This window comes from Rattus rattus, chromosome 2 (genome assembly GCF_011064425.1).
Source record: "Rattus rattus isolate New Zealand chromosome 2, Rrattus_CSIRO_v1, whole genome shotgun sequence".
NCBI classification, from domain to species: Eukaryota; Metazoa; Chordata; class Mammalia; order Rodentia; family Muridae; genus Rattus; species Rattus rattus.
This window is the reverse complement of record NC_046155.1, coordinates 227,942,498-228,014,586: the sequence shown is the minus strand read 5'-3', so window position 1 is coordinate 228,014,586 and position 72,089 is coordinate 227,942,498. Positions and strand designations below refer to the sequence as shown.

The window sequence follows — 72,089 nt, the reverse complement described above, 5'->3', positions numbered from 1 at the left end:
GGGGTTCTGCTTTATCACTGATAAGAGAACCACACATGCTGGGTTTGAATGTTTAGACAACGTACAGAAAAAGATCTAGAGATCACTCATTATTTGTCCTTAGTGGCAATCACCACGGACACAGTGACGATATGACGACTCAGCCCTTTCTAACCGAGTACAGGTAAAAACAGTTTGTTCCTAAACCAGAATCACAGACCTACTTAACGTTCACTTTGGTTGCTAGGCTGGTAGATTTTTTGCCCGTGTTACTGATTTTTTAACAACACGATGCTAATTTTATCTAAACATTTTGAAGAAAGTTCTGAGTTTTCCTAAGCATCCTGGCTCACTGCACAGACACCAGTAAGTCTACATGGCATGCGGCTTTAAAGGAAATGGTTGACTTAGGAATACATAAAACTTCAAAAAGCATGCGTTCTTCAATATTCCCAACCTTGAGAAAAACATGTTTAGTTCCATGTCAACCACTTACGCAAATACAACTGGGTGCTATGCTATTGAGGTACATATGACTTGAAAACTTAGTTTGTTTGTTTTTTTTTTTTTCATTAAAACAAGAAAACGGTACCTTTATGGTCAAACAGATCATGACCGCCACCCCCAACCCCACCCCACACACAGTGGCTGTCCTGGAAAAGTCTCTACCATTATTAGCGGCCCCTCTTTAGGAAGGGACTTACTAGCATGTTCTCTAACCCCAACGTCATATAATTCCAACTCTCTGGCCCACAGTGTACCCATTCCTCTGGGGTCAAGGGTCAGGCTTCCAAGGACGTGCCCTTGAAGATGAAACTCAGCATGACAATGTTTCTGAGGGTGTCCCTGTGATCCACACTCCCGGAAGAGCCCAGGGAAGCAGGATCTACAGGGTGTGACTGAGCTTCCGTAGAACCTCCAGCCATACTCTAGGGACTTTTCATGGTAGGATGTCACCGGTTGAGTCAGTGGCTTGGAACTTGAATATTCTATTTCATATGAAGCAGCTGCCTGGAGGTGGCGCCCTCCCCTGTACTAGTGTCTCCTCAGCGAGGCAGTGACACACAGGACCTGATAGCTGAAGGCGGGGAGCGAGCAGCCCTACTACAGCTGAACTAGCAAGTTCTCCATTCCTGAAGGGGACCGTGGGCAGGCTGTCACAGCGTCTTTCTTCCTCCTCTTTGCCTGGGTTGAAATCGGGGACATATTTCAATCTTTTATTATTTTTCTTCTGTAAACATAGGGTGTTCGCATCGTTTTCTTTTTTTAAATGGGCAGTTCCCTTAGTCTGTGGTTGACTGCCCCCATGTTTGTGGGGTAATCTTGTGGGGGTGGTGCAGAGCAGCTAGGAAACGTAAGAGGAACAGACTAAGGTCTCAATGTCCCCTTCAAGGGCATTTCTCTAGTGACTAGACTTCATCTCTTAGGCTCCAACTCCTGAAGAGCCCACCAGCAGCAACGTGCTTCAGCTCCACCGGTTTAACCTATGGCCTTTGGGGTCAGAACAGCTACAGCTCTAGCCCTCATGCCTTTGCTAGTTTCTTGAGCATCCCTAGAGCCAAATCCTTCAACGGAGTTCTCATTCCTCTAGCCTCCCTCCCTCCCTGCCAGGCACAAGGAATGGTTGGGTGCTCTTTGCGATAGGCAGGTCAGGATAAACCACCTCGGCTTGCTGCTCGTTTTGTCTCCTCTTCCTTTATTTCTCCATTGGGTTTATTGAAAGCGGTGTTACGCTGTCACTGAGAGTTTATCTCAGCCAGGTTCCTGGCTGTAGACAGGAGCAGCCTTCAGTGCGCAACTCTCTAAATCTATCCACGTGGGCCATTCCATTTTTCTAGAGGAGACAAGGCTGTAATTTTCCGAAGACGAGTAATACCATGTGTCTCCATTGTGTGATCTCCCAATGGCTGGATCCGAGGGGTCAGCCACTGACTCTTTTACAAGTCTGAATCGGAAAGTAGGAAGGCACCTAACTCATTCCTCCAATGATTCTACCTCAGCAGTAAAGGGCAGTTTTCTTGACAAAAGCAGTTTGAGTTTTCAGTTCATGCTTCTACTTTTCAATGTTTGCAAACCGTCTCTCCGATAAAAGCCACCTAGTTAGCCGACACACCTCTTCTTGTAGCTTCTTCCCAATGAGCAGTGCTGCCCCAACCTTCTTTGTTATAAGCCAGAAAACCTTGCAGCAGAATAAATCCAGCTACTCAGGGATTTACAACTGAGGGGGGAGGGGCGCAAGGGTCTGGGGGCGGGGCAAAGGCGCTCAGTAGCTGATCAGCCAATCAGGGAAGACAGAGAGAATAAGTCATATGGGAGGCACTTCCGGAGGGGATGAAAAATGAGAACAGAGCGGCGAAAGAGACAGGATCCTGGTACCTGGGCTTAAAGGACCCTGCCCAAGCCATGTGGCCGCTCTGTACTTTAATCCTCACTGTCCTCACGACTCTCCACGCCTGCGGCCAAGCTCCAAGGAAAGGTTCTCTGTGACTCCCTAGTTTGAAGATCCCATAGGAGGAAACTCAAAGACGAAACACCCAGGGCATTGAGAACCTGCTCACCCTTTCTGCAATCCTGTTGTGAAATGCCTTGCTCCAAAGCCTTTAAGATTTAAATCTCTAATCCATTTCAGATTTATTTTTAATAACTTCAAATAAATTCTTAATTTCCAATTAAGAATTTGAATTAGAAATTCTCATTAAAATTTAACGTTTTGATATGTTAAGATACAGGAGATGCTGGCCCGCTGTCATTGAGCCTTACTCCAGTACGCAACCATCATTGGAATCTGAATATATTTGAAATTAGGTTATTTTATCCATGCTTTACTGGAAACGATTCACAAATAGAAGAATTCTGAAGCTGTAGGAGATACTCTAGGTGAAGTTGGGGAATGTCTGGGGGACTAACTGATGTTATTCGGTGGGTGTCTGGGAGAACCCAGAGTCAAGGCAGGCTGCCCAGGTGAGGTCAGAAAAGATGAGAAACTTGTATGATTTTTCTGCAACGAGAAAAGTACACTCCAGGACGGCGATCTTATCGCCCCGATTCAGTCATCCACAATGTATGCATCCTAACATTACACAACACCCCACACATACGTGTGCAGCTTAAGTTTCCCGAAAATAGAAAGCAGTTTCTAAATAAGAGAAATTGATGGCTGATCACAGCTTGCAGGGGATTCCCAGGGTACCAGAATGTCTCCTCTCGGAGGGCTTGTCTGAGATCTCTCTGGGTCCTGCTGGCTCCTGGGAAGAGGCCGGTGAGAATAAGAGGCTGGGGGCGTTCTGATGAGCATGCGTCAGGGACCCCTGGGTCTTCAAAATGAGTTTGTAGGGCACTGATGGTGGCTGTGGTGTTGGTGGGATTTGCGGTCCTGTATCACTTGGGAGACAGCAACAAAGGTGAAACTGTCCTGTGAAAACTAACAGATGTGAGGGGATCACGAGGAATCCCCAAATCCTCCGAATGTGGCCTCATTCTGATGGTAATTGACACCTAGTTTGCTATTCCCACCCTTGACACCCAACCCTAGTATTCTGCCTAGCGCAATAGAGACTATTTTAGACTTTCAAATTAAAAACTTAGAAGCATTTATCTTATTTTGAAGTGTGTGTGTGTGTGTGTGTGTGTGTGTGTGTGTGTGTATGTATGTAGGGGGAAGGTTGTAGTCGTGTGCACATGTGTACAGCCAGTGCCTCTGGAGGTCAGAAGAGGGTGTCAAGCCATCTGGAATGGAGTTAGAGGTGACCATGAGCTGCCTGATGTGGGTCCTTGGAATAGAACTTGTGTCTTCTCCAAGAGCAGGACAAGGCTCTTCCTTCAGTGCTGAGACATCTCTCCAGCCAGGCTCCAAAAAGCTGAGGGTTTTCTGAATCAAAGGCTTTGTTTATGTACTACGTTTCGATGTCTTTTTATTTCTGCCCTCAATTATCTCTGTAGTTTCATTTTTCTCCAATGACTTCTTAGAAAACATTCTCCTAAAGGTCTTGGGTTGCTTTTTACAAAAGGCAAATGGTGGGAGCAGACTGCCCATCAGGAAACGGGTGGCTCATCCAGAGAGACCTACCCCAAATATGGAATATTATTTCCTCGTATAAGTACTGATATGCCATACAAGGTGGATATAGTTTCCAACTGTGCTGAAAAGGAGGGCATGCGATTTTATATATTGCATTGTGCGGTTTATGTGTAATATTCAAAATAGGCAAACTCACAGAGCCAGGAAGTAGCCTGGTAATTTCTGGGGGCTGGAAGATGAGGTAATGGTGTGTGTGTGTGTGTGTGTGTGTGTGTGTGTGTGTGTGTGTGTGTAGCAACATCTAATGTGAACAGGGTTTTGCTTTGGAAACACAAAAATGTTTTAGAACTACGTATAGATGGTGGTTACATAGCATATGTCATTGAATTAACTTTAATTTACTTATTTTAATTAATTATTTTTTAAAATGTTTGGGAACTTTGCCTGCCTGTATATCTGGACTTCATGGGCGTGCAGTGCCCACGGAGGCCAGAAAAAAGTATTGGATCCCCTGGAACTGGAGTGAAAGCCAATTGTGAGCCACTGTGTGGGTGCTGGGAATTGAACCCAGATCCCCTGGAAGAGTAGGCATGTTCTTAAGTGCTGAGCCATCTCTCCAGTCCCCTTAATTTTTGCTTTAACATGGTTAAATGTGTATCATGCACTTACTTCATTTAAAAGAAAGAGGGGAGAAAAGTTCTATGAAGAACAGAACAAACGATAATAACCTGTATCAGCTAGAGTCCTCCAACCTCTTCCACCCCCTTCCCTTCCCTTCTTCCCTCTCTCCCTTCCTTTCGCGTTTATGCAGATCAAACTCAACAAATCATCAGTAGGGACTCTTCACTTGTTGCCTCAGTGAGCAGGTGCATCAGCCTGCCCAGGAGTCTCCGCCCTTCTCCTTTGAGGGTACTGTCGGTCTTCTGCAAGTTAGGCAAGCATAGGTGCACGGTTTCCCCCGCCATACAAAAAACTCGCGTGTGTTCCCATTCTTCTGAAAGGGCAGCAAGCACTGAAAACTTACAAGGTCACAGCATTTTCTTAACCCCCTGTGTCCTTGCCCCCTGCACCTGTCTGGTGAGATCCTACTTGCAATACCATGAGAGCCCAGTTTCCAACAATCAGTTAAGGGAGGCCAGGTCTGGGACCCAGGGAACTTGTCTCTTTCCCAAGCACTTCCTTTGTCCTTCAGAGCAAACACCCTCAAGTCAGTCTTGGGGGTTGGGGTGCTGTTGGCGTAGGGGGAGCAAACTTCTTCCCCAAATGCTACAGCCTATTCTTTCAAAGCTCACCTCCTGAGGTAATGGGTCATTAAAAGACAAAAGAGCGTATCAAAAGAGTAGACTAGATAAGTATGAGCCATTCATCCACCAAGGGAAGAAAGCATTGACTGAAAAGGTAGATTCAGTAATGGAGCCGCTGTCAACTTAGGCGCCTGTCTTCCCTTCACGTCTATTGTACTTACAAGGAGGTACGTGTCTGTGAGATCTCTTGTTCCTGTAATTCTCACTCTAAGAACTTATACATTATTTATTTTTATTTGGGTCCTGTCATCTCCTGGAGTGTTATCTCGACACGCTTGCCAGTGATCTGTTAATTTTAGTTTTAAAGGTGTGTGAGTCTCATTTACTCCAGAGACACAGGCTGACTTCTGAATTCCCAAGCTGGCTTTAAAGTCTCAAATCTTATTCTTCCTTCTAGCCGGGCCCGGCTTTTTTTTTTCTCCCACCTCAGCATTATGTCTGTGCGATTTGTGAATTGTAAACAACAATCATTTTTTAATGTTCTTAGGAAAATGCCTTGGCTGCATTTCAAGCCATTTATGTATTCTTCTCATGATGTTATCTGTAATTAAGCTTCGGGTAATTAACATTTCCCTCAAAATCAGTATCTCTATATCTTTCCCCCTTGTTTGTTATAGAACATTAAATTAAATTCAGCACAGGCTTCCTCTGTGTCCTTGTCCTGCTCATGAAGGTCAACTGAGTTGTGTATTTTCCCTCACATGTAAATAATAAGATGATTATGGACCAGAGAGGAACATTTAATTTAGTAAACCCAGAGTCTAGACAAGGAAAGAAACGGTGTGTACTCAGTTTCTCTCTCCCCTTTCCCCTGTCTTTCTTAGAAACCTTCTTGCCCGTGCCCTGGGCCTGGGCAGCCACCTGGACTGGGGGCAAAGAACTGGTTCCCAGGCATCCTTATTGCAGACAGAAGCTTACAGGAGCAGTTTGGCTCTGGAGCTGCTGTCTGGGTTGGAGAGGAGGCCTCTTGTTCAGGGGCAGTGATAATATTCTTGGAGGTAGCTCGCACAAACCGTTTGCCACTATTTTGTTAGAACAGCTCTTAGGAAAATAGGAGCTGTGCTTTAAATCTGAATTCCCTGCAGGAATGCTGCATCTTGCAGAACCCATTTTTTTCTTTCTGTTCTTCCTCCTGGGGGCCTGCAGCCTTGTTAGTGAGACCTCTCTGAAGCACATGGGAGAGGAAGAGAAGCCCTCAAACCCTTGACATTGGAGCAGGAGGACAAGCTTTCTGTAGACTCTCCTTGAAGAATTATGAACCATGGGAGGAATAGCAATATGCATGCCCGGAAACAAGGTTTTTGTTTAACCTCTGCTTTTATAAATCAAAAAGAGACCCGCCTCCACATTTAGTAGCGTGATCCTGGAGAGTGGGTTGGCTTTGCTGCTGGACATGAGTAACCCAAGCCCATCATTCTATGGGGCAAATCATTTTTTTTTTTAAATTAAAGTGAAGCCCATTATGAAAATTCGACGCACATCTTCGAAAAGGAAATGAGTCTCTTTCAAAGAGCATTAGGATATAATTACTAAAAGGTAACAAATAAGCCTAGCAGAATAGGAAGTGAATTAGAGTCCTTCTAATCACACGAGGAGAATAATGACTCATATTTACCCAGGGAGCAGCTTAAAGTCTTGGTACTGGGGGAGCAGGTACTAAGTGCCTCATTTGTTTTATAAATAGTCAATGATGCAAAACCAATCTTCCAAGGAGGGTCAAGAGGATTTCCCATTTCTCTGGACAAAGATAACCAGGGAGGGCAGCTATAGAGATTGCTATTTCCTGAGAAACTGCAGAGCCAGCAACCTGCTTACACTGATGTTCTTTAGAAGCACAGATCACCCATGTATAACCTGGAAAACAGTGCAATGTTTTATGGTGATGAAGTGAAGTGATCTGTATAATATAATCTAGTGCATCTATGTCCATAGCGCTCTCTCTCTCTTTCTCTCTCTCTCTGTGTACATACATACATGCACATCCATATATTAAATGTTGTTCCTTCTAAAGCTTACAAGTTGAGACCCAGTCCTTCAGGTGATGGTACTTGGATGTGGAACCTATGAGCGGACACAAGGATACATCCTTTACAAAGGGATTACTGTCCTAAGAGGCCCCAAAGTACTTCTTTGTCCCTTCCAAAGTGTGAGGTTAAAGGGAGAAGACCTCTGTTTATGAAACAGAGAGTCTTTCCAAGACACTGAACCTGTCTGCTCTGATACTGATTTCCCAGCTTCCATACCTGTGGGAAATAAATAACTGTCACCTGTAAGTGGCCAGTGTGCCTGTTGTCTGCAACGTTATCCCTAGGAGACTAGATATGGGGATTTTCTTTGGGCACCAGTTGTCCTCAGACTATAAATCAGGTGTGCCCATGATGGCCAGCAAAGTACCCTTTCCAGAGACTGCGAAAGCTCTCTGGGCAATGCCTAACATTAGAGAAGGAGGAGATCCAGAAGGACAGTGTCTTCAGAGGTAGAGTGGCTTCCGTCAACAGCAGGTGCCTGTCACTTGGACTTAACAAACCCACAAGTCACACCTAATATGATTTGTTAGTCACCACAGCTACGACGATTTTCACACTGCTGTTCATGTTTCACATAAAATTGTGGGCTGTACAAAATATTTAGGAATTCCTTTGCCTTGGGACTGGAGAGGTGGCTCAGGGGTTAAGATTGCCCATTACTCTTATAGAGCACCAGAGTTCAGTTCTCAACCTCTGTAGTGGGAGTCTCACAATACCTGTCAGGTCCAGGGGCCCCGATGCCCACTTCTGACCTCCGTGGGTATCTACACACACACACACACACACACACACACACACACACACACACACACACATCAGTGCATAAATAAATATAATATTTAAAGTTGGGAGGGAAGCCCCCCTCCAGTTGTGGAACTATTGCAATTGTTAGCTGTGGGGAGAAGAGTCAGTTTTCTCTAAGGTATGGCCTCTGGGAAGTCAACCAAGCCACAGTGGAAGACCAAATGGTGAATGGGGAGGGGCTGTGGATCTTGGAAGAGTCAGGGAAGGGGGTGAATCTAATTGAACCACATTGTATGAAACTCTCAAAGAATTGATAAACATTATTAATTTAAAATTTCTTTTCCTTAATACCAGTGAAAGGTACACAAAAAGCCAGTGAAGTTTATCTTAGAAGCTCACCTTAGCCATAAATCCAGAGGCTACCATTGAATGAAATTTCCTTTGGTCTGTACATTCCATAATAAAGTTGAGGCATTATGAAAACCACAAGTCCGAGTGCCAGATTTTTTTTTTTCTCTAAAGGCTTCCCACTTCTGAAATGTAAGGGACCTGAGTATGTCCAGACTTAGCATCTTCCTCAGAAACACAGAGAGAGCGAGCTGCGTTTCAGATAGCCAGGTTTTCAAAAAGACATGGGACAGGATATTAAGTTTCTCAAATGTTTCATTCATCATTTATATGTTGGCCACATGACTGAATAAACAAATATTTATTTTATAAAGTAAACATTTTTATTCTTAACATGGTCAGAACATTCATTCATCTGAATGAAGTTTGGACTACTGAATTCTGTCCTTAAATGTCCTTCTGGGAGATTTGAGAAAGGTTGAAATGGGACAATGGTTAATGTTACTTGGATTGTACATACATGAAATTAAAAAGTTCTGTTTCCTGTGGTTTATAGTCCTTCCAAAATTTAGAGATTGAAACTTAACGGCTAATGGATGACTAGTAAGGAACGGGGCCTTTTCAGAAAGAGATAAGCAGAGGGCGAATATTCTTGCTGCATGGATGGGATGAAGGCCCTTAGAAAAGATGTGTTACTCGGACCCTGCTCTGCCATCCATGAGACAACACAGGGTCCCTTCTCTCCAGAAGATGCAGTAATATGGCTTCAGTAAGAAGCAGAGGCCATCTCCTCACCAGATCTCAGACTTTGCACAGGCAGAACTGCGCGAATAAACCTGTTTTTTATAAATCACACTTTGAGACTTTCCCAAAGGCTCATGGGTTAAAGGCTAGATCCCCAGCATGGTGATATCAGGAGGTGGTAGAAACTTTAGGAGGTTGGGCCTAGTGGGAAGTTTTCAAATCATTGGGATTTGCCCCTGAAGGAAGTTGTGGGACCCCGGCCTCTTCTCATCCTCCCCTGCTTGTAAGATAAGATGTTAGCTTCACTGCATGCCCACTGAGGGTCAAAACAGTGGTTCTCAATCCGTGAGTCACGCCCCCTTTATGTGTTAATGACCCTTTCCCAGGGTTGCCTAAGACCATCAGAAAACAGATATATTTATATTACAATTTATTTATAGTATGGTTTATAACAGTAGCAAAATTACAGTTATGAAGTAGCAATAAAAGTAATTTTACGGTTGGGGGTCGCCACAACATGAAAGACTGTACTAACGGATTGCAGCATTAGGAGTGTTGAGAACTACTGATGTAGAATATAACACTCATGTACAACGTATAGACTTGTGTAACAATGAAAGCAAAGGTGACTGCGGGCCCAGCTCAGTGGCAGAGTGTCTTTCTTAGATGAGCCAGCTCGGTATGCCACCACCCTGCAAAATAGGAAAGAAGGGAGCAAGGGATAGGCTTCTAAGACGGACAAGTCCTACATTTACATTTCTAAGACAGAATAGTAGAGCTGTGCAGCTCAAAGCATATGTCAGGAAACCACAAGCTTTACTCCTCCAGGACATATGCTGGAGTCCCGGAGTAATGGAGCTAAAAGGAAATAGCAAGTAGAAATGAAATGGCTGTTTTACAAAGGCTGGGTGAGGTTCTGGGAGCTCTTTATGGTCACACAGTGTGGTCCTGTGTTTTAGATGGGCATGCACAGAGGTAAAGGGTGCTAAAGCGATGCTTTGGGGGCAGGACTGATAGCCTATGGATCAGTGGGAAGAATGCCAGGTATCCCGATCAAGTTGGGGACAAACTATATGCTGGCAAGAGGGGACTGTCATACATAATCAGGGAGGTATTGTTTCTCACTGGGTTTAGACTGAGGTGGCTGCTCAGATCTGGGATTGGCTCTGACACACCTTCAGGGCATGAGGAGGCTCGGCAGCTGACAGAGAGTGAGAAAGCGGAGGGCAAGCTGCTATCCGCAAAGCCTTTTTGTGTGAGCACATGTGGGCAGTATATGGGGATCCTGGATATTGCACACATGGTGTGCAGGTGTGTGTGTGTGTGTGTGTGTGTGTGTGTGTGTGTGTATGTGTGTGTGTGTGAATGTACACTAATGTACGTACAAACTCAGGAGACCTGTAGACCTACAAGAACTACCACTTCTATCACATCCAAAGCCAGAGGCACATGGCCCTTGCTAATTAAATGTGCTGTCATTTTTTACTCTATTGGAAACTAGAGGAGTGGCTGCTGTGGCCAGAACAGTGTTTACTGAAATACTAAATGGTTAGAATGAGTGATTAATGCTCCTAATTAAATGGGTGGTTAACATGCTAAAAACAGTCACTAAAATGCCATAAATTTGGGCTATAGAAGTATTTTTAAACTAGTTATATAAGGCTAGATATTATTTAAAAGTGTCTAGTTGTGTGTGTATGTGAGCGTGTGCGTGTGTGCTCATGTGCGTGTGCATATAAGTGTGTTGAGGGGTGGTTGGGTATATCAGGGAGGAGTTAGCAGGGGAGGGATGACCAGTAGACATTATATGAAATTCTCAAAGAATTAATGGCAATACTATATTAAAAATATTCCTTTTTCAAATAAGACATATAAGACATGTGTGTGTACCTATTTGCATGCATGCATGCATACATACATCTGTGTAGCATGCTTTATATTGATGAAATCCTTAATCAAATGTCTTTGTAGACTTCTATTATTAATGGCTTCTGTGGAAGAGCCGTCAGTGAACTTTGACATCATCGGGATGGGGGTGAGCACGTTAAGACTATTGTCAGAACAAAGCCTCGTTGGCAACGGAAGACCAGTTTGAGACCTGATTGTGAATTAGGTTACAAGAAAGCAGAACATTAAATACATTAAGGGAGATGGAAACTATTTTACCTTTGTTAATAGTCTAAATATTCACAGGGCATTTATCACTATGAAATGCGTGGCTCTAAGTCTCTAATTAAAGCTATTTCCAGGCCTGGAGCTACAATGAAAGTTCTATAAAGGACGCTATCAACCAGTTATCAACCGATTTTAACCGCAGTTTAAATTAACAGGAGAAAAATAGCATTCAAGGAGAGGGCAGGCTTAACATTCCAGACTGGATGGCAGGTGGAGCCTAGACAGGGGCTGTTTCTCTTGTTTCTTTGTATGCACTCTGGGCATTGAATACAGTTCTGCAAAGGGAGTATCCCATAAATCCTACAGACTGGCTTCTATGAGTCTCTTAGAAAATAATAAAAAAAAAAATGCTGTTTAACTCAAGTTCCAGGTTAGAACGTTCTACAAGCCTCCCTGGCCAGTAAAAAATGCACACATCAAATAATGAAGCAGGTGATTGGACAGACTCACAAGCATAGTATAAAGTGATTTGCACAGAAGGGATCTGGCTTGCCGCCCAAAACCAAGTGTGGCCACTGTAACTCAGGTTGAGCTCCAGTATAAGGAAAGAAGATAAAATGTCAAGGGATACAGGTTGCAGGTTAGATCAGAGAATGCATCAGCCAGCGAGAACCACTGAGATGTGCAGGAGACACTCCTTCACTTTAGGCTTTACTTTCTGCAGAATCAGTCAAGGTCAGACATATCCCCAGTAGAAAATTCCAGAAGTAAAGAAGGAACACATTTTAAATTTCACTCTATTTTGTGTAGCAGGATGAAATCTCACTGTTTTTCCTAGGTGGTGGACCGTCTCTTTGCCCAGAGTCTCCGGGCCCAGTGTCTCTGTGCTCTATACCCTGGTGTCCTGAGTCATCCTGGTTATCTGACAGACTGACATGGTATTAAGCAGTGCTTTTTGTTCAAATGACTCTCATTTTATTGAATGATGACTCTGTAGTGCATGAATGGTAGGAGGGGTAAACTTCGTTCTCACCTTGACTAGATTCGGAATCACTTAAGGAGCTAAACCTATCGGTAAGCCTGTGAGGATGTTTCCAGAGAGATTAATGTAGGAAGGAAAAGTCAACCTGAATGTGGGCTTTCCATTCCAAGGGGTGGGGTTCGAAACAGAATAAAAAGGAGAAAGGAAGGAAAAGAGAAAGAAAAGCCATTAGAGAGCCACTGTTAATCTCTTTCTGTTTCCTGACTGTGCACTGAGGTTAATGCTACCACAACTAGGGCCACTGTAACCATGGAATCTTCTCCGCTATGACAGAGAATGGCTGTGAATTACAGGAAAGCCATCCTTCCTTAAGGTGCTTCTTGTCAGGTATTTTTCTTAGCAATGAATAAATACAAGTAGTGATGCCTCTGATTGGGATGTGTCAGAGGGAAGATACACAAGTGCTTCAGGTGCATGGGCACACACACACACACACACACACACACACACACAGTCAGAGAGACAGAGAGACAGAGAGATAGAGACAAAATTCATACGATGCATTATAGTATAATTTTTCTATCTTTTATTACTGTTATCACTTATTGTATTTAATTTATAAAGTATGCTTTATTATAGGTCTCTATACACAAAGAAAAACAGTAACAGTAAGGTTGGCTAATTTCTGAAGTTTTGGGCATCCATTGGTGTTTCTAGACCATATTCCTTGTGGGTGAGGGAATTCCACTGTGTGTGAGTGTGTACGTGTGTACGTGTGTACATGTGTGTGTGTGTGTGTGTGTGTGTGTGTGTGTACCTTAGGATCACACAGAGATTTTAAATGGGATCATTGGCTCAGCTCAGACTGTTTGGGAAAGACACGTGAACTTGGAGTTTTAAAATAGGACATTGGAAACACTTATTAAACAATTACTTTTAAGTATCTGGTGTGCTCTCCTTATTGATTTAATTATTGGGGCCCAAATGTTGAGCAGAATGGAGCCTCTGATCTTCAGGAGATTAAAAAAGCCCGAGGAAAAGGAGGATTGCATACTTTGAAGAGAATTACCTATAAATTAAGAAGCAGTTACCATAATCATGAATAAGTACTTAGCTCTGGACAAGGTGTGCCCGAGTGGGCTTGGGGGCACACGCACGTGCTCACACACACACACACATGCACACACACCACACATACACACATACACACACACACGCACACCACACATACACACACATACACACATACACACACACATACATACACACATACATACACACACATACACACATACACACATACACACATACATACACACACACACACACACACACACACACACACACACACACACACACACACACACACACACACACACACACACACACACACACACACACACACACACACACACACACACATACACACACACACATACACACACATACACACACACACCAACCACACAAAAAAAACACACATAAAAATACACCACACACACACAAACCAAACACATCCACAAAAAACTCACAAAACACACAAAACCCAACCATATACAAACACACACACACACACACACACCTTGCCTGATTATACTTTACAGTACCAGTTTCCACTCAGACACATGGAAGCTAGAGGACCCTATTTCCTTGGGACTTTAGGCCTTTTCTTCTGTTCTCAATCTAATGTGATTCTTCTTTAGCACAATGTTCAGTAACAGTAGTTAAAACTAGGATTTCTGGCATTGTAGGCCAGCGCTCTACAACTGGGTATAGACCCAGCCCTCTTTTTAATTTTTTTTTTTTAATTTTGAGACAAGGCCTCGTTAAATTGCTTCTTCTGGTCTTAAATTCATTCTGTAGTCCAGGCTGGCCTGGAATTCACTCTGTAATTCAGGGTAGACTTGAAATCACTGTATAGGTCAGGGTAGACTGGACGTCAACACTGTAGCTCAGCCTAGCTTCCAACTTATGATACTTCTGCCTCTGTCTCCTAAATAGCAGAAATTCCAGGCCTCCTTGATCTGATTATTTTCTTGGGCCTCACTTTTGTCTTTCTTTCCTCACTTTGGGTGTCAGAAACTATGGCTTGGACATAGAGGTCTTGCCTACCCAGACTTTGCCAACCATCTGCATATTTCTTGTTTTCTTTAGGGAATTTTCTAATATGCACAAAATTGGAAGAATCATTATGCAATGAACAATTCATTAAGCAGCGAATTTCCATTTAGTCATCCCTGAGCTTCAGCAACGGTTGACATTTTCCCTGTCTTGCATCATTTACTCAGAACTCCTTTGCATAAAGTGAACACCATTTTCAATCTTGGGCTGTTTCCACTTCTGATTCTTACTGACAAACACGACAGACCTTTCAGTCACAGGGCTGGTGCCTGGCAAAGAGTTGATCTCAAAAATATTTGCTAAAAGAGTAACTACCTTAAATTTTTTCTCCTGCCTTTATAGCAGGAGGGGATTTCCAGCTCTGTGGGGACAGGTAAAAAGTGAAACAGGTTGAATTCACTGATTGAAAGTGAGCCCGAGGGGACCATGTCCCAGTTCCCACCCAAAAGCCCAGGCAAAAATGGTATTCAAGGGGTTGGGGATTTGGCTCAGTGGTAGAGCGCTTGCCTAGGAAGCGCAAGGTCCTGGGTTCGATCCCCAGCCCTGAAAAAAAGAAAAAAAAAATGGTATTCAAACAAGAGGCAGAGTACAGCTGCAGAACCAAAACTCGAGTTCATCTTTCCCAGCTCCCTGGAAACATTAATTAAAACAAATGTTATTCTAAAATCTACAGTTACTTTGCAAGGTCACAAGAGGGATCATTTTTTTCCTGGAAGTGTATTTACTCAAGCGTAGTTGACTCTTTGACCGGATGCCATTGTGTGCCCCCTGCACAGCGTGTGTCCGGCGTGGATACAGCTTCTCTAAGGGTGTATGAAACAGATGTGCTTTAGCGAGCTGCCCAGGAACTGGTACTAACTGTCGGTTTAATCTGAAACTACTCAAAAGACTGCCCATGGAGAGGAACAAAGTCTCATCTGAGAGTAACCTAGAACAAGCAAAAGCACTCAATGCCGTAAGTGAAGGGAAAAAAAAATGGTATCATCTGAGGCAACTCAGGAAGCCTAACCCTACTTTGGTTTGGTGTCAGTTTCATGAATCATTGTTAATTTGTAATCTGAAACTTCACCTGTCACTCAAGGGTACATCAAAACCCTGTTTGCATTGGTCACGTTAACCAGATAGTACTCAGGTGATAGATCTAAAGATGGCCCTGAGTGAGTCTCTTAACCTGTTCGAGTCTTAGTTTTCTGACAGTGGGAACCCATGACCAAGCCAGGTCTCAGTAGTGTGAAGCAGCAGAAACCGGTTCCACAGCTGTCTTATGTATTCTTCAGTCTGTAACCTGGAGGGGTGTGGAGACACTCGGTGCTGCTCAATGACTTCCCCCGGCCTCTGAGCTTTTTTTTAATGAAACAATGAGGTTTACAGTTCCCCAAGATCTGCCGACCTTCGAGTCTTACAATGAATCATGACTTAGTAAACGTAAGATTGATTGTTTATAGAACCACTAAGATGAGTAATGTAACTGTTTTTGGTATACAGATATTTCTGTGCTATGTTAGTTTTTCTGTTTCTCTCTCTGTCTCTCTGTCCACCTCTTTCTCTCTGTCTTTCTTTGTACTCGTGTGCTTGCCCATGGGTGTATGTAACCACACATATGAAAATCAGGACCTTGTTCAGAACAAGACATCTTTGTGGCCGCATAGGACTAAGTGGCCAGAGCACTTCTGGAAATTCTCCTGCCTCTGCCTATGATCTCCCTGTAGGTGTGTGCTGGGACCACAGACACTTGGACTGTTGAATCGGACTTTCACATGGGTTCTAAGATCTTAACTTCTGTCATCTCCTTGAACAGCAAGTGTTTTTGCCCTTTGAGCTACCACCCCAGGAATTTGTGTCGTAGAAAGGATCTATCCAGGACTGAGGATCTAGGCTCAATCCCCATTACTTAAAAATAATTCAACAGAGAGTTGGGGCTGTGTATTTAACAAGGGGAGGAAGGGAAAAGGGAGGAAATGATGTAACCACAGTACTCAAGTACGAGCTTCTCAAAAAAATATTTTCAATAAGAGAAATGTCTTGAACCACCATAGATAAATAAAAAAGAAATACTGTAGCTCTTCTGTTATACAGTAAACATGCAAAATTCCTTGTTAAAGGAAATGTTAAATTCAGCCCAAAAGCTAAATTAGCATAATAATTAGATTTTTTTTCTCCTGCCTCTTCTCTAACATTTTCTTTGAAATCATGTTCATGTTTCTTCCCACTTGCTACCCAACTATATTTGAACGGTGAAGGCTTTCTGAAGTTACCCTTTAACCTCCTGCTTACGTCAGAACATTTTTCTTGTGGGTTAGCAGTAGCCATGGGATTCTAGAGACCAAATGGATGAATTGTGTCTTCCATCAGTGCGTCATCTGAGCGCACACAGAGAGGAAAATACACACAATGGTGACCACATACGCCACTCTGCATTCTAAGGAGCATATGTGCTATAGGCTGGTTTGTATTCTCCCTATCTTCAAAGTTCCTACGTTGAAGTCCCCTCTCCCAGTGTCTCAGATGGCCACTATATTCGGGGGTAAGGGGGAGTGTCCTAGGGAGGTAGTGAAGATATTCAGTCAGTTGGACAGTTATCCAACCCCAGTGGTTCCCTTCATAAGAAAGGGAAATTTAGACAGAAAAAGACACAGCAGGCTGCACATCTAGAGGAAAGACCATGGAGACACAGCAAGAACATGGCCATCTACAAGCCAAGGAAGAAGAAAAACTCAACCCTGAGTGTATCTTGATCTTGGTCTTCCATGTTACAGAGTGGTAGGAGAATAGGGTTCTGTTGCTTTCGTCACTCAGTGTGTGACAGGCAATCAATGCAGTTGTAGAAGTGGGTATCCTTTGTGTACTAATGCACGGGTATAATACCACTGCAGAGAAGAGATGTTTGTCTGTCTGTCTACACACACAGGAGGAATGATTGGTTTCTTCAGTTGGAAACTTCTCAACATGTTTTTGACAAACACCGAAAAATGAGATCTTACCAAATTATATTGGAACTCAGAACAATGTTGTAGTGTAAGAACATGTCTTTATCACGCGGCAGCCTGTAGAAGTTGAGCAGGAAAAGTATTCCATTTGTTTTTAAATTGTACTGAGAGATAACATTCTGTCCATCCAATCCGCTAAAGCCAGCTCATCACTTTATGTAGGCTTGGTGAGCTTGGCTGACATATTGAAAGAATTAGGGAGCTAATTCTGTAATCAGTTATCCTTTTCTTCTAGGTCAGTCCAGGGTGGATTGTTCCTACATTTAAGATAATCACTGAAAAAAAAATTCTCATGTCAAAAATTTTGGAAACTTTAAAAATAATCTGTGGTGACCGTAATAAATGAAGGATCCCTCCGGAATTGATGATGCTAACTTTCCATGTGACTCATTCGTTAAGTCCTCGGGCGGGACTCAAAGCTATTATAATTCAGTACCCAGTCACTTACCATGAAATACATGCTTCTTGCAGCCCCAGATCCATTTGAAAATTGATAGCACCATCAGGTCTACAAGGTCTCGAGAAGAATTTCATTTTCTCACTGGTCTAAAGTGATTGTGCTGCGTTCCCTGACCTTCAAGAGCTTTTTGTCATTTTTTTTTTCTGTCATGTGGCTTGGAGGTTCTTTCCCCCATCCATTTCATTTAAATATGTGCTATGTGAGTAAATCCAATAAACTAAGTAGCCATTTAGTTAAAACCCTTGTGGGGTCAGAGCTCCGGGGAACATTTCAAGGCACTTGTGGTCCGTCTTCCACTCTCATTTCCTACAGCATTGATCATCTTCTCTCCGCTCTCACTACATGCTGTTTAGGATCCTATGTTGAAAGGGACGCTAGGCGGAGTAGCCAACAGAGGCTTTCCCCGTCTAGAGTGGGCGGGGTGTCAAATAGAACGACACCCTGCCCACACTTAACAATCTAAGTGTCCCAAGCCTAGATAAGCTCTGGGCATTGCCAGACAAGGGTCCTCAGAGGTGAGTAGGGACACTCTTTACTGAATTCCTTCCCAGCACACCGATTTGTTCATATAGGACTCTCACCTCTCTTTTCGGATGATAAATCACCTGACCCAAGGTGCCGTGGGGGCTGTCACACCATTTTTCTTCCTATCGGTTCATCTCTGACAGCAGAGGGCATCAAGGTTGAGGTTATGGAAGGCCAAATGAAACCCAGGGCCTGGCGAATGGCAGTTGTATATTATGGGGTACAAACGAAGGGATGAAGAGGAAGGTGCCATTTTTTAAATGTGTCAACTCAAAATGTAGCATCACCGTGGGGAGTTTTCATACTGCATAGGCTTCACACACACGACGTACTGCTGTCAACGGATACTTTTAATTTGAAAATAGGATTCTAGGGTGAAATAAATTCAGAAAGTAGTGGATTTGGGTTAAGCCAAGTAACGAAACGTTAGTTAATTTTGTGTGCACGCACGCGTGTGTGAGTGCACATGTTTGTGGGTATTTTCGTTTGTTGTCTATCTGGAGTTTGTTGACTTAGCTTGACTGGGTGGCCAAGTAACCTGGGGATCTCCCTTCTCCCTTCCCAGCACTGGGATTACGGACATGCACTGCACCATCTTACCTTTTGCACCGGTGCTAGAGAATCTGAACTCAGGATCTCATGCAAGCACTTTACACGCTAAGCCGTCTCACTAGAAGATGAGGCTTCTTAAGCTTGAGACAGAGTTCTTTGAGATGGTCCCAGTACTCGGTCTTCCTTAAACTTGCTTATAGGCAGAACTTGTTTTGTTTGTCAGGTAACTGAGAAAGGTTGCGCTAATAGCTTTCGAATCACAGAAATCATTACTCTTGATTGCCTTAAACCAATTAGTAAAAGGCTTCTCAGATCTTCCCACAGAAGCCGGTGGGCCAGACTAGCAATACAGCTCTAGGAGAGAAAGCCCCGCCTGAGGATTAGTAGCTCCACAAAAGCCGCGTGCCTGTGACATACACAGGACTGCCAATCGTAACTCTTCATTTTTCCACTTAAAGATCTATCTTTCAGACCATATGCATTTAGGACACTTTTATCTTAGAGAGGTCCCATAAGGAAAGCTCTAAGATGATAAGGGCGCTATAATAGCTCAAGGGGCGGGGTGGGGGGGCGGGGGGCGGGGTGGGGGAGAGGTAAGGGGACATTTGAGGATAGCAAAGGAAGCTCTTTCTTCCTTCAACACAAAGAGACTGACAGAAGAAAATGCAGAGTCACGTGAGGAACAGGTGCATCAGGGGCGGAGCTTGTGTTGAACCACCTGATGGAGGCCGGAACTTGACATAGTCTCCCAGCTACAGGTATCCATCCCTTCCTTGTACTACTCAGTAAACAGCTCTAGTTTCCGGCTCTAATAGCCTCTCATCTAAGCAATACTTTGAGAGGTGTGATGGTATGTATCCGACAACAGAGACACGCTTGAACTAATATATTAATACACTCGGTGTTACTGCTAAGTAGCTAAAATACCCTTGCAACACATGAAGCCTTAGGTTTTAGTATGAAGTGAAAAATATGTAGACGAACACAGAAATACTTAATATTTAATCAAAAACTATAAAAGTATACACAACCAAAAACTATAAAAATAAACAGACTAGAACCTGAACAGTGGTTATTTTCATATGTTTTCTTGTTTTTTTTCAAAACTTACTTTGGTCAAAGTTTATATATGTTTAGTGGTCTGCCTACCTTCATTCTTGTGTGTGTGTGTGTGTGTGTGTGTGTGTGTGTGTGTGTGTGTTTGCTATTGAGGAACATTTTTTTTAAAACTTGCATTATTCCTTAAGTTTTATCAGCAAGACAAATTAAAAAAAATTTGATTCATCCTATTTGAGGACTTACAGGTAGTTAGTAACTAAGGAAGGAACAGGGATCAGTTTTCTTTAGGGATCGGTTCCTGGGGCACTGCCCATGTCCTAGTGCCGAGCTCTATGCTCATTGGCATGCAGGGCACATTGATTGGACTCAGTAGGATATGTACAAACACATATACACACATGCACATGCACATGCACATGCACATGCACATGTGGAGAGAGAGGTAGAAATCAAAATGTACTCACAAAATTCTCAAGAACTAGGTTAACAGCATGCAGTTTTTTTTTTAAATTAGGTCAAATTTCCAGGAAAGTTATGTTCTCTTGGTTAGCACATAATGGGAAATGCAAAGTCCTCTTCATTCTGAGTCATGGCAAATGAGTTCCTTTATAATCAAGGTATCTGGGTTAAAGTGGCTTGCTCTTCCCTACCTTTGAAGAGAATGTGATACAATCACTCACTCTACACAACATTTCTGGTTGCTTAAATATTTCAGGGTGAAGACTGGCGATCAAATTCTTGCAAGCCACGTGTGGAAAAGATTTCTCAGAGAGAATCCCTTTTTCTTCGATTGTAGTTATAACAAACTTGTTCCCAGATAGTAAGAGGGACATTTTTCTTTGACGGTTCATGCTAGAATTATCCATTATACTGATCTCAAGATTACTACTCTACAAAGGTCTGCAGCATCTTCACAAACTGGTGGCCAAGGACGGAACTTACTGCTATCACTCAAACCTATGTGTTAGTTGAAGAAGAGAGAGGTGTCCTCTGCTCCTAAAAGTAGTAACCTGGTTTAACCTGTAAGAACTACCCCCAAGAAATTAATGATCATTTTCCTAAAGGCTCTTTGACTTGCTGCTTTTTTCCTTTTGTAGAACCCACTTGTCCAAATAATTTAAAAAAAGAAGTGCCCGTTATAGTCCTCTGAGGAAATGGTGGAGCAGAATAATCCAGTGATCAATCTGTTTGCGTAGCAGGGGTGGTGTGCTCGCAGGGCGCACGGGGTTATCGCTGGCCTTACCTGTAAACCCCATCTCACATGGGCGCATCTTAGGCAGCCTTATGAATTATTTATGTGACACGAAACCTCAATTTATAAAATAGATGGCATCCCTTTCCATAGGAAAATATGTCTGGGGGAACACACAGCTTAAACTTTTAGATCTGAAGCCAGATACTTGCCTTCCTCTTTAAGTCACCACAAAAGAGGAAATCTTTAGAGCATCTGAGGGCTGTGAGGAAAGCCGAAATGCCACCGACTGTTTTGTGTGGTTTGTACTGTCACTGGAGTGTGGACACTTCTTGGCATTGGTTTCTTCTGTTTAAACCTATGGGCAATTCCACTGTTGAGGTCCTGAATGTTCCTGTCCAAATCACTACAAATACAATGTAATTTCACAGCTCGTCTTTGATCACAAATTTCATATACTCTCTGGATTATATTTTTGTAAATTCTAGAGATCTCTATCCAAATAAATACACATGCCTGAAATATCATATCATATCATATCATATCATATCATATCATATCATATCATATCATACCATACCATACCATATCATATCATATCATATCATATATATATCATAAGGCCATGTCATGTCACATTATGCCACACCATTCCATTTCATACCATGTCATATCTCCCCCTTACTTTTTACCCAGTGTTTGCTGAGGTTTCAACCATGTCCGGGACTCGCTTGCCCACATTCAACTGAGAAAACACATCTTGATCTCCCCTGTCCCCCACAAAGCTACAAGTGTAGCATAAAAGCGTAGCATAAACGCAGATCTTCATTACTATTTGAGCTGCCATGTTCCTGTCCCCAAAGCATGTGATGCCTACACCGAAATTCTCAAGGAGGAAAAAGGGTAATTGAATATTTCAGTTAGATTAAAATCACACCTTCCAAGGTTCTCCCAATTAAGTTGGTCCTAAGATATCTGAAAGGCTAGAGACCTAGAAACCATTACTGTAATGATTTAGAGTAGACATGGCATGGGGTTTTGGTTTTTTGGTTTCTCCTCCTCCTCCTTCTCCTCCTTCTCCTCCTCCTCCTCCTCCTACTCCTCCTCCTCTTCCTCCTCCTCCTTCTCCTACTCCTCCTCTTCCGTCTCCCCTTCCTCTTCTTCCTGTTCCTCCTGTTCCTCTTCTTCTTCCTCTTCTTCTAATCGGAGGAGACTCTTAAATAAATGTTATCCATTTCTATATTCTTGTCTTGGGCTTACAATATTTTTTCCTAAAATTCATAATTTGTAATTGATTAAACAATACTTTCTCTTGTCATTTTTTAAATACTTTTTTTAAGAAAGGGAAAAGAGCTCTTAGTGACAGAGAGATCTCTAAGGTCTGTCCTGCAGAGGATAGAAGACAGTGTGGACTTCCCCAGCCTCTGAATAAAGTGTTACAACAACAACAACAACAACAACAACAACAACAATGGAAGAAAGAAAGAAAGAAAGAAAGAAAGAAAGAAAAAATGTTTATTTTGGCTCATACTTTGGTGGGGGATGGGTGGGTTCTAGTCCATAATAAGTTGGCGCTGTTAATTTGGACATGTGATGAGGGAGTTACATCACGGTATAAACGTGACAAATCTGAATCTGCCAAAACCAATTACCTAATGGCTAGGGAGCAAAAGAAATAAAAAAAAATTATGTTCTTAACTTTGTGGACTGTATAATTGCTCAGTAATTTAAGATCACTTTTTCTTGCCCCATTAAAATGTTAAAAAACAAACAAATCTCACTGAACTGTTTTCCCTGAGCTGTTTATACAAAGTTAATAATCTATGAATAATATGTAAGGGAAGTTAACACTGAAATAGAAAACACACATTATTTTGACAAATTACCCTGAGGATCTGATAAAGCTTAACTAATTATTTATATACAGTGAAGAGCAGTTGGTAAACACATACCAAGGCCTGCTGAACAAGGCTGGAGTTGGTACCAACTCATCACCCACTTTCTAGGAATGACCAATAAAACTAACATTTGATTAAATAATCAATGTAATTTTTTTAAAAAGAAAGCAAAGAACATTAATGTAGCATTGGTCTACTGCATAATTTCCTGTAGGTTGGGATCTCTCATTTTCATAGCAAAGTCAACTTACCTAAGATATTTCAGCTTTCAAAGAAGGATTAAGACATTGATTTAGGTAATTTAAAACAATTCCATCTGAACAGTCTCTTTTATCCAGGAGAAAGCTGAAGTTCTGGCATTTTAGCTGACTTGTGTAAGGTGACAGGAGTTATCTCTTTGACCTCAGGTTCACAGGCCAGGACAATAGTTCTCAATCTATGGATTGTGACCCCTTTGTGGGGGAATCAAAGACCCTTTCACAGGGTTGCCTAAGACCATCAGAAAACACGGATATTTATACTACAATTCATAACAGTAGCAAAATTATAGTTATGAAGTAGCAATGAAAATAATTTTATGGTTCAGCACAACATGAGGAACTGTATAAAAGGGTCACAGCATTAGGAAGGTTGAGAACCACTGGGCTGAGATACTTTTTACCCAATCATGTTCCAAGTAACTTGCAGCTCATAGAAGTGGAGGTTTTTGATGGGGGCTAGCAGTGACCCAAACACATTGTAGAGCTTTCTATTAGAAAACAACTAAATAACCTCCTCACGCTGATTTATAGAGTTTGTGTCTAGATTAAGTGCATGTGAGATCTATAAGCTTTTGACTGATGTTATATGCTGAAATCCTTGTGTGCACTTGTATTTATAAAACATCAACCTTTCTGAGAATTTATTTTTAAAAAGCCACTTTTATTAAGAAAAGTTAGAAGAATATTTTATGCTCCATCTCTCTTATTTAGAGAAGAAAATTTCCCTTTAGGGAAAAGTATTTTCACTGAATTTCCCCACATAAACATTTTGTGTGTGTAGTTATTTTTAATAACTCTTCCCACATTACCGGATAGGTGCTGTCTAGCATTCACATGATATTTATGATGGCTGATGTATAAGATGACTGGGGATTATATTCGATAGTGGGTGTGCCTCTGAGTATGCATCTAAAAGAGACAAATATTTGAATTGTTGGGCTAAGAAAAGCAGGATCAGTCACACATATGGCTTGGCACTGTCTGATCTATTGGGTGTTAAGACGGAATCAAATGGCAGAGGACAGGTGAATTTGGTTTCTGTTGGAATTGATCATTCATTTTCTCTAGCTCTGTGGACACCAAGACAAGAAGTGAGAAAGACTGAAGTGAGATTATTCAACTTGATTTATACCCACATTAAGACATTTATAAACCATTAATAGTTATGTTTGAAACTAGGTCTCATGTAGCCTAGGATAGCCTTGAACTTTTGAGTCTCTAATTTCTATCTGTCAAGTGCTGGGATGACAGACATGTGCCCCAATGCCAAGTTAAGCAACTCGTCTACTCTAAGAGAGAGCATCAACCCCTTCTAAGGGCCTTAACTCTGCAACCAAACTACCTTCAGGTAGATCCCAGCTCTTTGCAGTTCCACCCCTCTCAATATCATCACACTGAGGGTGAAAATTGCAGGACATGAACTTTTAGAGGGACACTCTTGGAGCATGTGTTTACTGGTAGAGGCTGGTATGGTTCTCTTTCTTGAATGGATATAGAAATAAATGTTTGTTAAAGCTACTCTCAATACTGGTAAATATATTCTATAAATTCCTCCCTATGTATATTTCATAGTTTTTAAGAAGGAGAGAACAACATTACATATTCAGTTATATTCCTTTATGCTCACAGACAGGTGACAATAAGACTATGCCCCTCACTAACTTTAGTTGTCAATCTGACACAGCCAAGAACTTTCTGAAGAAGTCTCAACTGGGATGCATCCTCAATTAGATTGACCTGTAGGAAAGCTAATAGAGCAAGTCAAGTGAACTAGCCAGTAGGGATTCCTCTAGGCTATCTGCTTCAACTTCTTACCTGCTGGAGTTCCTGTACTGACATCCCTCATCAACAGATAGTAACTCTCTTCACCAAGTTGCTTTATCACAGCGACAGAAAGCAAACGACCATTTTTATCACACTGGCCTTTCAAAAAGTCAGCTCAGTAACCCAGGCCCTCTTTAGTGCACACTGGTATAAAGGAAAGAATTTGGAAACTTTTCATAGCTAAATTGAGTTTTCATATTATAACATCATTTTTACTTGGAGTGGTGCTAAATTTCAATTGCATTCTTTTTTCTTTAAAGTGTATAAAGGTAGGTTTATTGGGAAGACACTCTTGGGTAGGTTCGCTGGTCCCAAGGAAGGATGCCAGGGAAGTCTCCATGAGAAGAAAGGCAGAGGGAAGGGGAAGAAACACACACACACACACACACACACACACACACACACACACACACACACACACAGAGAGAGAGAGAGAGAGAGAGAGAGAGAGAGAGAGAGAGAGAGAGAGAGAGAGAAGGGAGAGGAAGAAGTCAATTGCATTCTTACATAAATACATTCTAGGGCTGGGTTGATGACTCCATGGCTAGCCTCATCAGAGAACATATGCACAGATAAATCCTCCCTTATGCTGTGTAACCATGAGGCCTAGAGTCTAGGTTCCAAGAGTCTGTGTGTGGTAGTTTCAATATGCTTAGCCCATGGGAAGTGGCATTATTAGTAGATATGGTTTTCTTGGAATAGGCATGGCTTTGTTGGAGGAAGTGTGTCACTGTGTGATTGGGCTTTGATGTCTCTTAGACTCAAGCTCCACCCCGTGCATAAGAGACCCTTCTTCTGGCTGCTTGTGGAATACAGTCCCTTCTGGCTACCTTTGGATCAAGAAGAGAACTCTCAGTTCCTTCCTCAGCACCATGTCTGCCCAGATGCTGCCGTGCTTCCCACTATGATGATAATGGATTAACCCCTTTGAAATGTTGTTCTTTATCAGAGTTGTCATGGTCATGATGTCTTTTCACAGCAGTGAAACCCAAAGGCACTGTAATTGTCAGGTGGGCATGGCAGGGTACCTGTCACTTTAGTGCTTAGAAGGAGAGACAGGAGATCTTGGAGCAAGCTGGCTGGCCAGACTAGCCCTGTTGCTGAGATCTGGGATGAATCAAGAGACCCTGCTTCAATGAATACCTCAGGTGGAGAATGGTTGAGAAAGACTCCCAGTATCAATCTAGCCAAATATCTGTGCCCATGCATACAAACATGCATGTATACTACACACACACACACACACACACACACACACACACACACACACACACACGTAAAAGATAAATACACATGTAAAAGATATACTGGTCACATGATCAAACTTTACAACCTTGATTAGCAAATGACTGACAAGAGAGAGTATTCTTATATTTAGTCATTCTGAGATTTATATTTTAGTTATTAGGATCATATAGGATTAGCCATTCTCTCTTCCAGTAAAGCTCTTAATTGCTATCATCATTTTGGTAACATGATGTAGACTATTGTCAAAACCCACTCTTTTTTTTTTTTTTTTTTTTTTTTTTTTAACTTGAGAATTTCTTATATACATTTCAAGTGTTATTCCCTTTCCCAGCTTTCCGGCAGAACATCCCCTCCCCCCTCCCTTTTTTTTATGGTGTTCCCTCCCATCCTCCCCCTTGCCGCCTCCCCAACAATCTAGTTCACTGGGGTTCAGTCTTAGCAGGACCCAGGGCTTCCCCTTCCACTGGTGCTCTTACTAGGATATTCATTGCTACCTATGAGGTCAGAGTCTAGGGTCAGTCCATGTATAGTCTTTAGGTAGTGGCTTAGTCTCTGGAAGCTCTGGTTGCTTGGCATTGTTGTACATATGGGGTCTCGAGCCCCTTCAAGCTCTTCCAGTTCTTTCTCTGATTCCTTCAACGGGAGTCCTATTCTCAGTTCAGTGGTTTGCTGCTGGCATTCGCCTCTGTGTTTGCTGTATTCTGGCTGTGTCTCTCAGGAGCGATCTACACTTCTGCACTTCTTTGCTTCATCCATCTTGTCTAATTGGATGGCTGTATATGCATGGGCCACATGTGGGGCAGGCTCTGAATGGGTGTTCCTTCTGTGTCTGTTTTAATCTTTGCCTCTCTATTCCCTGCCAAGTGTATTCTTGTTCCCCTTTTAAAGAAGGAGTGAAGCATTCACATTTTGATCATCCGTCTAGATTTTTCATTTGTTCTAGGCATCTAGGGTAATTCAAGCATTTGGGCTAATAGCCACTTATCAATGAGTGCATACCATGTGTGTTTTTCTGTGGTCAAAACCCACTCTTAACCATTCTTTTTCTAAGAAATGAGGCACACTGGCTTTTATATCTTGTGCCTTGGCTTTTCCTGGATGGACTCTTCCTTGTTCTTCTCAGAGAGGTAGTTAAAGCGATAATCAGCAGTAATCCTCTTAAACATTTTAACAAACTTGTGGTTAGAAAAAGGAGAGAGATTGCATATTTCTAAGTTCCTCTCTCAGCCCACAGGCTCAGGAATATGAATTAGGCGTACTGATATAAATGTTGAATCTTTAATATTTCACACCAAAAGAAGTGCCTCCAGGTAGCTTTCTGCATACTGCTGTGATCTTGGGTAATGAATTAATCATGCTCGTCCTTAGCATAGAATGTGAAGGTGGAATTCATACTGAAGAGCATGCATCAGATAAGAGCTCACTTCTGCTCCTGAAAATGGTTTCAACTACTACATTAGAGTCCCTAGAACTGACTAATCTCCACAGATTGCATCTAAAATTAATATAGGCCCCAAATCCCCAGTCTCAGAACAGAGTCAGATAAAAATCCCAAAGCAGAATGCCAGAAGAGCTTCCTAAGAGAAGTGTACCCTGGGATCCAGTAATATTAATTCGGTAAATAGGAATTTATCCCACTTACCCTTGTCCTGGGGCCTTTCTGATTAGCAGTCCATTTATAGCTGTGGCAGAGTGCAATCTTTGTGCAGGAATTCGGCTCCTTAACTAAAGATGGGGTGTTCATATGTACATTAGTATTCCCTATGTCATTTTTGCATTCCTGGGTTACACATAATTAATATTGAAGTTGATTAGAAATGTTAATGTCCTTAATGGTTATAATAAGCAATGACTGACTCACTGGACAGTATAACTCCCTATCTATCACACAGTAGGGTCATTCCTTACTTGATCTACTGTATATGTTTTGTTATCCATACAGCCAATAAATGCCTAGAATCCTTATTGTTTAATAGATGTAATCACTTCTTATAAGTGATGCTTTGTAGCCTAGGGAAGTAGTACTGACTCTTGCTTACAAATGCACGTGACTGTACCTAGGAGGTTGACCAGATCTCTAGTCTCACAGTGCATGGTTATAGAACAGGCTGGAGGTGACTGTACAAAGTCAGTAAAGAAGAATCTTCTGAGAGGGGAGAATACTTCAACAATGTGTCTTATATCAATATATCCACCATTATTTCCATCTGTCCATCCAGTCACCCACCCATTCATTTTTTAAAATAAATGTGTTGAAAATTATTAATGTCTCAGATACTTGTTAATGCAGATTAGAAAAAGGGACTCAGTATGGATTTTGCCATTCACTGGATTCATAGAAAGAAGATACAGGGAAGGAAGGAGCAGTGGAGATGAGTTATAGCATCACTGAAAGGCCCATGATGAATTCATTCACCTAGTTCATAAGTAGTAGTTTTGATTTTGAAGGGTAGTTTACTTAATTGCCTATATATCTGTATCTATCTATGAATTATGTATCTATGAATCTATATAACTAGTCTATCTATCTATCTATCTATCTATCTATCTATCTATCTATCTATCTATCTAGTTTTAGTTACTGTTCTATTGCCATGACCAAGGCAACTTACAAAAGAAAGCATTTACTTGGGAGCGTGCTTATAGTTTCAGAAGACGAGTCTATGACCATCATGGCAGGGCGCATGACAGCAGGCAGGCAGGTGGGTGAGCAGGCATTGTGTAGAAAAGTAGCTAAGAGCTAGATCCTCATCAGAAGGCAGAACTCAGAGAGGGAGGAAAGGGAAACAGAGAGAGAGAGAGAGAGAAAGTGGGGTAGACCTGGTTGCTTGGGCTTTTGAAACCTCAAAGCTCAATCCCAGAAACACATCTCCTTCAACAAAGCCATACCTCCTAATATTTCCTAAACAGCCCACTAACTGGAAGCCAAACACTCAAATGAGCCTATGAAGTTCATTCAGCAATTTTCATTCAAACAATCAGATATCTTACCTACTTCTGAATATCAGCTTTTTAAAGAAACCATCAGCCCATCTTTTATCATTCTGAGTAGCATGGAAGTTTTACTAATGAGATGCATAAAATGTAGTGTGAGAGTTATTTATAAATTTCTAACATACAAGGTCAGGTGACCTAAGTCCTATTGGGAAGCTATGAAGCACTCTGAGAATTTGGACAGAGAGACAAGAGACTGCTTTGATTTGAGGAGCATAAGAAAGTCAAGTGTCTAGAGAGGAGTTTTTTCAAAGGGTTTTACAGACTATGCTGGATTTCAAGGGAAAAGAACATATAAGAACTCAAAGGAATGAATGCAGATGTTAATTGTTTAAAAACCAAAGTTGATGTCAAGCTCCATTCAGCAGGAAAGTGAGAAGTTACAGGCTGAAGACATCATTTCTGTGTCCAGTGGGGTGGGTAAGACAGAGATGTCGTGTAACTGTTTACTGTAAGTGAAGTCGTGTTTATCCAAGATAGATCACTGCCTATGGTCCCAAGACTTGGCTCTATTCAAGTCTAGCCAATATATTCAGTAGAGTTGCTTATAGGAGCATAGCCAATGGATTATTTATAAGAGCATAGGTAACACAAAGATGTCATTGGAGCTCTCCCACAGTCCTTGCTCGGATAAGGACTCAGATAAGCTGCATGTTTGGATCTCTACATAACTTCCGCACAGTGTGTCTGGCAGGATAGTCTCCCTTCAGTAGCAATAGTTACTGCTTATGTAAGGAGAGGCCATCTGTCAGTTTTAAAACTTTCCAGAACCTTGTAAGTCCTGCTTATACCCCAATTCTTTCTAAGCTTGCTTCAGGAGGATATCACTAGGCAGCAGAGGCAGAGGCAGACCAAGGTTTACCATCATAAGGGGAAATAGAAATGATTTGTCTTAGGTGTGTTAGGTCATAAGGTTGGGGCTAGAGCCTGCAGGAAAAAGTCTAGCCAGTAGCTCTCCAGCCCTTTCAGTATATTTAGTCCTTACTACTTGAGACAGCTGCCGTGGAAAGTGTGCACATGATGCTGCAGGAAGGAGATCAAGAAGAGAAGTGAGAACAGGGGACATATGGGATGTCCACATTTAGGAGCAGAAAGGAAGAAGAAGGGGAAAAAAAAAGAGTATGGAGAATTGGAGCAGGTGCAAGCCAAGGAAGAGGATACATTAAAAGTGGCGAGAAGACTGTTTGTTTAAAAAAAATAAAGTGACTCAAACTTCTAATTCACACCAGTTGTTCAGATGCATCCCATATGAACTGGAGACTTTAAATAGTAAAAGAAGCTACAGATGAGTATTTGAGTGACACTTGACAGAAAGAGAACTTTCCAAGAATAAACACATGCATCTTGTCAGAATTTGCTAGAGAAATAGCACTGATACCAAGACTATAAACATCCTAAGGATAGTCCATACAATGATATGCATACTGCTCAACATAGGCCTAGCACATGTACAAGCACACATACACATACACATGGCCATAACCGTATACTTAACTGATAGAAGATACATGTGTATGGAATTGGTGCACGCGACCACAGAGACAAGCAAATCCTGATATCTATGGGCTGAGCTTGCAACTGGAGACCCGCTCTTTGGATCCAAGTGTAGTTTAGCAAGAAGGGTTTTTCTGGAGAGAGCTGATGTTTTGTTTCGTGTCATCCTTCAACTGATTGGATGCAGCCCATTCACATTAGAAAAGCAATCTCCTTTATTCAGTGTACTAATGTCTTAATCTCATCCATTTGTCCCTTCATTAGAGAAGGAACAAAAAGTCCCAGCCCCACTATGGCACAGTCAAGCTTATACATAACCCTTACATAATGTAAGTAGACATATACAAATTGAAAATGCATGTATCTAGACAGTATTTTGCCAAGATCAGACAGACAAATCTGAGTTTCCACTGTTCATGTCCCATTTCTACCCTGGTCTTCCGAGGGCTAAGCCACAAGCCTGATCCTCAGGCTATAGTCACCTCACCGATCACTGCAGCAAACCTGAAACTATCACCAAAGTGGTACATATCTGTAATCCCAGCACGTAGAGCCTAAGGCAGGAGGATTACTATAAGTCTTCAGGCCAGCCTGGGCTACATATGAGACCCTGGTTCAGAAAAACAAATCAAAACAAACAAACAAACAAAAACCATACAAGCCAACAAATGGATTTGTTAAAGTGATGATCTTCAGGTAAGATGATTTGCCTGTGAGCTCCAAGTACAAAGTTGGAGTTGTGTCAGGAAGACTCAGGCAGATGTGAGAAGCAGACGTGTCTTTTGGGGAATTGCCCCTGAGGTAGCAGGAAGAAAGAGCCCTGGCAAGTTCTAGTTCCCCAAACTTGGAAGGACGAGGCTGCTCAGGCTAATACTTCATCGCTCCAAGGGTGGCCCCGTCAAGTTAAAACTAGTGGTACCACTGGCCAGACATAGGTTCCTATGTTGTATGTCTGGGACTTGTACGGTTTGTTTTGAAACTGAATGAAGATCCTGCTAGTGTGTGTGTGTGTGTGTGTGTGTGTGTGTGTGTGTGTGTGTGGTTATGTCTCAGAAGAGGCTGACAGAAGATGGAAACCTCATTCCCAGGAGAGTAAGACAGAGAGTGGCCAAACCACACTTCAAAGATAACTTGTCTTTGGAGTGGAGGAGAGTAGATGGGGAGTTTGCGACAGAGCCCAGTGGTTATAGGGATCTATATCACTCTTTCCATATGGCCACCACGTTTCTGGAACTCTTTGCTGTTTGACCTATACAGCCCCAACTGGAATGATGCCAAAGTCGGCTTTGGGAACAAGAGAGACAAAAGTCTTATATCAAAATGCCAATTGACTAAATTAATAAAAACAAAAAAACAAAAACAAGGCCTAAAGACTCTCTCTACCTTCCTATCCAACAGGCAAGAGGCTATAGGGAGGGACAGTGAAATTACAGGTGAACACACCACCTTATATGTACACATGGAAGTGCTGTGGGGTGTGAATTCATAATGCCAAGGCATCTCCATTTGTTAAGAACATTAATAATCCAGTAATGGTCAAAAGGAATGTACCAGAGAAGAAGCAAAGGTTTAATGGTCTTCTCAGGAGAGAAATGCTAGGATTACAGAAGAGGATCAGTTAAAAACAAAACCAAGACGACCAGTCATTTCATACTTAAGAATTATGAATGGCTGAGGAGCAGGAAAACACCTTAATAAATCCAGACACTGAAAAACATAGTAGCAGTTAGCACCGCTTTTAATCTACTAGGAGGGGAAATGTTGGCGTGGTTTTCAGAGAATCAGTTCAGCAACACTCATTCGGGAAGATCAACACATCCATCGCTCTTATCGGCTCATTCATTTCTAGGAGACCATCCCAAAGATTCTCAGAAATGGGGACACATGTAACAATCAGTCAGCATGCTCACAACATGTGCAAATGCTTGAGAGTGTGAAGCCTTCCCCAAGCTCACAGACAGATATGTGTGTACCTGTCCCATTTTCAACACTGCCCACATGACTCCCTTAATAGTCTATGTCAGCCTCTGGAGATGGATTTTCTTCAGACAACTGGAATATGTCTTGTCGTAGCTTAAACCTGTCTTTGATCTCGTGGGGCACGATGACTAACTTTGTAAAATTCCTTCCTTAAGTGAAAAACTCGTATTTGTTTATTTACTTGGGTCCAACTTTTCCTTTCTTCCTTCAGGGAACTCTTGCTTCTGGGGCTAAAGCTGTTTTCTGCTGTGCATCTCAGGACCAACACTCGGTTTCCTGTCTGGCCGTTGGCGCTCTAGCTTGCCTGCCACAGAGAGACGAGCCACAACTGTGCACAACTGCAGTTTTGTGTGAGGCTCTACACACGTCTGTGGGCGTAGAAAGGAGTGCACAGCAGTCTGGCAGAGACACAGGTAGAGAGAAGGGATGAGCTGCACTTGCTGTGGGCTGCTCTAACAGAAGACCTCAGAGGAGGCTGATTGAAGGGCCGCCATCCAATCCACACAGTTCAGGCACCAGTATGTTAGAAGGCAAGACAGGAGAGACTGATGTCCCCTGTAAAAGTCCTTTAGAAGGACTAAATTTTATTATTCTCTCCTCCTCCCTCCTCCCTCCCTCCCTCCCTCCCTCCCTCCCTCCCTCCCTCTTTCCGTCTCTCCTTCCCTTCCTCCATCTCTCCTTTCTTCCTCCCTCCCCCCCTTTCTCTTTTTTTTTGAGAAGGTTTTCACATAGTGCAGCTTCAAACTCGCTTTGTAACCAAGGATGACTGTGAAGTTTGGATCCTGCCACCGGTCTAGATTATACAGTGCTGTAGGCCAAACCCAGGAACTCAGGACTTGGTACACGATAGGCAAGCACTCTTCCAACTATGCTACATCCCCAGTCTCTGGCTCCGTCTCTGAGTACTGTCCCAGGGCAACCCCTGGACATCACAGTTTTCAGATTTCAACCACGGTGGACAGAGTAAAGCAGGTTTTGAGAGATGAGTAGGGTTTTCCCGAGAGTAGAAGGGTCATCGTAAGCTGGGAGGACGAGGATGTGGAAACATGGGTAAAGTACAGAGAGGACTCTGGAGAGCAGATATTGAGGAAGCGAAAAGCGGTTGCACATGATTGTAGGTAGAATGCAGAAAAGCTTCGGCCGAGAACGAAAGAGCGCTTGGTGGCCAGATCACAAAGGGCTAGGGAGGAGCTTCAGTTTTTAACCTGTAAACAGTCAGGAGTCAGTGAATATGGTTAAGTGTTCAGACGTTCAGACTTTAGGATTAACCCTAAATACAGAAATTTTGTGGATTACAGCTTGCACGGGTCCAATTAGAGGCACGGGCACCAGGTTTAATGAATGGTGGACCCAAAAAGCATACAATGATTGCTCTTGCAATCAGAGCGGAAAGGGGTGGGAGGAGCCGGGCCCAGGAGTAGTGTCCAATCAGCTCCTTAGAAGCATTTTTTAATGAATGGCTCTCACAGCAGTCTTTAGGTAGGTCCACATTGAAAAACACAGCAAAGGTTTTCTTTAATTTTTCCACTTTAAGTAATAGGTAAATGACTGCCCCAGTTAGGCTTGAGGAAAAGAGAACAAAACAAGGCGAACCTTGAGGTCAGGAAGCCTTCCCCTCACTCCCCCTCTGTGCTCTGCAATGGGCCTCCTTTCCCTCCTGAATCGCCACGAGCAAGGGGAGCTGCTTTTGAGAGAGATGGAGGACGGAGGAGTTTCCAGCAGACATCATTATAGCAAGGGAGAGAGAAAAATACATTATTACCATTATTATTTTCCTACTCTGCAACTGCGCGTGCCTAGGTATTGACTAAAGAGAGGAGGGCTGTTTTTTTCCTCACAGACTGTAGCTTCCTGATTACCTAACCCAAATGCTTGCTATTTTAGAGACAGAGCAATAGGGGAGCCAGATCTTATCTGTGGCAAAGAATAAATTCTGACTCCAAACAGCCAAATGGAATCCAAAGTTGTCTCCTAGCTACTGATCTTAGTTGGCGTCTGGGAAATTCGGTAAATGACACTGATCCTCCTGAGCTGACCCCGGGTCGTGCCCTCTTACACAGAACATCAAAGGCTTTGAGTACACAGGGGAGAAGGGGAAGGCCCAACCCTAAGCTGCAGTTCTAGTTTTAAAAAAGATTTTTGATTAAAAAGCTAATTCAATTACATAAAATGAAGGATATAGAAAAACTGGGAAAAGCTACCCTAGAAATGACTTTATTTGTTGCTAACACACACACACACACACACACACACACACACAGAGACACACACATACAGAGGAACAGAAACATGCACACACAGACACAGCACACAGACACATAGACATACACCCCTACTCAGGAACACACAAACACACACACAGAGAAACACACACAGACACACAAACATACACAGACAACACAGAGATACACAGACACATGCATACACAACACATACACAGACACTCAGACACACACAGACACAACACATGCACACGCATATACAAACGCACAACACATACACATAAACACACATACAGACATACAGACACAGCACAGACACACAGATACAACACATATACACAGACACAATAAGACACACAGACACACAGATATAAAACATACACTCATAAACAAACCACACACACACACACACACACACACACACACACACCCAATAGGACTCTGGCTTTGGTTACTTTCCAAATAAAATGCTAGATAGATTTTATTAGTTATTTTTTTTTCCCCTTTTGCTTTAGTTCTTGTTGTTTGATAGATTTTGGAGTAGAGGAAAACGATAAAAGCTTTCTTCATAAGGGGTGCAGGGGAAAGTGGGAAGGAAAAGCAGGATGATCCCACCCCTCCTAACTTGCTTGGGTTAGGTAAGCACAGGGGATGAACCAATACCCAGTAAATTAGTTGTTTTAAGTAACTGATTGAAAAGGGAAGGGCTGAAGAATAGCAGGCGTAGCTTCTAACTGGAAGCATTTCAGAAATATCTCATAATGATGGCGACTGCCAGTTTAGAGGAGGGCTAGCCCAGTACTAGAATGAAAGTAAAATCTATCCCTAGAAGACCTTTGATCAGCCACCAACCCCTGACAGAGTCAGCCTGTGTGCAGAGACAGAAGCGCTCAGCCCCGCATGGTGGAGAGAGCCCTACCACCACTCAATTAGACAAAAGGTGACACCCTGGGGTTTATAATTCTAGAGGAGCCCCGACTAATTTATGCACCTGCCAGTGTGTGCCAAGCCACGTTAGAATCGCTCTTAACATTTTCATATACTTTCCTTCAAAAAAAGGTATTCATATTTATTAATGCCGGCTTGGTAATGCTATTCTCCTGCAGAGAAAAGGAAATGTGTTCATCTGAGCGTTTGTGCCTGCTTCCTCTACTTTCCTTCTTGTTTTAATTAACAATTGCTCAATGCCCCAAGGGCTGTCATTAATTAAAAGATTTTAAAAAATCCTCCAGGAATAAGTAGGGCTGGTGTTTTTTTCATAAAAAAAAAAAAAAAAAGCAAAAACAAAAACAAAAACAAAACAAAAACCCCAAAAACCAAAAACCAAAACAAAAAAACCCTAACCCCATCCCCCCCAAAAAAACCAAAACCCAAAACCCATGTGTGGTTTGGAGCTTGAATTTGCATGGGGTTTTCTTCCAGAAGATCCTTTTCTTGTGAGTAAATTCCTATCCAAGAGATTTGGGGGTAGATCTTATGCAAATGGGAATTTCCAATATAGGAAATAAAACTCTTTTGATGTTTTATTAATTCCTGCTTTCCCTAGAGTTTGGTGAGTGAGTTTTCACACCATGGGCACAAGGCTTTGGTCAGAAAGAATACAGACTTCTGTGGCTGTTGCAATTGGGAAAATGTGCAGGTTGGTCGTTTCCTTTTTTGTCATTGTTGAAGAAGTTTTAAAAAAGTCACCGATGGAGGCAGATTGAGGCAATAACTAGTCAGGAGATGGGGCTTTAAGCAATTACGCTGTAACTTACACTAATTACTATCTTGACCACTGATGGATTTTTTTTTTCTGCCTCTAGTCTATGAAAAAACAGATTAAATAAGAGACCATAAAGGGACCAAAATGATTGCAAAGGTGGCTTAATGAAAAAAGAATAAAATGTTCTGCAGTTTTATGGAAGGTTATAAACCTTATGAAGTGAGCCATTTTCGGGGGATAAAATGCTGCTTGAAGAGCCACCCAAAACCTTCTTGGACGCAGGATGACAATGTTTCCACTTCCAAGGTCAACAGAAGACTTCCACAATAATTTATTGTGATTTAAATGCCTTCAAACTCTTTGGGTATGTGTGTATGCATGCGTATATTCAAGTGCAGGTGCATGTGTGTACCCATACATTGTATGTGCACATGTGTGTGTAGGTCAGAAGACAACGTTGGCCTCAGTTCTTTCTCAGGTGCCAAAACGTTGAAAACGTTGAAACAGTGTTTTTGCTGATTGGTTTTTTTTTTTTTTTTTTTTTTGACTGGGAGCGCATGCTGAAAGCTATGCTGGTTGACCAGTAAGCTCCAAGGATCCACGTGTCTCTACCACCTCACCTCTGGGATTATAAGTACACACTGCCTATCCGATGCCCACAGGAAATGCTTTACCAATGGTGCCATCTCTCCTGCTTTCAAACACCATTTGCAGTTGCAGTTTCTCAGCTTTATCACAATATGAGCCTCAGGAAAGAATTAAAGAATAATTTGTCCTTCGTTTGAATCACAAAACCCAATATGTCCTTATTCAAGGTCCCTAGGTGAGAAATGCTTAACAAATGGGCACGTCTTTTTTCCAGTCCCCACTCCTTGCCTATTTCATTGCCAACAGCAAACACACACTCTTCACCATTTTTCCTAGTCAGTCTTCCAGTGATTCAGCTTACCACACTCCTGTGCCCATTGTAGGAACACCCCACAGCTCTGTACTGATGAATTCCATGCATCGCTTCCATTCCACCTATTCAACTGCTCAGAGCGCTGGCTAACATGCTCACAAACCTATAATGGATAACCCTAAATACAAACAAATTACTAGCCTTGAGTTCATGAAATTTTGAATGCTTTTTTGTTCTTTAATTGAAAAATACAGCTAGCTGTGGTGGCCCATGCCTTTAGTCCCAACACTCAGGAAGCAGAGGCAGGTGGACCTCTGCCCAAGGCCAGTCTGGTTTATAAAGGGAGTTCTAGGATAGCCTAGGCTACACAGAAACCCTGTCTCAAACAAAACGGAAACAAAAAAAGAAAAACTTCATTCAAAATCTCTCTCTCTCTCTCTTTCTCTCTCTCTCTTTCTTTCTCTCTCTCTCTCTCCACACACACACACACACACACACCATACACACACACACACACACACACTACATACACACATACACACACATTTCAGTACAAACACGATAGATTAAACACATGGAAAGATCTGTTACCAGATCTTTTGCCCTTTTCAAATTTCCACATTATTTTTGTGTGTTTTGAGGTCACCGTTTAACATGATGATTATATTACCTTAGATTATATTTATTTTCCTACTTATCTGTAAACAAAAGATGTTTCCATGTTGCTATCCAGTCACCATGCTTGTAATATCAATGGAGTATGTGTGTTAAGGGAATAGACCAGTGTTTGCTTAACCATTTCTTTACAGTTGGATGTTCAGGTAGTTTCCGATACTGCAGTTATTATTAATGGTGCTTTCTCATTTTTGTTTACATATACGACCATTTCTTCAGGAAAGAATATGAACGTAGAGTTAGCAGACAATAGCATTAACTTCATAATAGGCGCACTTTACATATCTCATACATCTTAAGCTCTACCAACTTTAATATTTGAAAGGGATGATTATCTGTGTCTTGTATTTTATATTTAGATAGCTTCCAATGTACAGGAAAACTATGAGTAGTTCAAAGAACTATTGTCCATTCATTTCCCCAAAGGAGAGTTGTCAATCAGAGTTGACATTGCTGTGGATGATATATCTAATAGGAAGTAACTTAAGGAAGAAAGGAAGGATTTGTTTTGGCTCATGGTTCCAGGGGATACAGTCTCTCCAGGGAAGGGGAAAGGCATCGTGACAGAAAAGTAATGGTCACACTACATCCACAGTAATGATGCAGAGAGGGGGTAATGCTGGTGCTATGACTATTTTATCCTTTTTATTCAGTCTGGGACCCTAGCCCAAGGGAAGAGATTATCCACTCTCAGGATAGGTCTTCCTATTTTAGTTAAATATTTCTGAAACCTCATAGACTTGGCCAGTAGTGTGTTTCCATGGTGATTTTAAATCCAGTAATGTCATGAAGATGGGCCATCTATCCCAGCACTAGGAGACCAAGGCAGAAAGAGTATGGAAGAGACTAGCCTGGGTCATACAGTGAGATCTTGTCTCAAAGAAAATTTATAGATCAATGACACAAAATTGATAAGAACTTAGAAAAAATTACAAAGTACTAACCAGGATCAATAATGGTATGGAAACATTGCAATCTGAAATAAATCTCATCATCTTCCTTTCAGAATCAACTGCCCCATTGAATCAAGAATCTAGGCTTAAAACTTTCCCTCTGGTGCTGGGGTTGTAAGTCAGCAATAGAGGCCTTTGCTGGCATGTTTGAGGCCCCACATTTAATCCAGAAACTATAAGAACACCATCCAAAACAAAAGACATTTTTAACTTCTTGGTTAGCAACTTGGCTTAGTAGGTAAGGTTGGGTTGCTCTCTGCTGAGTCAGAGGACCCAGGTTCAATCCGTGGGATCCATAGGGGTAGCAGGAGAAAAGTGACTCCTATAAAGAGGCTCTTTGACCTCCATAGGCACCATGACTTGTGTATTTCCCTAAGCCCCAATAAGTTCAACGATAATGAATTTATGATGCTCATCATCATCGCCATCCTCTCCACAAACTTCCCTTCTCTCCTAGTCAGTCCATAGGTGGCTCTTAAATCCTTAAACATTACAATTTGCCTGTTGTTCAGTACTTTTACTTGTATCTTCTAGAGGTACCTGAAATTGAACATGCCCTTCACTCAGCTCACCCAAGCCACCAGGTTAGCCTCCCCTCTGTATTAAGAGAGTTCTTCTGAGTGGAACCAACAGTGACTTCTGGAGGGACGGAGACTTTCTAGATGAATCTCTTGCAGTCACTTCTCTGTTTTTCTTTAGTCATCTTCCTCTGGGTGATTTTACATGAGGTCTCTCCATTTCTTTCCTTTTCTTCCTCACTTCTTCCTCCCTCTGCCATGGTGGTTTGTTTTTGAAAGCAGATCTTTGAGGTGATGAAACGTTTCCCATATTATAGCTATGGAGCAACAGGAACAGAAAAGTTTGCTCTCCTAAGAGCAAAGCACAGTTCTGTGATTGGCAATGCTTTTACTGTCAATAGCATATAAGGGCCCAGCATTAGTGGCTCACCAAGAACTACACTACTTTAGCTTGTGAAAATTTGTTTCTGGATTTGTCTCCAACATGAGCTCTCAATTGCTGTTTTCTTCTCATTTTTCTCTGTGGTTTGTTGTAGAAGAGAATAGCACGGCGTTTGTTTCTTGCAGAGAGTCAAAGATTTAATTTATTATTTTAAAAGTTCTTCTGCTTTTTAGCTTCTTGTATATTTCAATAAATTCTTTAGCAGAAATTGACATCTTGTGGGAAAAACATCCCCAAGAATTCACTTGGAAAAACTATTAGAACTCATACATGAGTTCAGTAACATTGTAAGGTGTAAGCTCAATATATGAAAATGAATTATACTTCTATGTGTAGTATAAACAATAGGGATGTGGAATTAAGAAGGCTATTTTTATCTCCAATAGCATAGAAAGAATTACCTGGAATGAACTTAATAAAGAAAGGGCACAGCAAATCCTCCAAGCTAGAAGATGCTGTTGAAAGAAATTAAAGATCTAAATAAATGAGAACATATGTCACACTCATAGATTGAAAGACGAAAGACATCTATATTTTGAATTTCTCTTTTATGCATTTATTTATCAATATGTGACAGTTTTTAATATCTTAAACTTTTCCAGGGCATTTACGCTTACATGTTTGTCACAAGATCTAGTGATCAATGATAAAAATGAGACATAAAATTGTACACAGGGGTTGAGAAATGGTCTTATTAAAAAATATTGAAAAGGATTCTCTTTGCGTCTGCGATGATTCTGATCATGACAGTTCTGCCAGGCTGAAATGTAGTCTTCATTGTTCTTTTCCTTGTATGATTCTAAGTTAGGTTTGGCCACTGGAAAAAGCATATGTGAGATTTGACAGATACAGGGGAATGTCAGCAAAGGTCCATGCAAATACAGGGCAGAACCCTGCATCCTGCAGCTGTCTTGATCTTACCTTACCCTGGTGGCATCTTCGACCCTATGCCTGGCACATGTTGTACCTTGAAGTGAAGTTTGCCAGCTTTAAATTCAGGTTACCCATGGAATTACGTTAGGGTTGGGAGGAACAACTAGGGGCATTTTCTAGTTTGTCTCCCAATCCATGTTTATCTTTGCACATTTCTCTTTGCCTTGTCCCACCCATCTTCTATCTAGTCTAGTTTTTCATCTCAAATGGGAGCCAGTCTACATTCCACACAATCAGGCTACCACCAGGCAGGGAGACAACAGTTTTCCACATGTGTTGTTACCAGTCTGACCAGTGGGTTAACTCAACAATCAATGTCTTGTTGTTGCTGACTATAGAAACTCTCACCTGTTAGAATCTCAGTCATATGCCATAGGCTAAGCTTACGTTTCTCTAAGCCCATCATTTTTTTTATATACATATTTACATAGATGACATTTTCTATCTCTGCAGCCCAGGAACTGACTTTGTTTGGTAAAATTATGGCCAATGATGTATGAGCCACAAAGGCAATGTGTCTGTCCAACTTCTATTCATGTCTATGCTTCTCATTCTCCCCCTTTAGGTAACTCAAGCTCATCGTATGATCATTTTGTGCCAAGGACTACATAGGGTAGGTTGTATTACATTTGATATCATTAGAAATTGTAGAAAGTAGGCTACTGTTGCTAAATGCTACAGAAATAAAAACAGAATATTTCAAAGGTGGCCAAGTTTTTTTTTCTTGTTTACAGTTTACTGGAGATGAGTTTACACCTTATATACAAGTTTGCAGTTTGTATCATGTTACAATGTAGATGTTACATTGTGTATCATATGCACTATATTCACTACTTTAGATAAAGGTCAGGGAGCTCCTTTAAACAGTTGAACAAAGGGATGTGTGTTTTATAAGACCTACCAAAGAAACAGCAAAATGAACGAGAACGCACGTAGGCACTAGTCTCAAAGATGCACAATATGGAAGCAACGGGTTGGAGATGAGAAATTCAGGAAAATATTCATATATGAGCTGGCCAAGGAAGAGGAAAGAAGTCACAATTCTAATCTTCAAGGCTACGGAATGCATTCTGCCTGTCTTCAAGAAGTCGTGCGTAGTCGGCCTTGATCTTTGCCTCGCCGTCTTTCACTGGATCCTTGAATTTCATGGAGGGAAGTTTATAGAGAACGTCTCTCATGTGCTCACGGATAATGGACCATGTGATCTTATTGTCACTCTGGGTAGTGGTCTGCACAGCTCGGCGGGCCACATCACAGAAAGAAATCATATTCGACAGCATCCCCACTGTCTTACAGAATGGACAGAACCTGTCATAAGGAGTGTACCCATTTTGTTGTAGGACGTCAACAAAATGGCTACCTCCAGAGTGATTTTATCTGTCTCTGCTAAAGACACATTTCCCACGAGCTGCACAATTTCTGCCAGATCCTCTTCTTCCTGCCGAATCTCCTTAGCTTTGGTCCTCAGAGGAGCAAACTCTATGAAGTGTTTGTCATAGTACTTGTCCAAGGCACGCATGGACTTGCTGTAGCTGGTGGGCCAGTTGACAGATGGGAAGTACTAGCCTTGAGCTAACTTTTTCCTTTGGAGCTGGGGACCAAACCCAGGGCCTTGCGCTTGCTAGGCAAGCGCTCTACCACTGAGCTAAATCCCCAACCCCTTGAGCTAACTTTTTATCCAAGCCCCAGAACAATACCCGGAATAGCAGATGTGACTGGATCAGAAAAATCACCACAAGGTGGACAACCTGCTCCTACAATGCTGAAACTCCCTTCTCTCTCAGGGTTTCTGAGACATCTCACTCTGCCTCCTTGTTCATAGAAAGAAGCCAACTGGGCACCAAGGTATGCCGGGCATCCACTATCTGCAGGCATTTAGGCTAAGCGGCCAGAGATTTCTCTGAGGGCCTCAGTCCATCTAGAGGTAGAGTCAGCCACCACACTGACATAGTAGCCCGTGCTACGGAAATATTCTGATAGTGTAATTCCAGTGTAAATGGAGACTTCTCTTGCAGCCACAGGCATATTGGAGATATTGGCTACCAGTGCTGTCCTCTTCGTGATTGACTCTACCATCAACTTCCGTAGTGAGCTCAGGGAAGTCCCGGAGAACTTCTGACATCTCATTTCCTCTTTCGCCACATCCAACATGAATGACTATATCACTGTTGGAATACTTGGATAGAGATTGGGAAATCACAGTCTGTCCACAGCCAAAAGCATCCGGAATAGCAATAGTTCCTCCCTGAGCACAGGGGAAAAGGGCACCGCTGGCTCTCTGGCCAGTAAGCAAGGGATGATTAACTGGTACCTTTTCAGTGACAAGCCACTCTTGAACCATGCTGAACTTCTTCACACGTTCAAATTCAAGCTCCAGGATGACATCAGAGGCATCATAATTCCCAGATGGTGCGATGTAAGTCCAACTTCCTCTGTTACATAAGGGTGACGTGATTTTGTGTTTGATGATTGAGTTCTCATTGATAGCCCCATACATACCTCCACCAGTGATATGGTTACCAACCCATAGGTTCTTGCTGGGTGTAAACTTCCATTTGATATCTCTGCTAAGAGCAGACACATTTACTCCTCTGGGAATGTAGATACTTTGGGTCTGACTGCTGATATCCAACAGAGGTCTCTGAATACCATCAAAAATGGCTCACATAATGCCAGGACTGAGCTCTACTGAGAGAGGTTTACCCATGCGGAGTACAGGGTCTCCAACAGAGACACCAGAAGTTTCTTCATACACCTGAATGTTGGCCATGTCACCTTCCAATCGAATAGTCTCCAACCAGCTCACTGTGCCCCACTCTCACCAGCTCATACACAGCAACACCTACCATAACACAGTCTGTAACCACAGGAACGGAGACTCCACGCACATAACCAAACATGCCTTCTTTATCTTCATCACGGATTGTGGGTAGCTCAGAGAAATCCATTGTGTTAAATTTACCTGCCTGGGCTCAAAATGCAGAATCTGTACCTAGACAGAACCCAGAGTCTCTGTCACTGAGAGAGGGGGAGTCTTTAGCTGCAGGAGGTGGGTCTGATAGCCAAGTTTTGATGTTGCCTTTTGGTTAGTAGATTATGGCTTGGAAGCACATTTGAGCAACCACAACATACTTGTTTGGAGAAAATCAGCATATTTATAAACCCACAACAGATAAAATTGCCCAAAGAGCCAATATCAGTGACCAGTAAAGTAGTGAACTGGGCATTGGTCAGAGGTCACACAGACAGCAGAGAGTGCAACAATAGTTGAGATGAAGAATCAGAGTTGTTTAAGCAACATCTTTCATTAGCATACACTTAAGCCCTGCAGCCCTGAACCAGGTTATCATTTACCAACAGTCTATTAGGGTTTTGAATATATTCACCCATTTTGGGAGAACTGATAACTCAAAATATCAAGTAGTTCAGTCTATATCCATGATATATTCCTCTACACTGGAGAAACGTCATCATTTCCATTAAAAAATTATAGCCTTAAATATAAAGGTTAAAAAAAACCTTCACTAAATGTGTTATTATGTGTCTTATCCCTGCAATTTGATTGGCCTTTTCTGAGCCCAAAGATGAAGTGACATCAGTGAAGAAACAAAACACACGAGGACAGAGATGGACAGTAATGCCTTATGACAAAATCTTCAAGTTGGGAAGCCCCTTTGAAATACATAATGGTACCGTGAACATTAACAAAGCACAAATGTAGAACAGGGGAGACAAAAATGTCATTAGATGGGACTCTGCATTTAGACTGTCCTAGGAAGTCACTGGATTTGGTGCCAGACTGAGAGGTTAAACAAGATGGATACAAAGAATAAAGCTGGTTTCCTAGATGATTCCTAAGACCAACGATCTAATGATTTCCCTAAATTTATCTAATTAAATTTTGCACATCTAACCTCTGAGTGGTATTTCCCATCATAAGTTTCAAGATTCATAGGAACATAGAGTGATTTGTCCCCTTGGAAGTTCAGTGTAGAATATTTTAGGACTCAAGTTTCTGTCTAGGCGATTAGAGATAAGAAAAATACCGTGACGTTCTAGGGGTCCTTCCAATGAAGCAAACAGAAGTGATACCTTTCACTGTAAAATTTTTTTCATTCAACCATTTTTTCAGCATTAAATGGGTAGCTAATGGATGACATTTAAAAAAATAAGTACAACATGTTTGTTAATTTGCAGATGGTTTCATGGAGGCATTTATTATATTTTGATTATATTCATCCCCATTCATCTTCTTAATTTTTCTTCATAGATTCACCCTCCTTGTTCCCCCATAGACAACACTTTAAAGAGTGAATTAACACTGAGATATGTTTGTGTGCTGCTTGACCTTATAAACCCTCATGAAAACAGTCTTACTCCCCAGCCTTACTGAACCATGATTAATAAAGTTTATGTATGTCTAAGGTATACAATAGGATGACTTGATGTAAATGATCATAGTGAAATGATAGTTAAAAGAAAGATAGGGAATGTATCCATCATCTTATATCATTATCCTCTCTTTTTTGGTGAGAATACAACTTCTCTAGTCTCTTCACAACCCTGAGTATGTACTACTTTCTTGTAACTAAAGTTACCAGGCTGCACATTAGATCTCCAGAACATATTCATTCTATAGTTGAATGTTCATTGTCATTGACAGACATCTCATCTCTCTTATATCCCATCTCTGGTAACCAAATCCTATTCTCTGTAAATCAGATCCTCCAGAATCTGTCTTAAAGTTTGGTTCCTGTCTTCTGGCATAAGAGCCACCCAGTCCAATGTCACATTGCGAGTGGTAATAGTAACCTCATTTTCAAAGTGCAATACTATTCCCACTCAGCCTTGTGTTTAAGTCTTTAATTTCAAGTTAACTTTTGTTTATGGCTTAAGATGAAGATGTAATTTCATCCCTTCCCATATGGAGATCTTGTCAACACTATTCATTAAAGAGTTGGCCATATTGTGTTGTGTAGTCTTGATGACTGGAAAATTGATCAGCCGTACATGTAAGACTTACTTCTGGTCTCACTATTATTTCCCATTGGTCTCTCTGTCTATTTTCATGCCATTGCCAAAATATTTTGATGTCTTAACTCTGCAATGCAATTTGAAATAAAGAAGTATGATGCTTCTAATATTGTTATTCTTTGCTAAGATTGCTTTGAGAAATTTAGATCTTCTATGGTTCCATCTGAGTTTTATGGTTATTTTGTTTGTTTGTTTCTCTGAAATATGCCATTGTTGTTTAGATAAAGGATACAATGAATATGTGCATAATTTTGGGTGAATCCAAACATCCTATCAAATACCAGTACAGGGTATTTTTCTATTGTGTATTTAATTTCTTTCATTAGTATTTTGAAGCTTTTAGTATATAGTTAATGATACAGCATATCATTAATTTCTTTCGTCAAGTTTATTTGTTAGCATTTTATTCTTTTGATTCTATTATTTTTTAAGGGTTTATTTATTTTATATATGTGAGTACAGTGTCATTGTTTTCAGACACAGCAGAAGAGGGAATCAGATCCCATTACAGAAGGTTGTGAGCCACCATGTGGTTGCTGGGAATTGACCTTAGGACCTCTGGAAGAGCAGTCAGTGCTCTTAACCACTGAGCCATCTCTCCAGTCCCTTTTGAATCTATAATACTAATATCACTTTATTAATTCCTTCTGGGTAGGTTGCTGTTAGTATGAATAAACAACAGATTTTTGTAAGGTAAATTTGGATCACCAACTTTATTGAACTCACTTATTATTTCTTACAGTTTTGTTTGAGTGGAATACTTAGGGCTTTGTATTTAATAGATTCATGCCTTCCACAAATGGATACATTTTATATCTTTTCCAATACTGATAACTTTTATTTCTTTCTTTCATCTAAAACTATACTGATATCAGGTAAGATGGTGAAATACAGGTGCAAATTCAAAAATAAGCTTATGCATCAGGGGCTGCCGCAGAAAGGTCAGGTACTGAGGTGGGACACATCAGTGGAAAACCAAAGATTGATGATCTCTGGCCTTTAACTCTTACTGCTCTGGGGCCCAGAAGCTGATGACTTTTGACAATTTCACTAACAAAGGGTTAGAAAGGAACAAAGAAAGAAAGAAAGATAGAAAGTTAGACACACACACACACACACACACACACACACACTTGTTGGGCCCAACTACCTGTTTCATCCATTTCAAAAGTGTGCATGCATTCTATACATATACACATACCTACATATGAAAGTATGCATATACATACAGATAGACATCTATACATTCGGTGGATGGAGCAGAATCCCACCTGTAGTAGTGGTAGGAAAGGCATATTAACAGCAAGAAGCAATTCTGGGGCACAGTCTCTGGGGCTGCAGTTCTTCAAGCTGCAACTATGGCAGCCACACAAAACAGTGGGATATCTCCAGGAAACTTACTTGGTTGCCATAGTCTTTCCTAGATGGCTTCTGTCACTTATGTAAACATGGTCTATTTATTTTAATGGAAGGACTATGGTAGCTAAAAGCAGAAATAATACAAGTATGTGTCAACTTATGGGTGGATAAAGAATATATGGCTTGGCCCTGCAATGGAATATTATTTGACAATGGAAAGGAAGGAAGACCTATGCTACAATGTGGATGCACTTGGAAGACATTTTGAATGAAAGAAGCCCATCATACAAATCACATAGATTATGATCTCACTCACAGGACATGTCCACAACAAGCAAATCCTGAGAGAAAAACCAGTTGCTGATTACCTAGCAGCTGTAGGGTTTGGCAGGGAATAGGCAGTAGTCTTCCCCTGGGTGTTTTGAAGTTATTCTAAAATTAGATTATGGTGATGGTTGTACATCTGTCAAACATACTAAAAACATTAACTTATAGACCTTAGGCAGGTGAAGTTATGACAGCTGTCTCTGAACAATACTAGTAGAAAATGGAGCAGCAGCACATTTCCCTTGTCATGCAGTGTGTTCCCGTCTCCCAGGCATGTGCAGTCACTACAGTGCTACTCCCAAGGAATCTTAGAGTAGTGAGCGACTCCTGCTTATACTTGAAGATCCAAGGCTACAGTGGAGGCATGGCCACCACCAGATGGAAACAGTGCTAAGCACTGGGTTCCTTCCTCATCCCACTAAAGAAGCTTTACCTGCTCTTTCCAAAACTCTGTTATCTTCGTGACCCATGATGGAACTGGAGGGAGATAGCCCACTGTCTGCATGACTGCCATAGGTGCAGCCTGGGAGGCACAGCCCCAGAGACCGCCTCAGGATAGTTGCCTTTCCTGTCACTATTACATTCTTCCAGCCACATAATTACTGGGCATTCTTGAACTTTCTTCCTTTTCTTCGTCTCTTACCTTATGTCTTTCTCTCTCCACCCTTTCAGTAGAACATACACTTATCAAGTATTAAAATGTATCAACCAACCAGATCCCCCAGAGCTCCCAGGGACTAAATCACCAACCAAACAGTACACATGGAGGGACCCATGGCTCCAGCTGCATATGTAGCAGAGGATGGACCTTATCTGACATCAATGGGAGAGGAGGGCCATTGGTCCTGTGAAGGCTTGATGCCCCAGAATAGGAGAATGCTAGGGCAGTGAGGTGGGAGTGGATGGGTGGGGGAGCACCTTCATAGAAGCAGGGGTGGGAGTGGTAGAATAGGGGGTTTGCAAAGAGAAAAACCAGGAAGGGGATAACATTTGAAATATAAATAAATAAATAAAATAACCAATAAAAATTAAAAAAGAAAACATTAGTCTAGCTTATTAATATGACAGCATCCTCTCTGCCCTCATTGAAGGCACACTGCATGTTAATTATACACTAGACTGGTTAGCACTGAGGAAGCCAGAGATAAATGACCTAATTTTTATCAAGAAGAAGCTTTCATTCGGTAGACTTTCATGGAACCAGCTCACTGACGGTGCCAAAGAATGGAACAGGGACCAGGAGGAAGGTATAACTAATTTTAGTCAGAAGAGTTAGGTGGTGTCCAAATCCAACAAGAGTCTTGATGAATTGGCCATATTGTCAATTGGCTTCAAAAATTTCCAAGGCATCATGAATTGAATTCCAAAGTTAAAGAGCCAAGCACGGGATCTTACAGTTAGTTAACCTGGTTTCATAAGGAACACTACTGGCCAATGTTAAGCCATGAAAATTTGAATAGAAATGTGCTGCAAGTGGAAATTTTCGTGAAAGGAACCAGAGTGCAAGGACCCTTAAAAGTGAAGGTAGCTTTAAAGATTCATTACTTCCTGTTTCTTTTTCTCCTTTTGATTTTGAGACACAGTAGGCTGGCCTCAAAACTCTTTATTTCCTAAGTTGGTTGCAAAGCTGTAATCCTCCTGCCTCAGGCTTTTGAGTGCCTGAATTACAAGCATCTTCAACTATGTCAGGTCTAGGACTTTGCATTTCTAAAATCACAAAATAGAACTCTGTGTGCACATGTCCATGTGTGTGTTCCTGGGTTCATACGCCCGTGTGTGCATGCGTGGACGAGGTCGGTATGGAGTGTCATCTTCAATTAGGTTCCACCTTAATTTGCAGGCAAGGATCTCTCCCTGAGCCAAGTAGGCCATCAGCCTTACAAGCTGTGAGGATCTGCCCGTCATCACCTCTAAGCATTGGGGTTCCAGGTGCAAACAAAGGAGCTTGGGTTTTACGTGGGGATCGAACTCTGGCCTTCGTGATTTACTAGCAAGCACTCTACCCACTGAACATCTTTCCAGCTGGGAATCTTTTTCATAGGAAAACAAACAGCAGCCCCATATAATGTGTAAAAGGAACAATGTCAAAAACTCCCAAATAGGCCAAATAAAATTCAAACCAAGCAGAACACTCCACTTCCTAAGAATGCGGGGGGCTTCTTACAGCATCGTTTGCACGTGACTACAAGGTTCCTGTTTTCCCAGATGGAAGCCCTATACGATACTCAGAGTGGGTGAGCAAGCTGGGCTCTGAGGTGTGCTGTTTGCACTCCAGGCTGTGCTGTCACTAACACTATTGCCTATTCAAGGTGTGTGTTGACGTTACATCAATTTGTCCCTCCCTCCTGAAGGAGGGCTGTGTCAGTTACTGAACTTTTGGTGACACCACTCAGACTTGCCCAGTACCAACCGGCAAATTGAAGTGAAATGAAGAGGGAAATGTTTAATTTTCAGGACTGGAGGCTACGAACCCTGACCTTGGGTGGCTACTAGTGACTCACACCCAGACTCTGATGTCCACATGCCCCAACAGCGATTACCCACTACCTTGTCTTTGCTCTTCAGCTGTTTTCCCTCACTCCTCATCAGGGATTTCTGTTGATCTCTCTAGAGGCAGCAGACAGTTCCTCTATAGCTGTCTCCACATAGAGAGCCTGTCATCACCTTTATTCTCAACTTGGGTCCTGGGCTCTGTCATTTCTTGCAGAACCTTGCTTGGTCCAGAATGACATCTTAGGAATCTTGCTTTTCAACTTTCCCTTATGCCGTGGGCTCATGTTTGCTTAACAACTGTGTAAACCTATTCGATCACCTTTTAGAGTTCATGTGAAGGCAGACAGACTACTTGTCCTCTAGGGCATTTTATTAGATGGTTACCCTCAAGTCACATTATTGTTCAGGGGACTCAAATAGAATGCAGGAGAATCCCAACTTTTAAAACTTTCAAAAATCAGAAAAAACAAAATTTGCCATTCTGTTTTAATATCTTTAAAGCGACCGAACACAAGAAAGCCACCAGACAGGAATCAATCTAATTTTTTTTTTCTGAGAGTGATCGAAAGGCAGCATAAAAAGATGTCAGTCAGACAGACAGACGACTGCTATTTCAGATTTGCAACCGGAAAACAAGGCCAGACTGTGGCTCCCGGTGTGAAATTGCAAAGCTTCTCTACAGTTCAAGAGATCTCACTGGAAGAGCTTCCTTATTTTATTTCACAGTCAATCCCCTGCATCTCGAAACCCATAGTAATTGCCATATGTGATGGGAGCCAGCCAAAGGCAGGGATGGAGTTAGAAACCTGCAGACGCTCCTTTTCCAAACATTTAAAAAAAAAGGCTGAACCGCTTTTTATCAAGATTTATAAATCCTGGTTGCTCTAGGATGAGGAGGCAGTTTGTAAGAGCGAAGTGTATCATGGGTGGCGAAATACCGAATACTCTTTAGCACCGTCCAGCACCTCTTCCTCCAGCCATCTTCCCTCTGGTGTTCTCACCTCCCACATCTCCACGTTATTGTTAGTTATTGCTGCCTTGACTCAGTCCGCTGGCCTCGGGCGTTCTTTCATTTTCTTGCCGTTTCTATGAGTCTCATCCCATTAAAATTTATCTTTTATATTTCCAGACACCAATAAAAAGAGAGATTTCATGTCCAAGTGCATACTGGGTTTAATATTTGAGAACCTGCTTTATGTATACCGATTTCTGAATTCTTTTCATTTAAGCAGACAGCTACAGAGACAGATCGTCTTGATGTACTACAGTGCATGTAGAAACAGGAATTTAGGCAGTGTGTGGCGACCGCATGACTTCATCTCAGGCTACATTACAGGGAAGACCATTAACCCTTTGCCTGATGAGATTAAGCTTCGATCTTCAAAAGTAAAAGCTCGTGTTGCAAATAGGTCGAACCATTAATTATCCAAATGGCGTCATTTGATGTTTTTGTTAGTCTGTTTTATCATTCATATCAATGTTCAGATAATATAAAAAAATTACACATCTTCAGTATTTACAGTACACGTTTTTGATATGAGAGTTTCCCAGTGTTTCTTCACAAAGCAATATATACACTTAATAGAAAATCCCCACATTCTGGTAATAAAACAGCTCTCAGCTTTTACAAAGCAATATCCTTTATTTTCCAAAAATGGATTAGTTTGGAAGTTATCAACAGTGGTATGATATCTTAATGTTGAAGGGCAGCCAGTGAGGCTATCTATGTCTTTGTCTCCTACCTGGTCACCAATCAGTACTGTGCTGTGGAAAGTGATAACACTTCTCTTGGTTTCTAGATATTTTGAGCTCATGCTAGGATCTTTGAAGCTTTTCAAGCCATGGATCCTTCCAAGAATTATATTAACAAATTTCTATGTTATATAATGCAGGCATTGTAGCACCATGGTTAACGGAGCCAGTTCTGGCTTTAGCCTGGCCTCTGCCTTTCTCTGTTTCCTATTTCCACAACCTCGAGAGAGTTACTAAGTTTCTCTAAGCTCCAATTCTTTACCTATTAAGGGATGGAAGTGGGGGGATAACCTACTTTCTAGAGCCATTGACAATTTTAATTTATGTAAAAGGACTTAATTTAGTATCCACTACTTATCAGCCCTTCAATAAACAACAGGCTGAAAAAAAATTAATGGAACTACAAAAACATCATATTTAACACAATGACCTATACCAGTGTTTGACTTCATGCTCACGTTTGGCAAGTGAACAATTAAAGGTTGTGTAAAATTTTTCTTCTGGGGGAGAAAATGAGGGGTCAGATGTTGGAAATTTTGTGTTGAATATGTTGGGGGAATGTCTGGTTGCTAGAGGCCCTTCTTTAAGACTGATGGTATTCATAGCATGATAAAAGTTTAAATAGGTCCTAAAATAAGATTCTATTCTGACATGGTTTATCTCAGTGTTTCTCAAACTTCTGAGTCTTGGTCACTGCTCTATTGTTGTAAAGAGATGCCATGACCATGGAAACCCTTATAAAAGAACAATCTAATTGGGGGCTGGCTTACAGTTCATTGGCTTAGTCCATTATCATCACACAGGTGGTACAGAGCAAGACATGGTGTTGGAGAGGTAGCCAAGAGTTCCGTATTCGGATAGGAAGGCATTGGAATGAGAGAAACTGCACCTGGCTTGAGTATTTGAAACCCTAATACCTGCTCCCCCAGTGATACACTCCCTCTAACAAGGCCACAGTTACCTTGACCTGGCCACACCTTCCAATCTTTCTTAAGTAGTGCCACTCCCTAATGGCCAAGCATTCAAATCTGTGAGCCTATTGGGGGGCATTCTTATTCAAAACGCCACATTCTAACACTGTTAAAATTTCTCATGATTTTTTTTCCTCAAATTTCCCCCCCATATTTTCCTTCTGCTGTCTACTTTCCCTTTCAAATCCCATTAATTTACCTAAGACTTGGCATCCCTTGATGTGTGGGAAATGACCGTGTGGTTTGTATTCCTTTTTCTTCTTTAAATATCATCCTTCCCTTAGAAATTGTTTCCTTAACTAGTCAGTCACTGAATGTAGTAGATGTTAGGATATAGCTACAGTTTCCAAATACACACAACGATAGCCTTGCAAGGTAAACCAACTTGGTAATATCCTTTGCTTAGATTGACAGAGTATAAATCACAGCCAATCCAACAAACTTCACACCGAACACCAACTACTATAATTTTGTTTATAGTTGAAGTACTAAGACTCCTTGGCAGGACCACAGTGTCCACAGTCACACTGCAAGGATACAGTAGTGTGTCTTTCAAGTCATTTTGTTTTTCATTGAGTCATGGTTGGTTGACATCCTTTAATCATTCCATTAAGGAATTTAACAGAGGGCAATGGAAGCGACTGGGAAATTTGAAGAACCACAGAAGTGATGCACCAAAGACCGTTATTCCTGCCAGAGAATGATGGGAGTAAAGTTTACCTAACACATGCTGGGTTAGAACACTTCCTGACACCAGCAGATACCCACACATGTAACACTCGGACCATCTTAGACTCATTCTCTTTCAGGCAACGCAAAAACACCCACACAACTTGATTACTTTCTTTTTGCCCTATTTTCTTGACAAACGGTGTTTTTGGCCCCACAGACACTAATTATTACCGGAAACACGGACTGCAGGGGCAGGAAATGGAAAATAACCAAGCGAGAAATAAAACTGAATGAAAAAAAAAAAAAACTCCTGGGAAACTAAGACATAAGAGCCAAACACAACTCAGAGAAGGGAAAGTTGACTCAGTGTCCAGTTTCTTCCCCAAGCATCAGTGTTTCAGTGTTTGTAGAAATTAATACACACATTTTATGGGAAAAAAACTTAACTCAGAAAAGAACATCAGAACATTTCTCAAATACAAGCGACATGCCTGGAAAGAAAGCCACACTTTAACTTGGGGAAATAACTGGTTGAAAGTTCCTGACTTGAACGATTCTGACCAAGCCACAAGGATGGTTTGCTTCTGTAGAGGTTTATGTGTTGCGGGTAATTTGGGGCCCGTTTTCCCAATCAATTACTCCCGTGGCTAGTATTTTCACATTTAAAATGTACATTAAGGCAGAAATAGCACTCTCGTTTTTCTCCCCTAAACCAGTTGCTTAATGGGATTTTGTTCCACCAGAAAAGGCACACAAATAAAGACCAGTATTTGATGCGATGCGTACTGCATCATAGCTAGAAACAACAATACGCTGCAAAGACCGTTTGTATAACATATTGTGAGCTACCAGCTGTTTTTCTGATCTACAGAGCAAAGCCCACGCTGAGAGATAGCTGCCCAGGAGGCAGGGGCTCATTCTGATTTGATCCACCAGCTCTCTCCCAGTGGATCAGATGGTATCTCAGTTCCGAAATCAGCATTGCTAACCCATCCTCATCTGTCGCCTTACAGGACAAGAGCTGCAAGAAATATGGAGGGAAATTGTTTCTGTTAGGAGACAGCTAGATTTATTTCTGTTCTTTAAAAAAAAAAGAAAAAGCCACCGTGTATGATGGGAATGTTAAAATGATACCTAACAGGAGAAGGTATTCATCCCGTTCTGCCCAAATAGTGACAAAGCCTATAGCATAACACAGTATTTCTGCTTTCAGCCTTATTCACAGCCTGTCTTAGACTGGGCTCACTGAGTGTTTCAATGGATGTGGAGGAGACTTGTTCTCTCAAAAGCTGTCACCCAGAGATACCTCGGGGAGTGGCTGCCATTGTTGTCTCTGTGTCCGAGAACTGCCAGTTCACAAGGATCCTTTTCAGTGTGGGGAATCAGATTCATGGACTTCTCTGTGTTTTTATTTATTCTCCAATCACTTTAAATTGGAAGACCACAACCATTTTGGGGAAAGCAATTTCAATTTTGAACTCATTTTCCAAGCCCTGAATAAAGTGCTTTCACTTACCAGAGAGCTCCATCCTCCTCCTGAGAGGTCATTAGCCTTCTGCCCTTTGGTTTCTTCACATGAACAGCAGGACACTGACTTCCAGAAAGTGTTTGCAAAGCTCACTGATGCAAAACAGCCTCTCCGAAGCCTGGGCGCACAGTAAAAGCCTTGGGTTCCAATCGCAAATCATATATGCCATCCATCCATCCATCCATCCATCCATCCATCCATCCATCCATCCACCTATCCATCCATCCAAGTGTTTATTGCATATCTGTTAAGTATAGCCAGGAGCAAATGGACAAGCTCCTCACTACCCCTTTCTATGTAGGATAGAGGCTGGATCCTTTGTATGCTACATTAGCCCAACAACTCTGTGATTGGCTGGTAATTATTACTGCTGTTATTTTTTTAAGGCGTAATACTGCTCAGAGTAGTATCAGTTTTGCTCAGAGTACATCCTGTGTCATGAAAACATTCAGAGGTAGCATCTCCAGTTTAAGTACATAAGATACATTTCCAAAAGCAAGCAGGACACTTGGCCTCTAAGTCACAGCCTCCCAGAGGCTCTTAAACAGCAGAGTATCTTTACTTGGGGGAAAAACCATAAATATACCTGATATATCATAATACTGGATATAGGACTGGGAGTACAGGAAAAGATGTTTGTGTGATAAATCACTAACCAGGGATTTCATTCAATAAGAAAGTAAAGTCAATCCTGTGGTTCTTAGAGTGTAATTGAAAGGTAATACTAGATGAAAAGTCTGATTAGTAAAATAATAAATAAATAAATAAGTTCTAGAGACATGGTGGCATGTGCCACTTGGGAATAACAGGTCATTAGAAGCTTTTAAGATTCTCGTAACTGATGACATCTTGGGGGTTCCTCTCAGTCCTGGCTTGACCCTCATCATTCCCTTTCCTGCTCTGCTTTTTGCAAGCGATCGGGTTGCAGTACAATATAACTTGACATTATTACCTGGGATATCGGTTCAGTTCAATTGTTATGCAAGCAATGTGACTGCAAATGACAGCTGCGAGTAGGGATGCTACGGAGAAAGGAGGAAAATTCGAGCCACGTCCACTCCCTGCTGCCAGCGGCTTAATCTGAAATAACATCTGTGAAGGAACATGTGATGCTCTGATCTAACAATGCATTTGACGGGCAAAGTATCTGTAATGAAAATTCTAGTCCAAGGGAATCGGGAAGTAGGAGGACCCACCTCTGCCAGGGTGCCCTCACCACCACACCTCTGTGACCATACCCTTGCCACCCGACCTCCATCAACACTTTCAGAAAGGGGAGAGGAGGAATCTGCATTTCACACTGTTCTTCCAAATCAGGATTCCAATCCCGGGGTTATTTTGCTCCCATGTGTGCACAATTACTTAAACCCATTTATGGTCTCAAGAGAGCTTACAAAATGTTCACCTCTGTGTAACCTTGACTCAGACAAGCACTTAATTTAAAAAGCTGTTTTGTAATCAGTGCCTGTGAATACACATGAGGTATAATCTTTTAGTTCCTTTTTTTTTTATCCTTTCAGAAGAAATTAGCGCACTGCATCAGAAAATGTATTTAAAAGGGATTGCAGATCATAAGAATGGCTGGTGTTGAGAGACAGGACACTAATAAAAATGTAACAGAGGGATGCACCCTGGGAAACATCTCCTGATGCACAAATCCATAGCCTGCCTCTGTCTGCCTTTATGGATTTTCTTAGGATAAAAACACAGGGGGGAGAAACAGTGTGCATGGTCCTTCATGTGTGCATGTGTAAATGCATGTGTGCATGTGTGTGTGTATGTACATGTGAACCGTACATATTCAAGTATCTATATTCATTTGGATGCAAAGATTCTCGGGTGAGTTCCTTGAGAGTTTACTGTTTCTCCCTTGCCACAGCAGGTGCTGCTAAGATGCCTCTAGGCTTGATAATGCATCTATTATCGGCAGCCACTCCCTGTATATTAAGAAGACCCCAGCTGCCTAACCGTTGAGGGAGGTTGCATTAGTGATGGCATTATTAGTGATATGCAAGCTCCCATTTTTATACTTATCACAGCCCAAGGTTTCAGAGCGCCGGGTGCAAAGTGGGCACTCAGTACAAATGATTTTTGTGGAAGAGAAAAAGACAGAAAATGGATCCTAATGCACAGTGCTCTACATAGCAGACAACACAGCAGCTATACCTGAAAAGCTATAAGAGCACTGTCTAACTCTGTAGTTTCTCAAGAAAGTTGCGATAGTCATCAGCTCAATAAAGGGGGATCTGTTTAACTCTTCGAGGAGTACCCTCAGATCTTGTTTCAGAGATTGGACATGAGAGATTGAACGAGCGATTAATAGATACCATGGTGATGTGTGTAAATCTTAATTATAACAGGTAAAAAGTAGAGGGTGGTGTTGGAGATTTTTAAAGGTAACCATGCACCTTTGGTTCACATCCTATTTGAATCAGTAACATGAAGAACAGGAACCAAGTATCCAGGAGGAAATGAAGATGGGTCCAAAAAACAGCAAGTCAGTCGGTGTCAGCCAGTGGAACATCAGTTGTCCCAATATCCTTGTGGTCTATGGCTCTCCAGCAGCCCTGAACCTTTTTAGATCTTGTTGTCTCCTTCATTCCCAACTCACAGCATCTGTACAAAATCATGTCCCTGGAGGAGCATAGGAGCTCCCCAGTAGCATCCTTGGCCCACTTCCTCAGTTGATATTTGCTCCTATCTACTCCATTTCCCTCTATGGGTCAACTAAGCCTTGTTTGGATCAATTTCCTGCTTCTAGATCTTCACTATAATTTCCATTTACTGATCAAGTGCCTAGATCCAGACATGACTTCCTGTTCAGTACCGTGGGGGTAATATCTGTTCGGAAAGGGGTCTATCAAGAAACAGAAAGCATGTTCAAAGTGAGTAATGTAAGTTCATCACACCGACTAGAAAATATAGGAAACAGTGGAAGGACCAGGCAAGGATAAAGAACTGGGGTCCTGCTTTAGAGAAGAAGAGGGAGGGCTGCATCTAGCTCATAGCAACCTCATGTCTCACTCACCTTCCCCTGCACACTACCTGCTGGTGCTTCAGATTTCCAAAAGACCAATGCAGGCCAGAGGGAGAGGGCTGACTTGATCTTGAGGTAGAACACAGAAGAGGGTAAAAGAAGCAACCAGAAGCACATGTTTCAGTGAACAAATAAAACCCATATCCTCTTCTTTTGTGTCCTGTCTAAACAAAAGCAGAGCCTCAAATTGTAACACTGTCCCCTGTATTGATCTCACCACGTCAACCTCCACATCCTGGGACAGACTACTGTGAGACACTGAGGACCTTCACCAGGTGTTTCCAGATGCCCTTCCCTAAGGCCACCTCACCCAGGATTACTGTTACCTTGTAAGAAAAGGATTCCTGCAAGTACCCAAATGAAGCACAGTGTGTTGCAAGGTCGCAGGATCTAGGCTAAGAAGACCTGGTTTCAAGTTCACTTGACATGTTGAGCTATTTAACCTTGGTCATTTGACTCTCAGAACCTCAGCTGTATAGAATCCTATTCCTAATTGGAGAGGGGCATTGTGAAAATCAGATGAGCACGGGTGAAGGTAATGTGACCATATTCTGTGGAATTAGGCCACATATAAGGTTTGAGGACTCAGCAGCTGCTATTGCAATAGAACCTAGCCTAGAAGCAACATGTTCTTTAAAGGCACAGAGTATATTTTTCCTTGACTTTATAACGAGAAGCTATAGATTTCTTTTCACTACCTTACTAGCATTTCTGCTTACATAGACCCTGGTGTATCTTCTTGCATTCATTCCTTTGCCTTTGCTAAAGTTTCCTGTCTAAACGGCTACACCAAGCCACATTGCTGCAGTGCTGTGGAAACAGGTATTTTATGGGAATATCCTAATCTATCAGGACACATCATAACTACCAATGGAAACTCTATGCTTACAGATGCTATGTGAGTTTTTTCTAAGCCCGTGTTACCCATGGGTTAAAAGCCACTGAACCCAATGTTTTATTATGCCGTTCTATTCGTTTCTAGGAGAAAAGGTTTCTACATTTAATTCGAGCCCCATCTCATGAATCTGCTACTAGGGGAGGGAACGGGGAGTGATGGTACCACTTCCTCAAGTCAGAAGGCCACCCATATGCATACTACTGACTTCAGAGATTTGAATGACATCTAAGAAAAGTGATCGGAAGTCTCTAGCACAGGAGTTTTGCTTGTGTGTTCTGAGATGACATGAACATTGGGACTTCCAAGTTAAAACCCCTCTGAAACTGAAGAACATGGTAACAAAGACATGCTTTACAATAGCTAAATATCTTCTAACCATCTTTCTGATGTGCTGTGAAGCACCCAGCATCTCCACACCCAGGAGCCAAGCAAGTGGGGACCAGGTTAATGATTGTGTCCATCACTTGTCAAAGCATGCCTGATCAACAACCATATTCTTTCCCAGGCTAGTTTTTCTGAGGTGACCGATGACATTAGCAATTTTAAAAAGCATGGGTGACTCCATTAGCAAGACTTTTTCCCAGACCGTCCGTCAACAGTTTTAGTCTCTGTGATGATTATTGTTTCTTTCTTTTTTTTTTTGTCAACTTGTTGGGATTTAAAATCACCATGGAGGAAAACAAACAACAACAAAAATAAAAACTAAAAAAAACCCAAAAAACCTCCACCTTCCCCCCACCAAAAAGCCCCACCAAACCAAACCAAACCAACCAAACTAATAAACAAAAAACCCCAACCTCTAGGTATGTCTTTGAGAAAGTCTCTAGATTAGGGGACATGGGGGCTGCCTAAGAGTGGGCAGGACCACTCCATGGGCAGGAGGTTCCCAAGTGAACTAAAGGAGAAAGCAGGCTCAACATCAGAAGCTCTCTGTATTTGCTTCTTGACTGTGGACATCATGTGACCAACTATCTCATACTTCTGCCACCATGGTTCCCTTGTCATAACTGCCATAACCTACAACATTAAAAAGGTACATATTTTCCCCCCTCAGAAGAAGAACAGTGGCTATTATGAAGAAGAGAAAAAGAGAGAAGATGGACTGAAGTAAAAGTAAAGAAAGAAGGAAAGATGGAAGGAAAGAAAGAAGGAAGGACCTGGCTCAGTCAGAGAAGGAGGAGGGAGAGGGTGAGGCAAGGTCTTATTTAGGTCGTAGGATCTGGTTTAGAGGTGCAGACCTGTGTTCTAACAAATGTCAAGCATGTTCTAGTAAACCCGGAAGGGGGATTATCCACGATGCAGTACAATTTGTCAGTGGCCTTGTTCAGGAAGTGACAGAGGCACAGGAACCTGTAGAAAACACTGTAGGTCTGTGATCTACCACTGCCTCCCCCTCCTGCCTTCCGGTGTCCTCACAACGTGTTTATGGGCTCCTGATGGATGAGAACCAGATCCTGATATCATTACCTGGGCAACATGGCAAAGGTTGAAGCGTTACACCTAATACAGTTTTATATGGTGGAGATGTTGGGGGCACACTGCTTAACAATCACTCTTTGATTTAAAGATCCACACAGTTTGCTCAGGGCTCTGGCTGGGTCTCCAGCAGCAAGAGCTGCTGCAATAAAACAGGGCCTGTGACAGATGGTTATCAGCGAGAGGAGACCTCCCAAAGGGCCTAGCAAACTCTGAAGATCCAAATGGACCCAGAGTCAGTGAATTCCAGAAGTGGAGAGGCTTCCATCACTGGAGGGCAATGGGAAGTCATGAAAAACCATCTGGGAGCAAAGGTCAAAAGGCTGCAGGCTGCTCTTTCCTCATTTATTAAATGGTATCCAACTAGGAATCAGTCTGGGGGTAATACACACAGCCATGGGAATTCTGAACAAAGAGTGGAGGAGACGAGAGAAGAGGAGGGGGGGGAGGGAGGAAGAGGAGAGGAAGGGAAGGGAGGGGAGGAGTGGAGAGGAGAGGAACGAAAGGATAAGGGGAGGAAAGGAAGATAAATGAAACACGGAAGAGAGCAGAGAGGAAGGAGTGTGAGAGAGGGGTAGAGAAATGGAGGGAGGGAGGAGGGAAGGAGAGAGGAAAGAAAGGAGGGGTGGAGGTATCGAGAAGGGACATAGGAAAACGGAGCAGAAAGGAAGGGGAGGAGAATGCAGAGAAGGGAGAGGACTGGGAGGAAAGAAAATACAGTCCTCAGTCTCTTCCACCTGAGACAGCCTTTTGAGGGGGTGAGGAGCCAACATGCATGCTGGCATTTGGGCTGCATTTTGCTGCTGAGCCGGGTTCTAGTTTTTCTGAAATGAAATATTTTCTCAGCCCCCAGTTTCTTGGAGATTTTTCTAGATAAATAACGGCGACAGCTTTTAATTTTTAAAGCTAATTCTAATTAAGGACTTCTACAATGGTCACAAGGGGGTGCCTATGTGATCCCCATTGCTTATTATCCTAAAGCATGAGAGAATAGAATGGCAGCGAACACATTTTCCCCCTCAAATGCTTTTAAATGTGTGTGCATGCATGTGTGAGTGTGTATGTGTGTATATATTATCTCTTAATTTAAGAATTAACCCTAAGGAGAAAACTATAGGAACAATTTGAAATGAATACAAATCATTCTTGAAATAAAGTGCAAGGGGTTGGGGATTTAGCTCAGTGGTTAGAGCGCTTGCCTAGGAAGCGCAAGGCCCTGGGTTCGGTCCCCAGCTCCGAAAAAAAGAACAAAAAAAAAAAAAAAAGAAATAAAGTGCAAACCCAGGAGTAAGATGAGCATTAATTTACCATCTCACCAAAGGAAGGCAGGCAGAGTCTTTTAATTCTGTGGTGGTTAAGTAGACAAACTCTGAGAGAAATGAGTAGAAGACTATCCAATGACAGCATATGTGCAAAACCAGCAAGGAAGTAGGATAGCATGTTCATACCGTGACCCCTAGAACTAGGTCATTGTAGAGAGAGGCAAAACACATTGTCCACAGACAGGCTAATGGAGGTATGCCACGGCACAGCTAATAAGCCACAGGGAAAGTTCACTGTCATTGTGTCCTTTGGTTTTCAGATAAAGGAAGGGAGCTTGGGTTGTAGCTTTTATATTATTATTATTATTATTATTATTATTATTATTATTATCATATTTTTGTTTTTCAAGACAGTTTCTCTATGTAACAGCACTGGCTGCCCTGGAACTTGCTTTGTAAACCAGGCTGGCCTTGAACACACAGAGATCCACCCGCCTCTGCCTCTCAAGTGCTGGGATTAAAGATGTGTGTCACCACTGCCCAGTTGTAGCTTCAATGTTTAAATAAACTATGACAGAACTACCAATGCAGTGGGAAAAACCACACAAGAATGTGTAATGAGCATTGATTGTTGTTGGATAACTAAGGCCAAGGGTAAGCAGACAATAAATATAATGCCAACTGTTTTTAGTAGCAATATTATAGCCTGTGAGTTAAATACATGTGGACCCCTTGCCCCAGACATGACTATTTCCCCTTAAAAATACAATTTGTTGAAGGAAATCCATAACATAAGCTGTTCTCTAAACGACATTAATTCTATATAGCTAAGAATGCTTGAAGTTTGGTCATCAGTCAGCTTCTGTCTAAGATGGGTTTCTCACACATCTCCACATCTCTGGAGACCTTGAAGGCAGTCTTGTGAAAGCAAATCCACACATTACTCAGCCTTCTATGTATCTGCAGGCCATCCTTGACTCAGACCACACTGCTTCATATTTTCCTAAGGTGCTTGGAGAAGGAGAGTCCTGGGAAGCTCAGGTCCCCAGGGCAGTCATGAGCAACAATGCATCTTCCAAAAGATGGGAGGAACCCAGCTATACCAGAGCAAGGACAGAGGGTATTTCAGAGCATGACAGAGAGTTGACCTACCAGTGTTGAAAAGAAACTCTTTTGAGACTCATATAAAGGTATAAAAGCCTCATGGAACTTCTTGTCCCTGCTGCATTTTCCCCTTAAAACCAGTCCAAAGAACTACAAATATAAATATACTAAAGTTAGAATCCTAGGACTGATACCCGCAGCAGACTTGCAATCCCCATCCCTTGAACTTGAAAGTGAAGCTGTTCTTTGAAAAAAACATGGACGTGTCTGCCTTTGAAAACCGTGGGAAGCTCATTTTAACCCAATGAGATACAGAGAGCATGGTAGAGATATGTCAACTCCCAGATGTAGAGTTAATTTATGAAATGCTGACTGCATTGGGAGTCATTGAAAACAATTCATACTGGGGATGTGAAGACTTGGGGGACATGTCCACATCAGTTCCATGCCTCCTGTCTCAGAGAGAGCCGTCTGAGCAAACTGTCCTAAACATACTATGACAGCAATGTAGATGAACTCCTATGTGTTTTCCCATAATGCCAGTGTTTATTGAATAACAATAATTTCACAAGGTTCAGCAGTTGCAATGGATCCCAGCAATGGGGATGTGCTGGCACGGACAGTGGGCATTTTAGACTTTTGGAGGACAGGAGTGACCACCCTCTCTGGACATAGCAAACTTAACTGAAAGAAAGGTTTCCCTCTGATCCATCCACAGCATTTGGCCTGCAGTGTAGATAGGCAGGGTATCTAAGAGAAGGGACCCAAGGTTACAATTGTCTGGGAGATAGCTACTGCTGTAAAAATGGGCACTGTGGGACATAATCCTTCCCCACCTTATAGTCCTTCCCAGGGCTGGCTGAGAAATACAATCCAAATATCACTTTCCTTTTCAGCTTAACCGAATTACATACTTTATTGCCCAGTGGCCTAGGCAATAAATGTTACTGAAAGGACTAATTTAAGATCTGAATTTATTTTAATTAGTCTTTGTAATACTGCAGCAGATGTGAGTCTGATTACAGGCAACCTGTACTTGCTAAGAATCTCAATGAAGCCTCAAATTGTTTAGATTGCTAGACAAGACAAATTCTTAAATAAGAGGAGAAAGAGGGGGCTATAAGGAGCAAAGGAAGAAAAGAAAGTGGGCCCGATGGTTTATGACCATGTTCTCTGTGCACATAGGCACAGCCTTGTGGGTGGGACACATGTGGGATTAATAACTGATAGCTGTGGTTAACTCTGGTGAAAGAGTCAATAACCTGCCCCGGACCCCATACCCTGATTCTGGGCGGTGGAGTAATGAGTCCCCCTGGAATGAAATCTGTGGCCTCCTTTGTTGTAACTATTGATCTACTAGAGGGCCCTGATGTGATTTAGATGAGGGAGGAAGAGATAATGACATCGATTATTCTATTTAGGAGGCCGACTAAGACAGAACTTAGGTACAACACGGGGAATAGAAAACCAAACCAAACCGACCACTCAATCATTTCTCCTCTTTTCTTTGCAGTCCAAGGCGACGTGAGGCGGCCACGGTGGCAGGGGAATAAACATTTTGATAAATCTGGGGCTTTGGATTTCAGGGACATGTTGGTACAACAAAACCCTAGGCTTGCTTTTGTTGTTTTGGCTTTTTTAATGCTCATGTATCATGGTCGGAAAACAAAGCCCTGACTTGTATTCCAGAGACGTGAGCTACAGTGCTTTCTTAAGGAAACACATCTTTGCCGATGACCATCTTTCTTCTTAACCTATTTAGCTGCAGATTCCTTTAGCACAAATTTGGATTCTACAAATTAACCATGTTCCTTGTTATGGGGGATAATATAGTGGTGAGGTACTGTAGGCTGGGTGTGGCTTCCACAGCACATCTGTTTCTCCGCTTTGGAAGCTGGGAAGTTCAAGGTTAAGGTTCCTAGGTCAGTGTATTAGTTATTTTTTTTTCTTTGCTGTGACAAAGCAACTGACAAAGACAACTGAAGGAAGGGAGGGTTTCTATGTGGAATATGGTTTGAAGGTACCATCATGGTTGGGAAGCCATGGCGGTAGGGGTGTGAGGTGACTGTCATGTTGTGTTCATAGTCAGGAAAATTGGAGATGGATGTTGGTGCTCATTTCACAGTCTCCTTTGTATTTAGTCTGAGACCTTAGCCTGAGGAATGGTGCTACCAACATTTAGATTAGGTCTTCTCACCTCAATTGACTGGATATAGAAAATCCATTGCAGGCATGCCCAGAGTCTTGTCTCCTAGGTGATTTTAGATATTGTCCAGTTGCCAATCAATATTAACCATTGACCATCAGCCTGCTTCCTGATTTCTACAGAGATGGTTTTGTCTTCATATGTGAAGAAATGAGGAGAGAATAGAGGATCTCATATCTTTTGTAGAAGCATGACTTTTTTTCATCCCTAACAGTACCATGGTGAGTTTCAATATGTGTCATATATTCACACACACACACACACACACACACACACACACACACACACACACACACACTCTGAATGACAGTTTCTTTACTTTATTTTCAGGGGATACAGGATACAGTCCAAGGCTCCAGGGAATGTTTGGAATTTTATGTAGTACTGAACCTTATATAGACTTTGCTTCTCTCCCCAGTGTACATATCTCTTTGAAAAAGTGAGTTATAAATTAGCTACTCTGAGAGATTAATGACAATAGCTCACAAAAGAAGGGCAATCATAACCATATACTATGAAGAGTTTTTTTAAAACATGGATTCTTCATTGCTCCAACTTTCCATTTCCTATTTTCAGATTGCGGTTAACTGTGGGCAACTGAAACCATTGGAAAGTAAAGATGATAATGTGTGTGGGGGACCTGCTGCCCCTTCCTTTCTGAGTTACAAGGATGGTGGCATGCGCTGCAATTGTTTCAGTCTATCATTAGCTACGTTTTCAGATAAGAAAACCACAAGCTGAACAAGGCACATTAAAAGTCATAGGCTTCCGTCTAGGAGAGCCTCAGCGGGCAAAGGACTTGCTGGTTTAAGTGTGATGTGAGGACTTTAATTTGCATCCCCAGTTCTGACAGAAATGCAGGCAATGCATGGTAGGGCTGCACAGAGATAGGAGACCGCCAAAGCAAGATGGCTAGCTGTATTAGTGGAATCAGCTAGCTTTGGGTTCAAGTGATCCTGCCTCACATATAAGATGAGAATGATTGAGAACGATGTGTGATATCAACCTCTGACCTCCACATATACACTGATACATGCACAACTTCTCTCTCACACACATACATAATATACACATGCATACATGTAGACACAGCACACTAACTTAGACGAACAAAAACAAAAGCCTTACATCCAAAGTCAAATAGGAAGTCTGAAAAAAGAAGAACTAAACCGAAGTCTTGCTCAATGTCACTGCTTTACTTGTAGATAGGCAAACTGAACATTTATTACATTTAATTGGTCTTATGATCTTTTCCTCATTAACATCAGATGTATATCAGCGCCTGTCAAGTGCTGGCTTCTCCTCACAGTACCAGAGATACAAACAAGAATATTATAAAAGCTATTGTAGAGTGGTATACATAAAGGGTGAAGGGGATACAGGTTGGACTATACCTCAAGGAGCCAGGCAAAGACAGATCTGAAATGACCTTTGACTGGCTTTGGATGGTGATGGGTGGACTAGGTCTGAAATGTTGAATGAAGATGGATGGATACACCAGAGAAGTCTACAAAGTTTCCTAAGACTTCTAGAATGCACACAGGGGTAGTAGGGAGAAGAGGAAGTGAGCAGAGAATTATAGACATCTGCTTAGTTGGAGAAACCCATCCTGCCTTTTATGAGTGGGAATGTTGTGCTATGACTTTTATTATATGGGATTCCTTAACACTTCCACTAACATTCCTGGATGAAACTGTCGGTTGCTGAGTTCTTACTGTATACCAAGAGCTATGCCAAGCACTGTGCATGAAGCAGCTCATGCATTTAATAAGAGCATAGCGAGTAATTAGTGTTTGCTGATTATAAAGGACTAAGTTGGGGGTGGAGTCACTGACTTGCCAGAATTTGCATTATATACACTCCATGGCAAAGCTCTTGCAAGAACCAAGGTCATCAGGCCCTGTGTGCAACACTCATAAGTACCAGTCCTTGGAGTGGTTTTCATCCTCCCCCTTCTTATAGCTACATCAACCCTTTAGAGGATACATTTTCTATGGTCTAGGCTACCAACCATTCTCAGCTCCTGCAGTTTGATGGTAGTGAGGTGCAGGCTACAGATATCAAGTACCAAGTATAGACGAGATAGCACTGGTACCATTGGCTGGAGACAGTTTCAACTCAGGAGTTTGTTTCCCTGCTAATGTCTCCTTTAAAATGTATTGATGGGAGTAAAATAATAGTGGCCACCAAGGACCCATAGGCTATGCTTTAAGAATGACTGATGGCTACAGTCTCCGGATCGGGGAGAGTTAATCTGGGAAGGCCAGAGTTCTCTCTCATGTGCATTGAGACCATCTCCCCACGTTCAGGCCTTAAGTGCAGATTCTAAGGAGTTCTCATTTGTACATGTACCCTAGGCAGGAGTCATCTGAATGAAACGTCTATGAAATGCTCACTTTAGCTTGCTTGGGAGTGAGAGATACTATTTCACAGCCCGCTCCCTGGCCTCTGTGGTGTGGTAAGAAGTTTCCAGCTCCCAGACTGGTGCCTATTGAGGTCTATAGTCTTTGTATCTTACAATTGGTTCTTCTAGAGTGGGCTTTACACACATTCCCGTGCTTTCAAGTAGGAAACATGGAAGGCACACATCTGGGCAGCGTTGTTTTGGATCAACGTTTTCAGTTTGAGAACTTGGGTCAGGACAGGAGCTTCCTTCAGGATGGCTTGGATTCTTTAGGGTAGTGTGGGGAAGTGACAGAGGGTGGGACTGTGTTGAGGAAGCTTCTCTGTTTCCCTCCTTGTCACAGTATTCCTGGATTTAGTTATTATGACATGATCTGAGAACAGAATAGCAAATAAATTCATGCAGTTTTATCTGTTCCTCTCTCTCCATGTCAGCTGATATTTGAACATAAGCAACATAATCTAGGTTTTGGGATACTAGACTGAGTATGAGTAAGAGACGAATTTCAATGTGAGTTCTACCCTAGAATTGTTAGAGTCAGGTTTTCCGGTTGCCATGATGGACAGATTAGATTTTCCATGAGTGCAATAAGGATTCCCGTCAGACATGATTTTCTTACAAGGTTAATCTGTTACCTCTGCGTGAGAGGTGGGATTCTGTTCCCGTCCCTTGACACTGGGCAGACTGGTAACCACACAGCAAGACATGTGTGGCAATGTCACTTCCAAGGGTGGGCTATAAGAGGCGATGATTCTTCTCTCTGAATACTCTTGTGGTCCTTGGTCTTTGAATCTGGCTGCTAGGCTATAAGGAGCCCGGGGCTCATGAATGTTCCTGGCAAGAGGTTTCCTGAGGATTGGGCAGATGGCCAGCATTATGTGTGAGACATCCAAGTAAGAAAGAGCCCAGGGGAATGGCTGAAACTATCACTTAGCTTCTTACGGTCCAGGATGTCATGGGAAAGAAAGTAACAGGCTGAAGAAAAAACTGTGTTGTTTAAAGGAGCCAGGATTTGTTGTGTTCCAAATTATCCTTTTTCTTGTTGCTCTCTCTACACAGAAAATGATTCTAGATCTAAGGAATGACTTTCAAAATACCAAATCTATGGCAAGAAGTAGTAAAAGTTTCAACAACAACAAAAACAACAACGACAACAAGAACAACAATAGCAGCAGCAGCAGCAACAACAACAACAAACATAGCCTAAGAATTAAGCTGACAGTGTGGCCATAAAACAAACTAACAAGCAAGCAAACAAAACCAAAGCCAACCAAAGGGGGAAAAAAAGCCCAAAGCCAAAAGAAGAAAGAAAAAGAAAAGAAAATCAAAAGTGGTGACTTTCAAACAGATAAAAGTCAAGTCCATTCAAAACAGTAACAATATCTCGCCAATTCCCAAGATTAAAAAAAGATTATTTCCAAGATATTTGAAAGGTGTGGCCTCCTAAACTAAAGCAGATGATAACTGAATATACCACATATAAGCATAGTATATGTACACACACACACACACACACTCACACACACGCGCCCACCCGCACAGACACACTCACTAGCGCACACACACACACACACACACACACTACACACACACACACACACACACACACACACACACACACACACACACACATACACACACACACACACACACACACACACACACACACACACACACACACACACACACAGTTGGAAAAAGATTACTTGGGAGAAATACTACCATTTTCCCCCAAAAGAATAGACTTTCATAAGACAGGATGCAGGATGGGAAGCCAGTTACTTGGTTGAAGAAGAACAACTTAGCAGAGCAGACCAGAGAGCAGACCCAAGAGTCACAGTGAAGAATGGGGCAGGGTGACAGAGCAATCTGAGTTCAGTTAGATTTAAAAGTACTTTTGAGACAGTGACTGCTGTGTTCCTTTAGTTGCTGCGCTTGTGAATGAGTATGGCTTGTGTACGAGATGGACTTGAGTTCGTTTGGCCAGAGGAAGGACTGATCAGATCTTTCCAAATGGCCAACAAGCCCTTCTATCTGGCAAACTGTTGCTGGTTACCTTTGGATTTGGCCAGTCATGTGACCACAGAGGATGATGGAACTTACATTTCCACGAGAAGACAGAGTTTCATTCTGGTCTTTTAGGATGCCTATTCTCCAAACCCAGATCCTAGACTATGAGGGAATAAAGCCACAATTGGGTGTTCTACTGAGAGCCTCAGATAATACGCATCCATCCAGTTTTACTTACAGATATACATGCAAGAAATCTTTCAAAGGGATTCTGTACCCAGCCACTCTATGATGGCAAAGTTCAGGTAAAGAACTAACTACCTATCTGACTCCAGTGAACCCCAGAATCATGAAAGATAATAAAAACATTAGTCTCATAGCCTGAGATTATTAAATTTACAGCAGAGAGCTTAAACAGCTAGTCTACTAGTATATATATATATATGTATATATATACATATATATGTGTGTGTGTATGTGTGTATGTGTATATATATGCATATGTGTATGCACATACACAAGGGTGTGTGTGTGTGTATGTGTGTGTGTGTGTGTTCTATACTCAAGAACTAGAATCAATTTATTCAATATCCCCAGGGTTACTAAAGCCTGCATAGGCTTAAATCCCTTATCTAGTAATATTATAATATGGCATCTAGCCTCTGTAACTACTCTTATATTTTAAAACCTCTCTAGATTACCTATATATACCTATTATACTGAGTATAATATAAATGCTGTATAAACAGTTGTGATGCTGCAATGATTAAGAAATAACGACAAGAAAAAAATACCTGCAAATGTTCTGTGCAGATGCAACTGCTGCAGGTTCAGCTACACAGGGCACATGAGCGACAGCGTCGTCTTAAAAGAGTAGTTCTGTTCTGTGGTTTGTTGAATCAACAGATGTAGACTCCATGGATATGATGGGGTGTGTGTGTGTGTGTGTGTGTGTGTGTGTGTGAGAGAGAGAGAGAGAGAGAGAGAGAGAGAGAGAGAGAGAGAGAGAGAGAGGGGGGGGGACTGTCTCTCAATGTACACCCCAGCTAATTCCAAATCTTTCATAATAGCTTCTCAGATATAATTTAGAACTTCTGCATTTCTTCTGACATTGTTGTTTCTCCTGTTTTTAAAGTTTCTCTCTTTCCTTTTGTTCCGAACTTGGGTTTTAATGACAATCTCACTGCTCGTGGGCATTTGTGCTATGAATTTTGAGAGTAGCCTAGGAAGCTGAATTAGAGGGGGTCTTGTCACATTCAGTGGCTGAATAGCCAAGCAAATCACTCCAGGGATTACCACCCTTCCTGCTGATAAATATCTCTAATCCATTCAAATATATTCCGCTTCAAAGGCTGCTTATAACAAGGGTTGTCCCTATCATCAGTTCTATTCATGCAGGTCCCCAAAGCTCCCCCAATTATTCTCCCTCCTTCTCATAAAGTATCAGAACACAATTAGTGATATATCAAAGGCATACTTGTATTGACCCAGGTCCTAATGCCCTCTTCCTAGAAGAAAGTTTTCTGAAATTCTTCCACTTTCTCTGATACAAAGATACAGGCAAAAGTCATCTATGAGTTCAATATAAGTCCTGGGAATTTGATTCCAAGGACAGACCTATATGTGCTGTAAACCGAGCTAAGTGGTAGAACAAGGAACAGAGAAATGGGGACACAGGGATGCTGGCATACAGCTGAGGCTGCTCAGTTGAGTTTGAGTTCATAGGTCCCAGCACAGGCAAGTCTGATTCCTGAAGTTTCCAGAGTCCTAGGATCACTAAATACTGTAAACTAGCTTCTTGGATATTTTCACCATCTCCCTTTCATTTTTCTTCAACTAACCTGCAACACTGAAAAATACAGCCATACAATAGCAAATAATACAAAAAGATAGCAAATAGATAATATATAAAATACAGTCTATAACATATAACTCATAACATGTAACACACAACACATAACACATAATATATAGTATATAATATATAATTTATACTATATAGCATAATGTATATTATATATTATATAATACACAATTCATACTATATAATAGTATACAGTATATACTATACAGTATATGATAATATATAGTATATAATATATAACATGTATCATATATATGTGATATACAACAAGTGATATGTGATATATGATAAATATATAATATGTTAATATATAATATATGACATTATATGATGTATAGTAGCAGATAATACAATAATATATACAATAATATCAAATAATGTAATATAATAATAAGTAATATAATAATAATAATAATAATAATAATAATAATACAGGTAATAGACCAAGGTCAGTTTGACTCTTGGGAATCTCAGATAGAGGACTTAGT

General features: G+C 41.7%; 1 pseudogene; it reads right to left on the bottom strand.

Annotated features, from left to right (window-relative positions):
- Nucleotides 1–42,008: 42,008 nt before the first annotated feature.
- On the bottom strand, nt 42,009–44,170 carry LOC116893031 (annotated as a pseudogene).
- Between the last annotated feature and the right edge of the window lie 27,919 nt (nt 44,171–72,089).